Genomic DNA, 71780 nt, shown 5'->3' on the forward strand with positions numbered 1-71780 from the left:
AACAGATTTTTTTTTTGCTTTGCTTGGTGAGAGCTTCTGCTATTAGCTGCTCTGCCCATGTCCCTCTGGCCCCACCCCTCAGCCACCAGGAATAAAAAGGTGGCTCCTCTGAAATGTATTCTGTCTCCACATGCTAGCTTTCTTCAGGGTGTCCTTTTGGTATCCCTGGGAATGCTGCTGCCATTTTAAAGCTATTTAAAAATGCTGTAAGGGCCCAAACCTGACTGTGACCTCAGTGTGGCGGTTGAAGCACTCTCCTCCCGCATATTATCAAATGCTGAAACAGCTGCACCCCCATGGTTTTTTTCAGCACTTGAAAAGGCACTAGATGTATGTGGTGGTGGGGGGGGGACAGCAAGAGTGCTGCACTGTGGGCGTGATGAGGATCGAGTCCTTGTGGCATTTTTAAATGACTTTAAAATGGTGGTGGTGGCCTTTTGGCAGCCACAAAGATGCCTTTACATCTAATTTGGTCCTCAGGACCTGGTTTTCTGGTGAACAGACTTAGGGGATAGAAAGAGAGAACAGTCAGTTTAAGAGCCCTTTTCTGAAGTGACTCTAAAGATGGCTTTGAGACAGGAAAGCACCATTTGCCAGTGTTTCTAATCCTGGATAGAAGTCCTTTGCAAAATAAAACAAAATGCCAGTAGCACGTTAAAGACTAACAAAACGTATTTTGATATGAGTTTTCATGAGTCACCGCTCCCTTCTTCAGATATGTACGGAAATCAAACTGAACATCCATGGGGCGGGAGGGAGAGGGTTAATGTGAGAGAAAAAGGAAGTAGAGGTGTCAACAAACACTAATCCCACATAAGAAGGATGCTCGGTTTGATTTCTGTACATATCTGAAGGAGGGAGGGGTGACTCCCAAAAGCTCATATTGATATAAATGTTAGTTTTTAAGGTGCCACTGGACTTTTGTTTTATTTTGCTACAAAAGATTTTAGAAGTACTTGGCATAGGCATATTTCCTGCTGATTATGTCATGCAAGGAGTTTGGGAAAAACCAGATAGAAAGTGAAACAAGGAAATAATATCCCAATGGACCTCACTTGGGTACGCGGGCATACATTCACAGGGTAATGAAATTCAAAGAGAGACAAATGTCCTGAGCCCCGCAAATGACATGTGAATTCCAAAGGGAACAGTCTATCACAGTCAAAATAAAAAGCAGCAGCCAGTGGCACCTTAGAGTCTATCAGGAGTATTGTGCCATGTGGCAGGGTGTGGTCCAAAGGACCATGATATAGCTGCCTTGATCACATTGGGTCTGGTCAGTACCTGGGCAGGAGATCCACCTGGGGATTCTCTCTCTGCCCCCTGGAGTTCCCTGGGAAAAAGCTGAAATATAAACAGACATCTCATGGAAAGGGCAGCTGCACCACATGGGATCTCTTTGTGTGGTGCACGCCAGCAATGAAAGCCAGTGTGGTATAGTGGTTAAAGTATCTGATGACAGCTTGGGAAAAACCCAGGTTCAAACTCCTGCCCATCCATGAAGTGAAATCAGACCAGTCATACTCTCTCAGCCTAGCCTACCTCACAGGGCTATTGTGAGGCTAAAGGAATAGGAGGGAGACTACATGCATGCCACCCCAATCTCCTTGAAGGAAAGGCAGAATAAAAATCAAATCCTGCAGAACTGAGTCAGCTTTGTCAGGTGGGAGCGACACTAAAGTATGAAGGGAGGAAGGGGAGAGGCAGCTGTTTGGAGGAGGGGAAAGGTCAGGCTTGCAAGAGGCAATGAAAATGCCTTGGTAGGGTTAGCAGTGGGAAAGTTTTAGGTGGGTAGCCATGTTGGTCTGCAGTAGAACAGCAGGATTCGAGTGCAGTGGCACCTTAGAAGCCAACAAAATTTTTAAGGTATGATCTTTCCAGAGTCAGATACTCCCTTCTTCAGATACAGAGGAAAAGCATGTCTTATTTCTTCATCTGGCAGGGCTCCTGTGTTTTTAATTGCATCAGATGGGTCACAAAAGCCAACTGTGCCCAGAGAAGATGCTCCTACTTAGTTGCTACCAACAGGTGTTAAAGGCACTTTGGGAGTCCTGCTATGGAAAATGCACACAGAATGGCAACCTTAGAGGGGAAGGGATGGAGGCAGAAGGTGGTGGCCGAGACTTTTCAGAGTGGGGAAACTATGAGGTGGGAGGGGGGAAGGTGTGTGTACAATTCTGTTGTAGGCTTACCAATCTCCAGTTGGTGCCTGGAGTTCTCCTACAATTACAACTGATCTCCAGACTATAGAGATAATTTCCCCTTGAGCAAATGGCAGCTTTGGAGGGCAGATTCTATGGTATCACATCCCCACTTAGTTCCTGCCCTTTTCCAAATGCTACCCGCCCTAGGCACTGTCCCCAAATCTCCACTAACATCCCAAGTCAGAGTTATCAACCCTAGTCCCTCAGAGGCAGAGGTGAGAGAGGAAAAATTTCCAATAAATTCTTTTGCTGTTCCAGACAGCATCCTTTTTTTCCTGCTAGAAAAGTAAAAGAAGGAGGGAGTGGTTGGCTTCCAAGGAAAGGCAGTGGAAAGCAGTGGGGAAGGACAGCCATTGAAGTTGAGTCGAGCAATAATATAAGTTGAGCAATGGTATCAAGCTGGGAACATTCCAAGAAGTTCCTTTGTTGTCCCAGTGGGCATCCTTTTTATTTCCCTGCTAGAAAAGCAGGATGAAGCCCCAAGTCCAGTCCAGCCTCTTGTTTCCAACAGAGACTGGGCAACGGGCTGCATCCTTACCCTGCTGAGTCCTCCAGCAACTGTTTTTCAAGGACCGCTTTCTCTCAGCATGGAAGTTCCACTTATCTTACAAGGTCTATTCTCTCACGTTTAATTCTCCCCTTTAAAACTCCCCAAACCCGTGGCCATCACTATTACTTGTGGCAAGGCATTCCGTAAGTCAATATGTGAAGAAATAATATATTTCGTTTGTCCCAATCCACTGCCCATCAACTTTACCAGATCCCCCTGAGATACTTATTAATTTATTGCTATTGTTCCTGATTGGGGACCCAAAGCAGCTTTTTACATCATTCCTGCCTCCTCCACTTAATACAACCACCACCTTGTGAGTCTAAGTTAGGCTGAGATTGTGACCAACCCAAGGTCACCTGGCAGGCTTCCATGGCTGCATGAGGGATTCGACCACATCTGCCTGGGTCCTATCTGTCTCTCTAATCAGGACTCCATGCTAGTTCTCAATATATGCTTCTCTATATGGGAAGATCCTCCCAACCCTCTTCAGCGTGGCTGCCCCAAATGATGCTTGGATTTTGCAGCATGCTCCCATACCTCTTTGTGCGCACATGCCATCAAGTCGCAACTGACTTATGGTAACCTCAGCAAAGAACTTCCAAGGCAAGTGAGAAGCAGAGGTGGTTTGCCTCCCTCTGCAGTCTTCCTTGGTGGTCTCCCATCCAAGTACTGACCCTGCTTAGCTTCCATTATCTGATGAGATCTGGCTATACCATGCCACCTTCCCTCCACATTAACTCTACAGCATCCTTTATGAGATGGGCCTGAGGGTGACCAGAACACCCCCCACCCCACCCCACCCCCAGCAGCCAGCATGAGATGTGTATAAATACAGGCGGATGCTGGATGTTTGATTTCCAGCTCTGGAGCTGCCCTTTTACACTACTGCCGCACTCTGACTCGACCTGCTCGGTGGTATCAAATCATTGCTAACCTCCAGGAGGTGGCTGGAGCTCTCCTGGAATTACAACTTCTCTCTTCCTATAGAGACCAGTTCCCCTGAAGAAAATGGCTACTTCGGGGAGTGCACAGTTTGATATTATACCCAGATAAGGCCCCTCCCTAACCCCCCACCCCCACCCCAGCCCCCAAATCGCCAGGAATTTCCCAACTCAGAGCTGGCAACCCTACTTTGGAATAGTTTCAGGCGTGTAGCGGTGGTGGTCTGTAGTAGGACAGGAAGATCCAGGTCCAGGAGCACCTTAAAGACTAGATTTCCAGGATTTAAGACGTATAGGACAGGAGAGTAAGAAAGAAAAATTTCCAGGATATGAGCTTTCGAAAATCAAAGCTGCCTTTGCAACTGTGTTTTCTAAGCACCAGGGAAGATGGGGCAGGGGCGTGGCTAAAGGAGCAGCGGGCGGGGTTTTCGATTCACAGCCCCCAGCCACGGCTCCTGAGCTGCTTGCCCGCTTCCAAAGGGGAAGAGCTGGGAAGGGCGAGGCCAGCACGCCGCCCGCCTTTGCGCAGAGGCGCGCCTCCCAGCTTTGGCACACGCCAGTCTCCAAGCCGTCGGGCTGCGTCAGAGCTTCCCCGGCGGTATAAATAAGAGCGGCCGCCGGCAACCCGCCGCAGAGCAGCCTCTCCCTCCCGTTAGACGGCGGCTTCTTCTTCGCCTTCTTCCTCTTCTTCGCCCAGCAGCGCCCGAGCCGCCGCCACCACCATGAGCACCTTCGGCTACGAGACCTACTTCCCGTCGTACAGGCGGCGCTTCGTGGAGACCCCCCGGGTGCACCTGTCTAGCGCCCGCAGCAGCAGCGGCGCGGGCGGCGGCAGCTACACGATGGCCCGTTCCACCTACTCCAGCCTGTCGGCGCCGGTCTCCTCGGTGTCGGTGCGGCGCAGCTACACGGCCTCGTCGTCCTCGTCCTCGCTGCTGCCGTCGGTGGACAGCCTGGACCTGAGCCAGGTGGCGGCCATCAGCAACGACCTGAAGACCATCCGGAGCCAGGAGAAGGCGCAGCTGCAGGACCTCAACGACCGCTTCGCCTGCTTCATCGAGCGCGTGCACGAGCTGGAGCAGCAGAACAAGGTGCTGGAGGCCGAGCTGCTGGTGCTGCGCCAGAAGCACTCGGAGCCGTCGCGCTTCCGCGCCCTCTACGAGCAGGAGATCCGCGAGCTGCGCCTGGCCACCGAGGAGGCCACGCACGAGAAGCAGGCGCTGCAGGGCGAACGCGAGAGCCTGGAGGAGACGCTGCGGGCCTTGCAGGCGCGCTACGAGGAGGAGATCCTCAGCCGCGAAGACGCAGAGGCGCGCCTGCTGGAGGTGCGCAAGAGCGCCGACGAGGCGGCGCTGGCCCGCGCCGAGCTGGAGAAGCGCATCGACAGCCTCCTGGACGAGCTGGCCTTCCTCAAGAAGGTGCACGAGGAGGAGCTGGCCGAGCTGCAGGCCCAGATCCAGTACGCCCACCTCTCCGTCGAGATGGACGTCTCGGCCAAGCCCGACCTCTCCTCCGCCCTGCGCGACATCCGCGCCCAGTACGAGAAGCTGGCGGCGCGCAACATGCAGAACGCCGAGGAGTGGTTCCGCAGCCGCTTCACCGTCCTCACCGAGAGCGCCGCCAAGAACACCGACGCCGTCCGCGCCGCCAAGGACGAGGTCTCCGAGAGCCGCCGCCTCCTGAAGGCCAAGACGCTGGAGATCGAGGCCACCCGCGGCATGAACGAGGCCCTCGAGAGGCAGCTGCAGGAGCTGGAGGAAAAGCAGAACGCCGACATCGCCGCCCTCCAGGTGAGTCCGGCCCTTTCCCAGCAGACCCAAGCGGGTCTGCTCAAAGTCCTGCCCAGTTCTAGTCAGTGGGACTTACTGCCGTGAAAGTTTGGTTCGGATCGTGCTCCTTCTATCCGGACTGGTCCTTGCGCATCCCAGAGCAGCTCTGCGTTTCCGCAGTGAATTCATAATTGTGTGAATGGTATATGCGTGTCTTTGAAATATCCGTGCACTTGCATCGAGGCCATAATGCTTCCCGGCGCGTGTACCGAGTCGCTGCATGAACGTTTGTTGTGTTCGGATTGCCCACGTGTAAGGAATCCTTTCGGAGGTGACCACTACCCCAGCATGATCAGTGGGATTTATTTCCAGACCTAGAGCTTAAAACGAGGCAGGGGGTCAGCATGGTTCTCAGAACCTATTGACTGGCTGGTCCCAGACCTAGAAAATGTGGAGTCAGTGCATGTGTGAGCATATTAATCAACAGCAGAGTGCCAGTGTGGCGTAGTCATTAGGGTTGGACTGGGATCTGGGAGATCACATTGCTGTGAAGCTTGCTGGGTGACCTCAGATCAGTCCATTTCTCCCAGTCTAAACTACCTTTCAGGGTTATGGGGTTTGGGAAGAAGAGAGAACCATTGGCTGTTTGGAAGGAGGACATAATATGTACTAGATAGATAAACATGTCAAAGGCAGAAGGTTTGGCTTCCAATTAACTCTGAGTGCTCGGTATGTATGTATGGAGGTGGGGTGCTGCTGGGCTTATATATATATATATATATATATATATTGCACCGTTTCCTAGAATTGAGCAGAAAAATTGGGATCTCACCACATGCCGTTTTAAGATCACTCTTGTGATAATTTGCTTTGGGGTCCCAAGTCTCTTAGTGCCTTGTTTGGGTGTGAATTCTAAGTCTGTTTGTTGGCAGGAAATCCTCCTGAAATTAGTGGGAAGACCCATTTCAGAGTGATTATTTTGAAGTCTAAAAACATACTATGCAGGAGTGTCCCATTAATTTCATTGGACCTCTTGCTTCCGAGAAATATTGCTAGACCTCTTGATTAGCTCCTTGGATTCCTATTGATGTATATCTGTTTCAAGCCTAGTATATTTGTTTTATGTAAAATGTGTCTCCGCCTAGTGCTGACGTGACATCTGCTTGATTAGTGAGGCTGTTAGATTTGGGTTTTGGGGGTGGGGTGGGGGACCTTCATTCCCATTCTGTGAGATGAATGCCAATTAGGAGCAGTGATAATTCTCCCATCCTAGGAAAATCAGAGCAAAATCATGACAAGGTCATCACACGGGGAACCTAAAGAGTAAGAAATTTCTCTCTTGCCAGATTGCACTCAATATAGTAGTTTGAGATGGGGTGGGGGAATGGGACTTCCATGTCCTTTCTGTGTCATTTTTTGTCCCACCATGTTTATCCTACCAGGCAAGTTTTCTGGAAGTTGCAACTCAGAAGGCACCCACTGGGAACTGTCCCTGTAGCCAGTATCTCTTAAGAGCTTGCTTCAAAATGAATCCAGCAGGAGGTGAAGAAATTTGGGGGCATTGATTAGCTGAATTTCACTGAAATCAAAAAGGTTTCGGGGTCCAAAATCCACTCATGCAGTATTAAACCGGTGTGGCGATTGCAGACAGCACTGCTCTTGGGTGTTACACTCTGCAGCAGCAGCAGCTTCCAAGCAAGTTATGGTGCAATGCACCAAGCAGCATCCACTGGAGACCCCCCCTCCCATGCCTGCCCCACCCAGATTAACCTGGGAGCTGTCCAGCTCTCCCAGTGCTGAAATGGATGACTCTGTTGAATCCCAGACCGTTAGCCACTTTTTATTTTAGGAGCCAGGGGAGCAATTATGTGATCCCAGATGAAAAGCAAGTCCAGATAAACTTGAGAATTTAACTTGAGTTTTTTTTTCATTTGAGGAACCTTCACTAATTAAATTAGACTAAATGGTCTTCAATGAATGTTGTTATTCAAAGAACATTGAGCTCTTTGTGATAAGTTTGGGTCCAGAAGCATGATCTTAAATCTAAATTCCAAGTTATCTGGTTTTAGTTCACTTGTAAATTAGGCTGCTTGGGAGGTCTTGAGGCTGTTAGAGAATTTTTTCTATAATTTATTGTACTTTATAGCAACCTTAATTAAATGCCCTCATCCCTTCAGGATTGACTCATCCATTATTGAGCAGAGATTTCCTGCTAGAAGATGAAGGTTGAAAAGCACATGAATTTTAAATATCGTTCTATGCTACTTTAATTTTGGTTTCCTTGATTTAGCTCTTGCTGCTACTTTGTTTTATAATAATTGGTTATAAATTGATACAGATATACATGTTAAAAGTTCACTATAAAGTATATTCATTTTAAATTGAGTTGATCAAAATAAACATTTTGAAGTTCTTAAGAAGATGTGACATAAAATGGTCATAGGAGTGTCGCTGGCAGCTGCACTGTGTTTTTCCAGCTTTTTCTGTTCCTTCTGCACAGAAAGACCAAAACAGAATTTCTGTTTTTCTGTAGAGCAATTTCTATTTAACTAAAGATTCTTTAAAAAGCTCATATTAGCCATGGTCAATATTGTTGCAATTTAGTTCAGCTCCAGATCTCTGATTAAAATGAGATGCACAGTGTGGTCCTAAGCATGCTTAATTCAGAAGTAAATATCACTGAGTTAGAAGCCCAGTATGATGCATGTAGATCCCACTAAGTGGACCTTACTCCCAAGTAATTCTGCATTGTATTACTGCCTTTGTTCCATTAGAAACAATGGAATATGCCAATACCATAAAGTCAAGAATTCCAATGTAACTGGTATCTAGATCATAGCCAGCAATTTGAATCACTTGAATGGTATTTACTTACTTAACAATGCATGTTTAAAGTTGTATTCAATATCAGGTATGGCACTTTAATTCACAGCATTTGTTCTCTTGATGCTTCTCTGGCTGTATGACATGCTCATTGATTATTCACTGAAGAGCTGATCTCCATGAAAATGAGATTGCATTAATTACATTGGTTTATTCTTAATGGATTTCATGAGCAAGATCATGCTGAAAAAATCAAAAAATGCAAAGATGATAATTTATCAGAAGGAAAAATAATAAAAGGAAGGAAGCATGAGGATTAAACAGCCCTTCGAAAAGTGAAAAGTCTTTGTGAATTGCAAACAGATTCTGTTATCAGCAGACTTATCAGTGACTCAGGGAAAAGGAAGCAGTTGCAGGCAAGACCAGTTATTCCTGTGGACTGGAATGAGCCCATTTGAGAACACATGGGATACCATTTAGAAAAGGTAAAGCAATAAAGGGAAGAAAATCAATGTGATTTCAGGCTTCTCTGAACAATGCCAATTATATGTTTAAAAAGCTGTGATGGAATGGATAAAAGAAAAGCAAATCAGCTTAACTTGATGTCATGCTAAGTTTTCCAGCCCTTTTCCTAAATATGTGCACCTTAAACAACTTCAGTGGGGAAAATGGTGAGTTAAGTCTTAGGGCACCATAGAATAAGCTAGCTTTTAAACTAATCTTGCTTTTGAGTCTTCGTTGGTGGCAGCTCACTGAAGAAGAGGAAGATCTCGAACTTCCCACCCAGACCCATGTTAGCATCGCTTTTGAGCTTTGTAAGAATGAATGGTTTTATTTTAACCTGTCTTTTACACCCACAGGACACTGTTAATAAATTAGAAAATGAATTGAGAACCACGAAGAGTGAAATGGCTAGATATCTGAAGGAATATCAGGATCTTCTGAATGTGAAAATGGCCTTGGATATTGAAATAGCAGCATACAGGTATTGCAGGAAACTCATACATTTATTTTAGCTCTCTCCCCCCGCCCCCACAGGGGAGAGGGTTGAAGTCTGTGCTCCTTACCAGTTTGTTTCAAGTACCTTCTGCTGAAATCAGTGACCTTACTTTCATATATGATGTGTTCAGGATTTGGGGTGCAAGATCCTTCCACTCTTCCCAGTGCTGAAACAAGTTTTTTGAAATAAGCCCCGTGGATCTTGGGGTGGTGGTGGTGGAGAGTGCCATCAAATCTTAACTGACTTACAGCAACCTCTGCTGGGGTTTTCGAAGTAAGAGACTGGAGATAATTTTCCATTGCCTGCCTCTGCAACCCTGGTCCTTTTTAGAGGTCTCCCATCCCTTTACTAGCTATTGTCAACCCTGCTTAGCTTCAGAGATCTGACGATCTCAGGCTTGCCTGGCCTATCCAGGTCAAGACCCCGTGGATCTTACTGCAGTTTAATTTTAAGTGGTAATGTGGTGCAGTGGTTAGTGTCAGACAAGGCTCTGGAAGACCCCATTCTGCCATGGACATTTGCTGGGTGGCCTTGGGTGAGTTACATACTCACAGCCTAACCTGCCTTGCAGGGTTTCTGTGAAGGTAAAATGGAGGCGAGGAGAATGATGTAAGCTGTTTTGGGTCCCCATTGAGGAGGAGTGTGGAGTATAAATGAAGTAAATTAATATACTTGACATCCTTTTCAAAGTGAATTTAGGCAAGCTGTGAAACCTGTAGTTCTTTATGTGTTGTTTAAAGATCAAAGGCTGATGAAGTCTTTTACATCAGGTTAATCCCATCGTTATTTTATATTCTTTCAGTCCCCCATAAGGAACAACAAGCAGACAGTCTTCCTGTCTGTATGTTGATTGAGGACCAAAGGGCTGGCAGTAGGATAGAGGGTGCTTTGGGATGGGTAGCTCTCCAAGGCAGCAGCCCTCCTGGATTTTTCCTGGTAAAATAAATGGCCAGTCCACTACTGATGAACTGCCGTTGACTCAGTGAAGGCCCATTTTCTTCTGCAAGTAATCTGCACCAGGCTAGATAGATACGTGGTACATGCACATAAGCCTCAGTTCCTACAAAGAACTGGTGCATTGCATAGTTGTATACACATATATTTAATGAACTTTAGTGCTCCTCTCCAAGGGTGCTACACCTATGGTGCATGAGTCCATGTATTTTGTGTGTGTGTGTATCTGTTTTTCAGTGCTTTAAAACGAGTGACATGATACTGCTAAATTCCTGTTTTCATCCTATTGTTTTGAGTCTCTATGCTGTGTGACTCGGTATTTATTTAGCCCCCTTCTTTCTGCTTTCCAGAAAATTACTGGAAGGTGAAGAGACTCGGCTCAGTTTCACCAGTGTTGGAAGCATCAGCAGTGGCTACACACAAAGCGCTGGAACCTTTGGAAGATCAGCCTACAGCGGGTTACAGAGTAGTTCCTACCTGATGTCAGCCCGTAGCTTCCCTTCCTATTACTCCAGCCACGTTCAAGAAGAACAGATAGAAGTTGAGGAGACCATTGAAGCATCTAAGATTGAAGAGGCCAAAGAATCTCCCCCATCAGAAGGAGAAGGCGAAGAAGAGGAGAAGGAAGAGGGTGAAGAAGAGGAAGGAGGAGAAGAAGAGGGAGAGGGAGAAGGAGAGGAGGAAGGTAAATGGTTGATCTCACCCCAAAAAAGCAAACACCATATCTTGAGTTTCATTGGATTCCCAAAAATTTTAAAGGAGTCACCTGAATTCTAAGTTTGGTACCAGTTAAGTTTTGTGGCCAAAATGTGAATTCTGTCATTGTTTTCTGTAATCAAGTGCTATTTTTTTCTTTTTAGAATGGAAATGGAACTTTAAAAGAAGTGCTTTAAATACTAATTTCAGATTTTAGAGTTTAAACTGGAGGGTTTACATATTAGAGAGACATTATCAATTTACTTTGGTTCAATTTGTGCCATCAAGATGCACTCTCAGAATTTTAGATTCTTACTTTCAGAGTGTTTCTGATTCAAATACATGGTTCTTTTCATTTAAATTGGGGTGACTCATGGAGGCAAAGATTTAGCAGCTTAACAGTGGCATCCTAAGGATTTAGAAGGGGGTAATTCCATGTAGGATGGTCCTGTAAATTTCTTGTGCATCTTTGGGCAAATCCTGAAACTATAAACCAATATGAGGCATGAAATGTTTAGCAAGTCCATGAATCCAGCAGTCTCACTTTTTGGCTTGCTTAGAAAGAATTCTGAATTCTGGTTATAGAAGATTTAACTTCTCAAAGTGATACATTTTTAGCACATCCTAGGCATGTTAACTTTGACATAAGTTTCACTGAATCAATGGGGCTTACTCCCAAGTAAATATATGTAGGATTGCAGCTCTACTCATTAAAACTAGGGAGTGGCAAAGGTGATACACCACTGTAAAGGGATTCCACTAAAAAGATTTCAGATGGTTTCATGTGGTGGTGATGCCTGAAAGTGTAACAGGCTGAGGATTATTTTTTCATGTTGCTACCCTGCACTTATTGGTTTCCAGTGCACTCAATTCTCTTAGTTCATGTTGCTCAATATTAGTTCTGTGCTAGCAGCCAGGTGAGACCTGTAATGTTTTGCTCAGTCCTATAACATCCCCAAGGAACCACAGTTGAATATATCTGGCTGGCAGCTCCATCTCTTTGCAAGATTTTATGTTCAAACCAAAGATACCTGGTGGCCATACAGAGTCAGATCTTTTTTTAAAAACAAACTCCTCTTGAAAATTGGGACATAAATGCATGTATTTTTTTTTACAGGAGAGCCAGTATGTTGTAGCAGTTAGGCTGTCTTACTGGGATCTGGGAGACCCAGGTTTGAATCCCCGCTTTGGCATGGAAGCTCCTTGGGGGACCTTGGGCCAGTCATGCAGTCTCAGCCTAACTTACCATACAGGATTGTTGTGAGAATAAAATGGAGGAGAGGAAAGCTATATATACACAGTCCAGAGCAACCCTGTTTTAGATTAACCCAATGTAACAGTGGGTTTGAAGTTGCAAGTGGTGCAAAATGGCTGATTGGGATTTGTGGAGGCTTTGGATTTGAGATTCTTGAACAGCTCCCTAAACTGCACCTATTGTGAGCTTTCAGCAGCAGCTGGAAAAAAGATCTGGTCAAAGAAAAAAGGTCAAAAATCCCACTGGTCGAGGCAAAGCCCTTGGAGTAGCTCTCTTGATCTTAGCCTGGAATGGTAATTTTGAAACTTCCATTGCTGAATGGGGTAGTTGCGCTCATCTCTAATGGATTTAAGCTGGTGTATTTTTCTTAAACCCTGTTAAGGTAAATGGCCCAGACAGACTGATCCTAAATACATTAGGCAGAACTAAATTTCATTAACTCAGTGCTCTGTATTGCATCTGGAGTTCATCAGAGGTTGAGTCACTTAAATCTGAGCACTCTCTCCTGTTAGTTGGGGGAGGGAGTTGTAGCTGAAATTCTCTCGGCTACACCCTAAGAGTCCAGTCCAGTGCAGAGTTACTCCTGTTTGAATCCACTGAGTTCAGTGGACTTAGTGTGGAGTAATAATTTTGCCCACTTAACAGTATAATCTCATGCACTCAGAATACTTCTACTCAAGAGTAAATCCCCTTTTACCCGGTGCAGGAGAGTGGCCCTAGGATTTCAGCCTAAGCCTGCTTTCTCTTGCAGAAGCAGCACTTCTGCTCATACAAGAAGGGAGAAGAGGAAAATGCCGTCGCATGAACGTTGTGCTGAGGATTCAGCCCACAGACTTAAAAAATGCTGATGCACAGTTTGTGAGATCTGTGGATGGTTCCATAAGGCTCCTTTGGAGACCCTGGCAGTAGATTACCTCCCATTTTAATGGTTCCAAATGGGGTGTATTCTCAGTTTTCTCGAAGTCTGAATGGCCTAGCATCCCTTGCTGTTTCTCATGAAGTTGTTATGCTGTGGACAAATATCTTCTTGGTTTTCTTTCTTTCCCAGGGGCCACAGAGGAAGCTGAAGAGTCTAAAGAGGGTGAAGATGAAGAGGGAGAAGGGGAGGGTGAAGGAGAGGAAGAAGGTGGAGAAGAGGAAGCAGATGAGGGAGAGGAAAAGGAAGATGAAGAAGAAGCCAAGGGAGAAGAAACTAGTAAAGAAAAGAAGAAAGATTGATAAAGACTGTATGTAGGTTTTCCAGATAGTTGAACTGACTGAGCTAAAATTGCTGTTCCACGTATCTAACCCCCCAGTGTTCTTAGGTTTAAAGTTGTCTCTTGGGGTTTCTTCTTTTCCCCTCTTTTTTTGTGCAAAGTTACACGAACGCTTGCAGAGAGCCCCACTGGCTGCTACCCAATTACGCATGGTGTATTCTTAGGAATCCAAAGAGCAAATGTGCAATTCGGCCAATTCAAGCCTTGTAAAGGTTTTAAACAAAAACAGGGAGGGGGGAAGCCACTAGGGGTGGAGAAACTGTCTTAAGCTATATTCAGAATGGTTATGGAAACCTGGGATGTTGAAAGCAAATGAAGTCTGTGCAATCAAGCTAGTCAATAAAGTTGCTGAACTGCATACACAGCTTTTGTGTGTCGTGTTGTAAATATTTCCCAGCTCATTGTGTGTGTTTTAATTATGAAACTGAAAACATCATGTCAGCTTAAGGACTAAAAATAGCAGAGAAGTCTTCTTGTGGTATCATAAAAGACAAAAAGATTCATTGTGTCTTAAGTCTGTGTGGACTAGGCCCCCCACCTGATGATGTATGAAGTATATCTGAAGTTGGCAGGTATGTACATGAGTGTAGATGGCACAGAAGAGAGGACTTAATGGAGAATAGGTTCGCCATTGCTTTTAGCCATGATGGCCAAATGGAACTTCATAAAATCATAAGTTGGAAGGGACCTCTAGGGTCATCTAGTTCAACCCCCTGCACAATGCAGGAAATTAATTCACAACTACCCCCACCCCAACTACCCCAGTGACCCCCCCCCCACTCCATGCCCATGCTCTGAACTTCCATGTTCAGAGGTGTGATGGCAGGATGGTTCCTCAATTTGCTCCCCTTTTCTCACACCTGCAGTAGCGGTGACCAAGCGGTTGGAGTTTGGTGTGTTTGAGTGGCCAGGAAGGCTAAACATGAAAATAACCATGCTGGATAACATGCCACAGTTACAGAAGGGCATGTTGGGGGCTGTAACAAAAATATCAAAGATAGTTTCTGCTCCTCCCCCCCCTCTTTCCTAGAGTGATTCACACTACCTTCTTTGAACAGCACAAAAATAAATTGATTATCTTGAGAAGAGTTTATAGAAAGCGGTTGGGTGGGCAGTTAAAAAGGTGTACCGCTTTTTACAGCTCAGAGGAGCTGAAACTGCTTCTGAAGGGTTATAGTATCACACATTCAAGGTTACTGGAATGAAAAACTTCCTGTTTATAGGTAAGGTGGATTTTACTTGAAATGGCTCATTAAACCCCAGAATAGTGGTATCTTATGTCTCAGGATTTTCCCTCAATCCCCTCAGAAGTCATCAATAAACTATTACTCTGAGGTAATTTAACCTGCCTCTCCATAGTTGCTTGAATCCTAATAATCATCAAGCATTATGTCTGAACCCCATCTGAGGATTTTTTCCCCATTGTTGTCAGTTTTTTCACTTGCTTCCTCCTTTCCCCCTCTCTCTGACAAGGCTAAAATCTCTCATTGGTTGGAAACAGTAAGATTTGCAGAAATTAAGGATGAGCTTGAAGCATATAGGGCAGAACTAGAAGCCACCCATCACAAAAGGCAGTGAACCTCTGCCTCATGGTTACTAGGGCAGTCATGTATTCTTGTTACAGTTGCCAACCTCCAGTGCAGCCTGGAGATCTGGAATTACAACTGATCTCCAGACTACAGAGATTTGTCTCCATAGAGAAAATGGCTGCTTTCGAGGTGGACTCTAGGATGTGACACCCTGCTGAGGATCCACCCTTAAATCTTCAGAAATTTTCCAACCTGGAGGTGACAATCCTGCCTCCTGTGCTCTACTTGACGTCCTTCAGGTATTTGGTTGGCTGCTACAGAAAACTGGATTGTGAATGAGATGAAAGAATGGTGAATAAAATAGCCTGATTCACCAGGGTTCTTCTTGTGTTCCTGTATGGGAATAATGTTAATGGCCTTGACATGCAAGCCTGTGGGATTTTTAAACAAAACTCAAAAATATACAAGGTAAGCCCAGTGACCATTCATGGCAGCCATGGCTGATGATGATACAATTTCCATGAAACAGGTCTGAGAAATACTTGGCATTACCTAGGCGTAGTTCACTGTTTGAACAGCTTAAACATGCCCGATTCAGCAACCTTTAGGCTGCCTATTGCAGAAAATAGCTGTTGGAGCCCAGATGATGAAACACCTAAAGACTGTGTGAAAATGAGTCGTGAAATGGATATGTGATGATAGCATCAAAAGCGATCCCTCTCAAAGCTTTGCAGAGCATGGAGGTGAGAAATCACAGCTCTGATGCCCTCATTAGGAGCTGTGAGTAGCAAATCTAGTGCTCTTTTTTACCTCTAAGTGATCCCAGTCTGGTATGGTAGCAATGAGAAATAAAACACTCTTTAGCCCTCAGGGCACCATTCTTTAGGAAGCTGTAGGCTATCCCCAGTGAATTGAATAGGAGCTGGGTAAGAATACTTAAAAAAAAAAAAGTATGAGAATGAATTGCACGATAACATGCATCTTCTAGACTGGGCTGTGCTACATGCAACAGAACGGGCCAGTGGAATCTTGGGCTTGGATCCAGCCAGCTTTTTCTCCCAATCTCATCTATTTCCTGTAGTGCAGCCCTACATCCCTTTTGTACATGCAGGTTCCAGGATCCTCACTCTTTTTGAGTAGTCAAAGATGACATCTCCTTCCTTTTGCATGAACAGAAAAGTAGGTGGGATCCAAGCCCTGTAGTGGTAGGGTGGTCTGTGCTCCATTTCAGGCTGTTGGTGGGATGTGCAAAATTGGAATGTTCACCCAAGATAAAAATTCCCAGCAAGTAAACATCTACCAGAATTCCACAGTGCAGGCGTGGTCTTGCGCACCTTGCAGGGATAAGTGCTGAGTCGCTCCCAGCCTGCGGTGGCCTGATCTGGACCCAAGGGGACCAGAACATGCTGCTGCTGGGCATACAGCTGCCAGGGCACCTGCCTCCTCCCCCTCACACTCCCAGCCTTTCTAGCTGCCTGAACAGCTTAGGAGTGTCACCGGCGCCTGCCTCCTCCTTCTCCACATAGGCACAGGAGCGCCCCAGCACCTGCCTCCCCCCACCCCCTGCCTTCCCAGCCACCCAATGGGTGCAGGAGCACTCCGGTGCCTGCTTCCTCCCTCCCCCATTCTCTTTTCCACCGGACACCAGTTCTACATTCCCCTTCTTTAACTTGACCTGTAGACATGGCCTCTGGATTCACAGAGACCAGGTCTACCTGCCATGGATCTCCCAACTGGCTAGACCTGGACTCTGTACTCCTGGAGGCCAAGTCTACTGCCCTTCGCATTGCCAGGGTCCCATGGAGGCCATATCAGCTATTCCGTTGTTGGGCTAATAGACCTGGTCTTTGAGGCCAGGTCTACTTCCAATTCCTTTACAGGCTGGACCTGCAGAGGTCAGGTCTTCCCTCTACAGCTCTCCTCACCTCAGCTGGTGCCTAATTTGGCCCCAACTGGGGCCAAATTGGCTAGCTGTGGGGCTCAGAAGCATGCCAAGGGGCTTGTGCCCCCCCAGCACTCCCTGCTCTGCAGCCAACTGTGGGGCACAGAGCACGCCAGGGTCCTTGCTGCCCCCCCCAACAGTGCTCCCCACCTCTGCAGCCAGCTGCAGGGATGGATCAGGCTGCTGTGGGTCGTAGGAAGGCTCCAGTGCCCTTGCCACCCCCAGCAGTTGTTCCAGCCTATGGAGCTGCTTGGTGTGGGCCATGGAGGCAGCAGAAAGGCCCAGCATGGCAGCATTGCCATCCCAAGGCCCCACAGCAGGGCCATGCTAAATCAGTTTTCTAGAGCTCGTTGTATGTTTTTCCCACAACTGGGTCTGTTGCTAGTTTGTTATAAACAAGCAGGGGATGTGCAAGGACTTGCAGAGGGCATTTCATTTTCTCCTCCACCACTATTTCCCCTCCAGAGTCTCCCCTTTCCCTTCCTTCTCTCTTTCCCACCCATCAGCAAATCTGCCCCCCATCTTCATCTTTCCCTTCTTCCCTCCCCCTGACAGCCTCTCTCGCTGGGAAAACTCTGGGCAGGGCTGTCCACCCATCTGGTGTGTTCCCTTGCACTGCTTCCAGTTTGGGAGATGATGCAATGAGTGGCCTAATGCCCACTGTCAGCCCCACTAAGATGAGTGACCCAGCAGTGCTGGCTTGTAGCACAGCAGGGGCCACTCAGATTGACTTGCTCCAAGGCCATTTTCACTTCATAGTACATTCCTGATCTGCAGTGGTCCAGTCCAAAATTCTACTGCCTCAGTTTACCACCTGTGTAAAATGGGTAGATTGACACAGACTCACAAACTGTATAGCTGAATATGCTTCCAGTTATGCTGGCCTAAGCGGATTATGCATTGCAGGCTGTCTGAATTAGGTTTGCAAAAAATCTCTTCACCAGAGGGCTAATGTCAAGGTGAAATGCACAAATAAGGATCAGCAAAGAAGCAATCAGTTGAAGCTTCTTTCTGGCACTTGTCCAATGGAACACATCCTCTTCAAAGGCTCTCTTCCTTCCCAGAGAGACTGGAAGTTCTGTTATTATTGCAGGGAGAGAGGTTTTTTTAAAAGGCAAGCATACAGAAGCTCTGGAGTTTGCAACTTTGTGGTATTGCTCAGGAAAAAATACTCGTTTCAAATAAAAAAACAGGATGGCTCACTTTCTATTGGACAAGGAAGCATCCCATCCCATCTCCCTGAGGAATCCTTACTGTTTTTGCTAGAAACAGCCGCTTCCTCATGTTTGTAAACTCAGAGCTTCGTTTTGACGCATTGCAGTAAAGGAGAGCAGCCAGCCAAGCAAATTGGAGATGCGGGGGAGAGGGAAAAGTAAGTGAACTTTTGCTAGCACTTTTTATTCCAGTCAGTGGTGGGATTTAAGCCCCTCTTCTCCCTCCTTGCTTGGAATGGTGTGCCCGGGAACCCCTGCCTAGCAGCTTTGGTCCAGGGTAGCAATCTGACTTTAGGAGCAGAGTTAGAGAATAATAATAAAAGCTCAGTCTGCAGTCTCGTCATCGGGTGGTATGTGCTGAGCCATGCTCTGAACATCCTTCTCAGCAATGAAAACTTCAGGGAGGAAATGCAGCATCTCATTTTTGTCAGTTGTGAATCTTTCCAAACATTCAGTCTCATTGGGTGTGAAGCCTTGATCCTCAGTTTCTCAGTGATAGCATTGGTATATTTGGATGCTGCAGCTGCTTCTTCAAGAAGGCAGGAACTAATAATATGTTTGTGCCTGGTTTCTAAATTTCAAAACAATCAGATACTAGAAAAACTACAACATTTCCAGTAACTGGGGAACAGTATAAGAAAATATGGAGAACCTTGTTATAGATAAAATATAATTTTAGTTGTATACCAGATTACTATTTTAAAAGATCCCCTCCCTTTTTTGGCAAAGGACAGAGGGATTGAGTTCAGTGTTTATTGTTCTATTATAATTGACATATAGCACCATCGATGTGCACAGTGCATGGTACTTTGTGCAGGTTGGATACCTCAGCTAGGAGGCCATTTTATATTTTATCTTGTTGAGATCTTTCCAGATAATATAGATGATGGTGCCGGAACCACATTTTTGACTAACCCTAATTGGGAAGAGGGGAAAACATGACTTGACAGTTCCTATGAAGGAAGCAGAGGAAGAGAAGCAAGAAACAAGTAGAGGAAAAAGCTGCAGGAGTTCCATAATTTGTTCCTATGATTTCTTCCTATGAAGTGGGCCAAACACTGACACATTTAAAACTAGAGGCTAGCTAAGAGCCATGCATGGACTCCAATGGTGGTGTTCTGCCAAGGGGCAGTGGTTCTTTTGGGATTTGAGGACAATTCAAACCAATTGATGGGGAAAGCAAAATACTTTATTACACAAAGCAAATACAATCATTACATAAAGACACAAGACAAGGGGGATAAACATACAGCATAGCATAACATAAAGTAAAGGAAAAATGCCACCTGATGCAAGCAATACCCTTTCAGTCACCGGGGGACCCTCTCTGACGGCGACGGGCAGACTCCTACAGCTAAATACAACTGTACAGCACGCTACAGGCTTTTGTCTGTACCGAATCCCCACTCAGAGGGTCTGTGACGGATCCCCCAGCCTTATCTGGCTGACACCCTTCGATGCCACCCCTTGTGAATGATTCTGCTAGCTTAAGGCGGTTCTGATTTGGGATCTCACAGCTCCTGTCACCACTTGTGAAGTATTCACTGGTCGAGGGACCCTTCTGACAGGGAATAGAAATAGGGACCACTTACACTCCGGCTCAGTTGGTGCGTTGTAGACCTCATGAGGCTAGAACTCTGGCTGGAAGTGGGTCCACTCTCTGGACAGAATGGAATCCTCCTCAGCTCTCACAGACACAAACTGGAACTAGAATATCACTTCGTTGCACCAGCACCTCCTCAAACTCTGCCACTTAGTCTGACAGGCTGAGAGCTGGTTCTCCTCAAGGAGTATAAGATAGGCAGGAATTATCAAACCGGACTCAGATGGTTAACAGAACAAATTAACTTTACTGAAGCACACTTTATCTTCCTCCTGCACAGCCTTAAACGGTTAAACGTTCCAGATACACCTCATTAACTAGTCCTCCTCAGAGAACTCTCTAAACACATCTGCCTTCTCTGGTTGCTAGCCCTCGACTTCCTTTTCCAGAGTCGCCCTTAACTGCCAAAACTCCCAACTAACTATTCTAAACAGTCTTAACTGCTCTTCACTGCCACTCTCAACATTCTATTCAGGACCTGTCACTCAAACAGGGCCTGTCCGTCACAGGGTCCTTGCTCAGACTTATATACCTTAAAGCTGGCTTATGTCCACCTGCAACATCAGCCTCCCCAGAAGGGTCTTAATGAGAGGGAAGGTGACTAATCAGAGGGCCAAGGCTAAGGAATGCTGTCAGTGTCAAGCTGGCCTTGATGATCTAAGCCTAGCTGATAAGGCTAAGCGACTGGCACTTACCCAAGGCCTGATTGCCTGGTCCTCCCTTCAGCAAGGTGTGATGTTATCCACACTCTTGCTCCAGGTGTCCAGTGGATACCTGTCTCCCTGCACTATGCCTAGCAACAGGGAGAGTCCCATCTCGAGGTCAGAACTTGCATCAGCAACAAATGAAACGGAGCGCCAAGACATAATGTAGTACAAGGCACATATTCAAAGGCATATATGAGCCAAATATGGCTCCTTATGCAAGATGGATGGACCTATGGCACCACTAACTCCTCAAAATACAATTCTCTTCCGCAATTCCAGTACAGGTGGGGCCCCTTCATTATTTTGAACAGGGATTTCCCACAAGTATCCCAGATTGATGCAAAAGACAACCCTACAGATTGCAGCATAACTGGATCAGATCCCCCGTTCTCCCCCACTTCCTTCTTTTTCTGTTCTTCTGGCCTGCAGACACCCTAATGGGCCAGGCTGTCCAGGGGAAACTCTCATTTACTGAGAATATATATAACTGTGCAGTGGGACTGCACTGGGAGTTGTATGGACCCGATCCAGTGGACACATTGAATGGAAGGTGGCCTTCCCTTACGGTTGCCCCTTCAGTAACTGGCTCCATGACAGAGGCCATCGACTGAGGCTTTTCAAGAAGCCTGGCAAGATGGCCCACATGAGCTAGAACCCAAGTTCTCCTTGCCTCCTGTCCCCAAGACAAGAAACTCTCAACTGCTGCAAGAGGTAGCTCCAGAGCGACTAGATCGGGACACGCGCTTTCCCCTCAGTCGCCCCTGGGGCAGGTGTCAAATAAAGGAACCGTGCAGCATGGCGCCTAGAGTATTTTACTGTAAGTTTTAAGTGTGTTTTAAAAGTTGATTATTAACTTATTGTATTTTATTAATCATGTGAGCCGCCCTGAGCCCATTCGTGGGGCGGACAGGATAGAAGTCATATAAATAAATAAATGTGTCTTCCCCAGATTCAGTAGGTTTTACGCTGGACTGTCCCTTCATGTTTTCATTTTATGCTCATTTTATTATCATTTTGTTTTTTATTCTCCTGTAGGTTACTTGGGCAGCAGCTACAAAACGGAGAAACCACAGCAGAGCAAGGAAAACAGACCCGGCTTTGTGACAAAAGCCATGAGACGCCAACAACCCATTCTGCACTGAAACAGGATCTCTTCTCCACACTCTCCCTTGACAGGGCCTGTCCAAATGTTCTTTTTGTGAAAGTTCTTTTTATGTTATTTTTGTCCCCAGGAAAACAGGCTGCAGGAGCCCTCAGAGTGTATTATATGGAGAGCTTTATTGGTAAACACCTCAATTGGGTTATGTTCCAGCTTTCAAATATCACCTCAGGAGTGCCGGTTTGCAAGGTAGTTGCCCCCTCACCAACTGGAAAGGAAGGAATCAGTACTAAGGGGAAGCTAAGGGTTTAAACTGCTGGAGAAGATGGCAAGTGGTGCCTTATGTCTCCTCCATTATTTTCTCCCACTCTGGAAAGTTCTTTCGGCTACAGAATGGAGCTGTCTCAATCAATTAGACTACTAAAAATTTCCTCTAAATTGTAACTTTGAAGAGTCCCTAAAACAATTCCTCACAGAAGAGTACTGTGGGGCTGCTGTAGCTCAGCTATGCCATAGAGAACATTCACAATGGAGCTGAACACAATGAGTGCATGGGCCACTTACAAAAGATGATGGAGTTTCTTTCTGGAATGGACCTTCAAATCATGAGGGCAGCCACTGTGATGGTGGCCGCCATTGCTGCCCATATGCTACTCGCTTTCCAAGACATTCCAGAGGCTCTTGAGACATTAGAAATACCCCCCTTTCCCTGACCTATGGCAATAGTAAACCTTAGCCATCTGTTCAGCAACAGATGGCTAAGGTTTACTATTGTCTGAGTGCTTTCCCAAGTTTGATTGTGATTGCGAGGTGTGGGAACTCTGCTACTATTGCTGATGTAAGAGCAACCAGGGTCCTATCACCCTCCTGTGACTTTATTATCTAGATCTAATATGAAGCCTGTTAGTGCTCACACCTCTCCTATCCTCTTGGGAGAGTCAACAAGAGGGGGCATGTGAGACATGGAATGCTAGTTGTTAATAGATTATGCTTCATTAAATGCTTATTGGCCTGCTAACTCGCAATTGCAGCTGTCTCTGAAGCATTCTGTGTACTCAGCACTGATAATTTCCCTCAAACTATATTTAGAAATGGAGAATGCTTGAATGTACTTGTGGGAAGTGTGCATGTATGCATGTGCATGTGCGTGTGTGTGCAGCAAAAGTATTATCTAGGCTAAAGATTAGGGATCCCTTCCACTGGCCCTGAAACAGATTATTGCATTCTGACATGGAACATATGAAATTCTGGAACCTCTCTGTGTAAACCAAGCATCCCCTAACTTGCTTTCTCCTGGAACAAGGGGAAATAACTAGGATTGCCAAGTCTGAGTTGAGAGGTTTCTGAAGATTTGGAGGCAGAACTTGGGGAGGGCACAGTTTGAGCAGGGGGAGAGGCCTCAGTGGGGTATAAAACCATAGAGTCCAGCTTCCAAAGTAGCCACGTTCTTCAGGAGAACTGATGTCTATAGTATGGAGATCAGTTGTAATTCCAGAAGATCTCCAGGCCGCACTTAAATTTGTACATTTTATATCACAGCAGCAAATCATGCATGCAAATTGTTGGCTACAAATGCAAAAAACAACAAGGTATTCAAGAAATCATACAACGGTGGAGTGCAAGTATACTGTGTATGCCAAAGATGCTCCTTGTCTAGGGCACCATTTGGTCTCATACTGGCCTTGTCTCCCACACTGAATGTTCCAGGATTGACACCTGGCTCACACTGAAGGCTAAATCATCCATTATGAAGTCCCCATGGCTGCCATGCAGAATTGTGGTCAGATGGGTTCTATGAATTCCTTCACTGGTACTTAATTTCCAGGCACACAGAGGTCTGATTCAGAGCAGGAATGTGGGGACAGCAGGGCTTAAGCCTTCCCACACGTCATTGTCTGGACATGAACCAGCCCCAGATAATTGCTGTTTGATCCAGGGTAAATTTATTGCTTGCTTCATTTACGTTTCCCCAGATAGGGCAAATAGCTCCTGATGGCCATTTCAGGTTGAGAAAATAGTGCAAGGGAGGACATTTTAAGGCCACTCTCCTCTTGTGCCACGATCCCAGTCTGAATTAGGCCACGTGCACCTGCACATTAATTTCCATGCATGGAACTCACTCCCAATGGAACTTCATGCTTGCAAATACTGCATAGAACTCCATGTTTGCAAACACCAATGGAAAAAAAACTAAGCAATTTGACATGAACATATTAATCAACAGGGAAACTCCCAGTAGGAGCATATCTACACCAATAGACAGTACCAGTAGAATTATCTACAGTCCCTGCCCCTTTTCCAGAGCATCACTGTGAGCCAATTCTTACAACATAGGCCTACTACCTGAGTAAAAACACCTGCTGAATAATTTGAGATAGATAGGATAAGGGATGACATGTATGTTTTTTATTTCTAATTTCACTAACACATTATTAAACGCAGAAAAAAATTCTCTCACAGCATGACTGTTTGGGGAGGAAAATCCTTTTATGCTGATTCTGTGTGAATAAGTGCTCTCTGAAGCAACAGTTTTTGCTCTTGAATGTCAGGCCTGACTTTCTGGTAATCCTCTCCTCTCTTCAAATCTTGCATTTTAGAAGTATTTACACACGCCTTTTCCCACTCATAACTGCAGACCTCCCCCCACTAAATGGTATCTACTCAGGGGGCTTTGTAAAGTATTCATGATGTCCTGGAGTGCTCAGAATTAATGACTCCCTCCAGAATGTACACACTGGGATTTTTAAAAAAAAAATATCAGTCCAGGTTGGGCATATGAAATGTTTATATGGTTTTGTATTCAGAGAGTTCTTCCATTTCGAGTTGCATATGATGTAGATAACAGCAGATGAAACCTCATGGCACAATTAAATATTCATTTTGAATAAACTCCCCCAATTATAAATATTTGCAAGTGTGTGTTGTGTTCTGTTTCTTCTGCCAGTGGGCTTCTGTTGGGGAACAGCCTGAAATCTGCTTGTTCTATAATTCACAGTTTTGCAGAGAGAAGATGCAAATCACAAAGAGAGAGAAGGTGGGGGAAATAACAAAGGAGCAACTGTTACCACTGAGCCAGTAAAGGGAAACGGAAGATTTAATGGGAATCACAGACCGCTTGTGTTGTCCTTTTGTGATAGGGCCTCATTATGGGAGGGCCTTTCCCCTGGTTATTGACCCCGCTCCGTTGAGAAGTCAGATAGGTGCTGATACCTCAATACCTTTGGAAATAAACTGGACACAATTTTATTCTGGAAGAAAAAAAACCCTCAAGATTTTCTTTCTTTTTGTTCTCTTTGTTTCCTTTTTGCAGTCTTGCTTTTCTCTGACTCTACTGGTTTCATTTTTACAAGGCAGCCAGCGATTTCCTAATAAGGACATATGCTGTGTTTTTTAAGGGGTGGGGGAGAGGATGTAGACTTTCTTGACTGACAGCAAGCTGCTGTTCTCCGAACCTTATTCCTCATTAAAGCAAATCTACCTCAAGCTCCTCCTGCCTCTGCCTGCTTGCCCCAGTTGTGCGTGCCACCAAATTTTATTTATTTATTAAACATTTTTACCCTGATTTTCCTTGTAGTTCAAGGTGGCTTAAAATAGTAGATTAAAAGCATAATCCAAATAAAATAACTCCCAAGTCCCAAGTCCTTTCTACCCTCCCTCTCTTAAAAGATACCTGCCACTGGAACTCCCTCAACAGCCCTGGCCTTGCAAAACCCCCTGAAGATCTTCAAGGTGCGGGCTCCTCTCACCTCTTCAGGTAGCCCGTTCCACAGAGCAGGGGCCAGAACAGGAAAGACGTACGCTCCGGATGTTGACAGACAGGCCACTCTAAGAGGTAAGATCACCAAAAGATGGCTGCCTGAAGATGATAGGCGGTGCACAGGGATATCTGGAAAGAGATGGTCCTTCTAATACTCTTGCCATGTCAGTCTACCTCTTACTCGTGCTACTGTCCTTCAAACTAGGGCCAGAATCCTTCATTGAACACTGCTGTCTGTGGCACTGTGTGTCTAGAATCACTCCTGTCAATTCTCCCATAGACTTTAATGTTAACAAACATGGGTGTCTTTGATTGCCTAAGAGAGGGCGTGTGTGTGTGTGCGCACACGCGTGCGTTATTCTATCCATCTGAAATCCGCAGGTTTAATAAAAAAATCTTGAATGTGCCTTTAAGTGTCAGGTTATGTTTTTATGGATTTGGCATATTGCATTGAGATAAGCTTTTTCATGGATATCAGTACTCTCCGACAGGTGTGCAGAAAGCATCGTGTAGCAGTCAGAGTGTCAGACCAGGATCTTGGGGTCTCAAGCTCAACCCCCCGCTATGACCTTGGGCCAATCGCTTTCTCCTCATGGGACTGTAGTGAGGATAAAAGGGGGGAGGGGAGAATGATGTTGCAAGATGCTTTGGGTTCTCATTGGGGAGAAAATCGTAACATAAATAATCTAAATAAATAAAGGTTAGGTAGTATAAGCTAGCCTTGCATCTACTTTAGAGAAAAGACTGGGGCAAGCTAGCTTCGAGTCTTAGTTTCACGTGATTCAGAAAGCAGACTTGGTCCTGGGAGGAGCAGCAGGTGGGTGGAGCCCAAATCCCACAAAAGGAAGAACTTTTGCCATTGCCAAGAGAAGAGCCGGTGGGGCCCCTAGGGCATCTCTCTGTGTTGAGCTTTATGGGATATCTTTTTGTGTTGCTGTCTAACTATATCTCAGGATCTAGGCTGCCTGTCTATTAAGGAACATAATAAATCAATCTTTTCTATGGAAGTATAATGACAGCCTCATTGTGAATCCAGCAAAATTGCAGGCCACTGCTGACAAAATCAATCCCAGGCTAAATGCAAGACAGCAAGTTCCGACGGGTATACCCGAGGGACACCAGGGTGACAAACTGAGAGCTTTAGTTAATGACAAAGCAGCAAAGTTAAAAAGCAATAGGAAAAATGCAGCTGAGAGATTGAGGCCCTTTCGCGTCGATCGCAGGGGCTTCATCATTGCACTCCCACGTTCCAATCCACACTATCTGAGGCAGTTTCGATTTGGCGTCTTGTTTTTCGTTTTAGACTGAGTCAAGAAGAAGGATGTTGGAACTGAAAGACGATTTTAGTCATGACTTCTGGTTTGCCTATGGGTGGTCAGGTAGGACAACTTAAAGTTTAAAAAACTGATGGCTGGAGAGAGACCACTGCAGTGAGCTGGGCAAAGACAGAACTGAAGAGTGCTGTGAAGGAAACAGTGGGAACACGCCTCCGCATGACTGCTCAGAAGCCCTGTTCAAATCAGTTCCACTGAGTACAAGCATTTTTGTGCAGGGCTCACAGTAGAGCCTTGTCAAGATGTGTAGCTGTGCAAGTCTCTCTGCAGCAGAAGAAAAGAGCAAGTGTCCAGTAGCACCTATAAGACTAACAAAATTTGTGGAAGGGTATGAGCTTTCATGAGCCAAAGCTCACTTCTTCAAATACCTGTAGAGCCTTGATCAGCAAAGACATTTTTTCCCCAGGAGCTGTATTTTGAACTGAGCAAGACTGCAGGGTCTGCACTATTGGCTTAATCTCCCAACTTCCTCTTCAATGATCTCCCACGAAAGCAAAGCCCCCTTCCCATTTAAACAGCAATGGAGGCTTCTGCAGAGGTCTCTCATGTGACTGTCATACTCATCTGCAGTGCCTTGGCATGAACAGCTGAAATGTTTAAGAAAGGGTCTGTCAAAGCATCTGGAGAGTTAAAGAGTTGTGTGTCCATGTGTCCCGTTGTCTGGGAGGCACAATCAGAGTTGCATAATAAGGGAGACTTTCCCTGAAATCAGGAGCTATTCTGGGGGCCAGAAAAGTCATTGCCGCCTGACAATTCTATGCCCGAACAGTAGAGTGTATCCAATGTACCACAAAGTTTTCCTAGGTGTGAGCAATTGTTTCTGTTCATTCCAATGGACAGACTCTGGTGGCTGGTTTTAACCTTCTGAGACAGCCAGTGGCCTATGCTAAGGATGCAATATACACAATGAGGACAATCAGAGCCAAGTTACAAGTGATGCCTGACACAGGTTGGACACTTGTCAGCTTCCCTCAAGTTTTGATGGGAAATGTAGGAATCCTGGTCTTGCAGCTTGGCTCTCCGATTGCTGTCCAATAGACTTTTCAACTGTCACTTGTCCAACATTCTGCTGAGCTGCCTACATTTCCCATCAAAACTTGAGGGAAGCTGACAAGTGTCCAACCAGTGTCAGGCGTCACTTGTAGCTTGGCTCTAAGCTGCCACGTCCTCCTGCACATGGTCATGATTATACTGAGGGCAATATTGTAAGTGGTCTCAAAGAGATCCACCAGTAAAGGGATAGGGAACCTATCAGTAAAAAGATAAGGAGGGACCACAGACTTTACTATTATTGCTGTAAATATTGATCACGGACTCCACTACTGTTGCTATAAGTATTGTCCTACTGGGTAGATTCTATGTTGTTGAATATGTCCATCGTAGAATCGCTTATGTTCTGTTTCAGCATTTCCTCAGCTCTGTATTGGAGTTCTGCTGGTTTTTAATCTTCGCAAATGTGCATGTATATACTCATTACCTATTTATTGAAATGTCTTTGATGACTGTAGTGACCCATAATGTGTCCCAGTGAGAAAGGCAGACTACGAATAACGTACACAAACGAACGTCTTTTGTGGATTATGTCTGATGCTTGCTGATATGGCACCACTGTAGCCAGGCATTCTTTGATGTTAGGTAATTAAACAATTCTAATTTGTTGGTTGTTGTGGGTTTTCTGGGCTGTATTGCCGTGGTCTTGGCATTGTCAAGACCACGGCAATGCCAAGACCATGGCAATACAGCCCGGAAAACCCACAACAACCATCGTTCTCCGGCCGTGAAAGCCTTCGACAATACATCAGTTCTAATTTGTAGCTGGCATTTGCTGTTTTCCTACAGTTCTGAGCTTCACTGCAGTGTTTAGGGCAGGTAAAGTTGGATATCAGAAAATGATAAATAATTCTAATAATGATGTTCACAATATTTTCTGCAGAACTCTGCTGTTCTTCAGAAACTTATCAGGGAATCCTCCAAAAGAACCATTTGGGGAGTTGGGTGTTTATGATGACATTTCATGTGTTTATGACTCTCTTTGCATTCACCTCATAAATTTGTGAGTACAGACAAGAAAAGAACAATCACAAAGCTAAACCAGAAAGGGAGCCTGCAGAACCATGAGTACACTTGTGACACAAGCAACTATTACACCAATCTCCACCCTTCGCTCTGACCTATTTGCATGCTTATTAACTCATAATATGGAAAAGGACAAAGACTGGGATTGGATTCAAAGGGTCAAAAGTGAAATTGAGTCTATAGAGGTAAGCAGCAAGTAGCAGAGCAGCCCCACACATCTTGCCATTACCCTTTTTTATCCTACTTCAAAAGCAGAATAATTCATAATACCTTGGAGCTACAAGAGAAATGCCAACAAAGCAAGGCAAACATTTCCAATATGACCTTTATTGAGCACAAACTGCTGTGACTGCTTTACATCGAACAACAAAAGGTTGCGTACTGTGCATGTCAAGGTAGGTTCTCCCATGAATGTAAAGTCCATCATAATTGCACCAGTGAGGTAAACATAATTATTAAGTAGCTTAAGGCTAGGAGAATTCTGGGTATTTTTTTCATTCATTCTCTTATTATTGTTTGTTTGTATTTGGCTCAGTTGGCTCTTTGCATAATACATCTTAAGACGTTCCTCAGAAGCGTCCCATCAGCAGCTTAGAAAATTCAGCAACTTCCCCTGTAAAGATAACAGCTCATGCATTTTTTTTTAAATTCCCCAAGTTCTGCAGAGGGAGTGCATCTTGGGCTTGCATGCATTCCTCCCCCCCAAACCCTGGGTATTGCACGAAAATAAATCAAAAATAAAATAGAGTGTTTCTGGACACTTCACGAGAGAACCCGTTCTGCTTTGAAGCTGTCACTTTCATGCATTTTGCAGCTGTCATATGGCTTAACCTTTTGCACCGACCCAAGCTCTTCTGAAGGAAAAAAAATTGATTATCCTAGTCACTCTCTTTAACTTCTTTCACTACGGCATGTGAAGTGACCTTCTCTACCTTCTTGGTGGATACCAATTTCTCAGCAAGCATTTCCTCGTGCTCTTCCACCTTCTGGGTGACTGTCACTGACTTCGTGATGTATGTGGTTGTCCCGTCATCCCCTTCACTGGTAATTTTCTCAACTTTTTTGGTTACCACAACTTTCTCCTCACTCTTCCCCTTCTTCTCTTCTTCAGATGGGCTGATGTCCAAGCCATTGGTGACAACACCTTTGTCTTCCTCCTCCACATGCTTGGCCTTGGAGCCTTCCTCCTCCTCTTTCTCATCCACCTCTCCATTTACAGCTATGTCTTCTTTTGTGGACTCCTTTGATGCCTTCTCACTTTTTTCTTTCATCTCGTCTTTAGATTCTTTCTCTGTACCAACTTTTGCTGCCTTAGAAATTGGGATGGTTTCTTCTACTTCTTCTTTCACTGGGGTCCCTGCTTTTTCTGGGGATGCTGCTTTATCTGGTGTACTTGCCTTTTCCGGAGTGCCAGCTTTCTCTGGAGTGCCAGCTTTCTCTGGAGTCCCTGCCTTCTCTGGAGAAGCTTTATCTGGAGTCCCTGCCTTCTCTGGAGTCCCTGCCTTTTCTGGAGAAGCTTTATCTGGAGTCCCTGCCTTCTCTGGAGTGCCAGCTTTGTCTGGGGTTCCAGCTTTGTCTGGAGAACCTTTTTCTGGGGTTCCAGCTTTGTCTGGGGTTCCAGGTTTTTCTGGAGAACCTTTTTCTGGGGTTCCAGCTTTCTCTGGAGAACCTTTCTCTGGGGATCCAGCTTTCTCAGGAGAACCTTCCTTTGCTGGAGACCCTGATTTGTCCTCTTCTTCAGCTTCCTGCTCTCCACCTTCCTGCTCCTCTTCCTTCTGATCTTCAGCTTCTTCCTTCTCCTCTGCCACTTCTGCTGCAGGAGATTTTGGTGGAGATTTTGGTGGAGATGTTTTCACCTTTTCTACTTTCTGGGGTGCGATGGCTTCCTCCACCTCTTCTTCAGCTTCAGTCTTCTCTTCAGATTCCTGTTCTTCCTTGGTCTCTGCTTCAGCTTCCTCTGCTTCTCCTTCACCTGCCTCCTCTTCTCCTTCTTCCTCACCCTCTTCCTTTTCACTCTTTTCCTCTTCTTTTTCAGATCCTCCTTCTTCTGCCTCATCAGATTTTGCATCCTCTTCTTCCTCACCCCCCTCCTCTTCTTCTTCCTCTGCTTCTGGGGCAGCTGCTTCAACTTCAGCTTTGGCCTCAGCTATTATTTCTTCTTCCACAGCTTCTCCCTCTTCCTCCTTCTGTTCTTCTGATGTTGCTCCAGCAGCCAGTTCTTCAGCCATCGCTGCCAAGGCCTCATCCAGTTCAGATTTCTCATCCTCTACTTTTGTCTCTTCTATTATTTCTTCTACAAACTTGTGCTGGACCTTTAGTTTTGGAGCTTCAACTTTTGATTTCTGTATTTTGGTACTTGATATTGTTACGGAGGGTTGCCTGTGTGTAAACATTGGCCCAGTGATGCTTCCAGAGAAGGCACTGAATCTTGTCTCTTCACCCTCAAGAAGTTTCCTAAAGAATAAGAGAGGAAAAATTAACATGAATGGCTGTTATCTTGAGCTGAAGGTGAGAATGACTAGGTGCCTCAGCAAATAACATTATGCACCATTTTTTTAAATTAGGCATTTTTAGCAACTAGAAGGTAGAATATTGGAATAACCTTCCACACTTTGCAGTTCACTTCATCCTCCTGAATTATTTTGCTGATATGGATGAAAGAGGTAGTTTTGGATAGCAGTGATGGTTGGGAAGCTAATAGACTGTGTTTTAGGTGTCTGTAACCATTCACCTAGGAGAAAGCCCCTTAAAAAGAATCCATCTGTGGCTTTTAGATATCATTACATCAATCCCCACTCTCATCTCAGACCAATTTGCATGCCTAACAACCAACATCTGCTGTACTTAATTGGTGTGGTGGCAAAGGACCAAAATGAACATGAGGGACAACTTATATCAATGTTTTTCAGCTCATTTATTTCAGACTATTGTCCATATTCTCTTAAAGTTAATGACGACCCTTCTGAGGACCTCTATAGAATGAGCATCTTGGTATTGCTTTATTTATTTTTAAGTGGCTTATAACACTTTATCCCTGTATAAACAGTAAACCTGTAATGTGAGTTAGGCTCAAGATCACCCAACAAACTTCCACAGGGATTTGAACCTGGGTCCCTCACATCCTAGTCTGACACTGTAACCACTATACAACACTGGTTCTCTTTAAAGGCTATTTATTACTTACATACATATATATGACACATGATTCATCCAGAATTAAAGATGTTGAAGTCTGATTGCTTTCAGTAGGTGAAATTTCCTTGAAAATGGATGTAGATGTGCTTAACTTTGGATGAATTGAGCCCTTTGCATATTTTTTCCCAGCATTAACCACAGGAAGCTGCCAATTGTCCTATGAATCACTGGTGGTGGAGAGTGCCATCAAGTCATAGCTGACGGGTTTTTCATGGCAAGGGACTAACAGAGGTGCTTTGCCATTGCCTGCCTCTGCAACCCTGGTCACTGCTGGAGGTTTACTATCCAACTACTAACCAAGGCCACCCTTTCTTAGCTTCTGAGATTTGACGAGATCAGGCTCACCTGGGCTGTCCAGGTCAGGACCCTATGAATGACTAATACTAATACAAAAAAAAAAATAAGCCTGGAGCCTTTACAGGAAAAAAAAGATGTTGATGCTTAAAATTTTTTAAAATATTATTTCAAATTCACGCATAAGGTTCAAATCCCGACCTAGCTCTTTGAGTGAAATTGGGCCTGTCTCTCTCTCAGCCTAACTTACCTCACAGGGTTATTGCGAGGATCAAAGAATCATGTACACTATCCTTTGCTCCTTGAAATAAAAACATAATTAAAAAAAATAATAGAAGGTACCAGCTAAGATCTCGTCCCGGAATGCTTAAACTCGAAATAGGATCATGTCTCAAATCACCATAGAGTTTAAACAATGTGATTGCAGCTGTCAGTTTCAAAACTGCAGGTTCTACTTGACTGGATTCTGGGGAGGTGACAATGTCTGCTAGCAGGTCCTGCTGGTCAGCTTCCTTATAGCCTCTGACTATTCAACTGTTGGAAATAGTCTGCCAGACCAGATAGATTATTAATATGATGCAGCAAGACTCTGTTATGGCCTCCTGCTTGCTTACTTGGTTGTAAGTAGTCTCTTCATGGCCACCTTTTTTAGTTAGCCAGTATATTATCGTAGACTTGGAATTTATTGATTTTTTTATTTATAGCATTTTAACCCACTATTCTCAGGGCACAAGAACGTACACAATATTAGATAATCAAGATAGGTAGCTGTGTTAGTCTGTCTGTAGCAGTAGAAAAGAGCAAGAGCCCAGTAGCACCTATAAAACTAACAAAATTTGTGGTAGGGCATGAGCTTTCATGAGCCACAGTTCACTTCTTCAGATCTGTGACTCACAAAAGCTTGTACCCTACCAAAATTTTTGTTGGTCTTATAGGTGCTACTGGAGACTCTTGCTCTGTTGTAATGTTAGTTGGATTATATATCAAATTAAAATGAAGAAACTTGTTAAAAACTAATTCAGACCAAAAAATAGTAACTTGTTAAAAACTAATTCAGAGGTCCTTTGCAGCCATCAAAACTACTAATTTGGGAAGGGTCACCTAAATCACAGGTTGTTACAATGGTGCTGGGATGCCAATGATGTGTACTGTCAAATTAGAACTGGAGAGTCCTGGGTTCAAACTACCTGCTTAGCTTTGATGCTCCCAGGGGGGCCTCGGGGCAGTTTTTCTCTCACAGCCTAACCTCATTCACAAAGTATTATGAAGATAAAATTAGAGGAAGGACAGCAGGGACATAAGGTTGCCAGCAGTCTGGAAAAGAAATGCTCCACCCCTTCAATAGATGTTATTTGAAAATGATAATTCTTTAACTCCATGCCTTGGAAAACTTTACATGCCTGTTCCCACTCATTAAGCCTGTTAAAAGGACAGGACATGTTTTTTTCCTCCAGATTTCTGGCCACTCTGTATGGATGCTGTCTGGACCTCCTTGCAGGAAGAACAAGAAATGAAATTTAATTGCCATTTTGATAAGTTCCATCTTCCTTTCCTCCCACCGTTCCCCTTTTCTCTCTTCTTCCATTTGAGTGTTCTGTTCACTCTTTTGTCTGCGGAGAACTGTGTGGTTGTATGTGCACATGAGGTATGTCATGACTCTGTTTACACTGTACTAAAAAAACCAGTGTAATAAGCTTCGTTTTAAAATGAGACAAATATAAAAAAATAAATTAGGCAAAGTGAGGCAGCAGCCCCAGGTAACAGCAATAGGCAGCAAACTTCAGCCATCTGTAGTTATACTTCGATTGTGGGCTACGGTGAGTGCGTGCGTGTGGGGGGGCGGAATGTATTTTAGTCACCTGCCACCAAAAGGTACGGAGCCAGACCCGTACGGATGTTATTTGTAGTTCTTTCTTGTCCATTTTTATCCAGATAATAAAAAATGATTGTGTTTTGCCATCTATAAGGCAGAAGTTGCAGCCATATGCCTGCTCTGAAATTAAAAATTAAATTAAAATAGAACTTAAAATCATTTGGCATTTTCTGTTGAATCTCATTGCTCTGTTTTGATAATTGATGCAGACATGATTTAATATATACATATACATAAGAATGTTTTGTTTCCTGTATATACTTTCTTGGTGAACATATCTAGACCCTGGTTTAATTATGAATTTTTAAAATGCTAAAAATGAACATTGTATCAAAAGTAAGTGATTAATAGGATAGTTCTATAAAGGGGTATTCCTATCTAAGCCCACTGCATTCAACCAGCTTAGATTAGTGTAAACTACATAGGATTGCACTGTAAGAATGAATTTGATTCAAAATTTACTTATGGCATTCATTGCAACAAGATCCTGACATGGCAACAAATGCATGTCTTTCCCAGAGGACTGGCTGACAGAGAAGAAGTTTATTAATGGTTATTAGCCATGTTGGCTAAATGGAACCTCCATGTTCAGAGGTAGAGCAACAGAAGCAATGAACTGATTACCACTTGTTGGGATGGTCAGTGGGTAACCGCAAGAATAAGCTATTGCCTTCACACCCTGCTTATGGATTTCTCAGAGGTGCTTGGTTGGCCAGTGTGGAAAACAGGATGCTGGATTCAATGAACTTTTGATTTGTAGGGTCCTTCTTATCTTCCTAAACACATTGTATCTCACTGGTTTCAGAGGGACATTCCCAAATAAGAAGACAACCTAAGTCTTCCAATGATTTAGGCTAGAGTAATGTGAGATTGTGCAATAGCATCGTATTTGCTTTACAGAACTCTGCTACATCCATCTGAGGCAGACACCTTCTAAAATCAGTGGGAATTCTGGCCACCATTGACCTGAAGGGAGTGGGGCTTTAACTTCTGGTTTCGGAAGATGGCTCTGCTGCAGGCTTCAAATATACTTCAGAAGTCATCTTGATGATTTCAAGAAGGCCACCTGAAGAAAGCAGCCTGAAAATTGTGAGTTCACTTCATTTAGAGCTCAAGTAGATTTAGATTTCCAACATCCCCCCATACAGAATCCCCAAGTGAAATAAAAAAAAAATAGGGAGAAATTAACACAATGGATGCCTAGGAGTAAAGATCGCAGTATGAACAATGCCCTCCTCTCCATGTTAAGATTGGGCTGTAAGGAAGAGAACCTATTCAAAATCCTAACCAAGACATGCCTTCAATACTAGAGAAGAGCAAGATCTTTGCAGGATGTATTTCTCTTAGGCCATAGAATGAACTCCTGTAGCATCTTCCCCTTTTTAAAGTCTTCTGAAAACTACATAAACTCCACTTTTCAGAAAAGTTTAGAAGCTAGTACTGGCTAGTTGTGGGTTTCTTCTGGAGTTACTCTGTTGCCACTGGATGTACTTCTCCTCTGGAGATTAATTGCAGTTTGTTTAAATTGGATCTTACTCTTAGTATTTTAACAATAATACTACACATTTGAATCGCCCTTTCAAACGTACAGTGCATATCACATACACTGCTTTGCTCTAATACTCACAACAGCCCTGTGAGGAAGGCTCAAAATGGCATATATGGTGGCATTCCCCAAACAACTCCATACAGTAAGTGAGGCTATGCAAGAATGAGGATTTGAACTCAGATCTTTCAGGGTGTAATCCAAACTCTAACCACTGTACAACACTGGCTCTCTTCTCCATATTGCAGATGGGATAACTAAGGCAGAAAGAGAGGCATGTCTAAATCTACATGCTGAGATCACAGCAGAGGTCGGAATAAGAACCTTTCTGAGCTATAGCCTTGCCTCTTAGTCACTGCCATCTCTCACCTATCGTTAGTCTTCAAGAGTAAACATCCTTGTACTTGTTCCTGAATTTCAAATTTTGCTAATAATCCAGCAAAAGATTTCTTCAAAATCTTATTTAACAATGAAACTTCACCACTTACTTAGGGCAAAATGCTTAGATGCCAACTTGTGATGGTAATAGCTGAAATCGGTGTTTAGCCAAACAGTGAATCGAGTGGCTTCAACTTAAGAACGGGGCATTTCATGTGCAAACAGTCAACACCAGGTTGTTGTTGTTTTTTTAAAAAAGGTTCCTGTACTCATGATATTCACCACCTTGCTGGGATGAGCCTGCTGGCCAAAAGAGGTGCTGGTACTGTGGAAAGAGGTGCCTACAGTGTACCTGTGTGTACCATGAGAAAAAAAGCCTTAAAGAATTCCAAGAGTTACTGTTTAGTCCTCCCATCTCCCCTGTACTCAAAAGCACCAGCGCTGCAATTCCCAGTTCAGCCACAACTGCAGAGTGTCTACTGTACCTGTATGCGGCAATCTCAATATCAAGGGCCATCTTGACATTGAGGAGGTCTTGATATTCCCTCAAATGACGCGCCATTTCCCATTTTGTACCTCTCAGTTCATTTTCCAGCTGCTGAATCGTGTCCTACAAGCAAGACACAAACAATTCTTTAAGAGTTACAAGTGACATTTAATTAAGAGTGCTATGAATCATTGAGGAAGAAGCGGGATATGGACTGGAAGGCGGTAGCATGCTGGTACAGGGATCAACCCTTCAACCACTGGAGGGCTCTTCAGCCTCTGAACCCATTGCTTGTGGATGAATTCATCTCTCTGCTTTGTCCAACTGGTGTGGGACGAACTCTGTCTGGGTTTGGTTCCTGATGATGTAAAGAACATTTTCCCTTGCTTCCCTGCCAATCCCAATCCCAGACATCTGGCAAGAAACCTGCCACTGTTGGTGTAGAACACTGAGAGATATTTTAAGAGATTATTGAAAAATTGATGGGGACTCATAAACTCTCAGCAGGTTGCCCATAACCCATCAGCTGCCACTCCTATGAAAGGAGACATAATCAAACACATCCTTTCTCTGTTTTGGGTCTAACAGTACAATCCTAAGAAGAGTTACTCCAGTCTAAGCCCTTTGAGTTCTATGGGCTTAGATTGGAGCAACTCTTCTTAGGATTGCACTGCAATTCTCCAACCTGGAAATCAATAGCCCAGTTCTGCTCCTGTTATCTTGAGCTTAGGTCTGAAAGCTAGAAGCACATTCTGATTCAGGATGGGCACCTGTGGCCAGATATAAAATTGTCTCTTGAAAACTTACTTAAAATAATAATAATAACAACATTTGATTTATATACCGCCCTTCAGAACAATACTCATTCAGAGCGGGTTACAAAGTATGCTAGTATTATTCCCAAAACAATCTCCCTGTGAGGTGGGTAAGGCTAAGAATGCTCCGGAGAGCTGTGACTGACTCAAGGTCACCCAGCTGGCTCCAAGCAGAGGACTGGGGAATCAAACCTGGTTCTCCAGATCAGAGTCCCATTGCTCTTAACCACTACACCAAATTGGCTAAACAGAACAACTCAGTTAAGTATTTAGCTAGCTTCGGCAATATCTTAACCAAGTTATGGATCAAGAGGACTGAATTTTAAAAAAGGTCTTCATTTTTCTTGTTTTGAAGAAATCATTTCAGGAAAAAAGGGCAATATTCACACTTCAAAATATTTCTTTTGGATTCTTGAAGTTTATTCCAAATTAGTATAATTTGATTCTCTCTTTCTTCCAAAGTGCTCAATGAAGCATATGTCCTCCTTCACAACAGCCTTGTAAGACAGGTTAAGGACTGATCCAGTATTACCTAATAAGCTTTGTGCCTGGGCTAGGATTTGATCTCAAGTCTCCTTGGTAACCTAAGTCCAACGTTTTAAAAAATATTCAATATTGTCTAAACAGTATCTGAAACCAACGAATTCTTCAATGGATTTGATTTGATGAATATCATACATTTACTTGAACGCTATGGAATGATGGTTTCCAAATGAAGGCATTTTTGAAGTTGGTTGCTTCCTATAGTCAATAGCATCCAAGAGTATTTTGATCCAAACCTTTGCTTAAAACAACAATATTTTAAAGTCTGAAACTGACAAGATTGCACATTCATGTCCCTAAGTAAAATACAAAGCTTTATATACATTCCAATAGACAAATGATTAGAATTCAACACTGATGTTTTAAATCGAATATTTCTCAGGACTTTCAATAAAGTTCTATATTTTATTGCTGTACTTTCCCCTCTAAAGATGCAGTCAATACTCCACTGAAATCAACAGCAAAATGTCCATATCTATCAATGGGGCTTACTTTTGTACTCGAATTTAAAAGCAATAAATGGAGGAAAGGCGATAGAGAAGGCTTTCACTATTTATCTGTTCAAAATAAATCTAGATTAACATCTAATCCTATAGACTTGGATCCAAAGTGGAGCACATTTCCCACATGCACTGGGGGGGGAAAAAGAAAACCTCCTGAACCCTGGGAGAATTTCTAGATTCCAGACCAGATGAACCACTGGTCTGATCCAAGAGAACTTTTCTTATGCTCAAGGCAAGTTGCAACCACATTTTTAGGCTAAGTGTGTCTATCTGTAAATTCAAAGACGTATTGTTGCCGTACTTTTCATCTGAGGAAGCATTTGGGGGAGGAAATGACTAAGAATGGTTTTGGGGAAAGGATCAAACCAATCGTGCTAAGCTTTGTCACCTTGTTGTATTTTGATGGTGCCAGTGCCTCAGCAGCTTATTCCTGAAAAAATGCCACTGAATTCAATCTTTGGTTTCAAACTTGCATCACAAAAAATTCTTGAGATTTTCTTTACATGACTGGATTTTGTAATTTGGAACCAAAGCTTTGCTCCATATGAAGTATTAGCTCCTAGGCTGGACAGGGAAAACCAAAAGTAGCTAGATTTTATTTCTACTTTGCCTACGTTGCATGTTTTGACAACGGTTTGCTGACTTATGCACCAGCGTTTGCATTGTGTGAACATTTATGATATTGTTAGCAACATTTCATAGCATTCGTCATTTGATTCTGCTATTGATTTACTTTTGCAGTACTTAGTTTTATATGAGGAGGGCACATTTTTTCCTAAGCAACTTCATTCTCCATGGTGCAGCTGAAATATCTGAAGAGCTGCCTTCTGCACTGGCAGGACAGTTTTATGACTTCTCTGGTGCCAGCGATTTCTGCATTGCAGAAATTCAGGACGCACTGGGTGGGAGCAGAAAATTTTGCTGCTTGGCTCATTTTATTTGTATTCTTATTTCCTTCTCCAAACATCAGTTCACTGGGGCACAGGCAAATCCCTTCTGCATTGGCAGAGATCATCTACAAGCCTGCAGTATACCCTGGTGGGGTGACGGAACTGCATTCCAGTATTGCCAATAAAAGAAGAGCAGGGAATCATACTGCTTCTTATCCCAAAGGAGTTGCTTTAGGAGGCTGTTTTTTGTGTTGAATGGCTTCGTTTGACTAGCTGCTCAGCACAAATCACTGCTGCATTGCAGAACTTCATTGGGCAGGACCACAGGGGCATTTTCCAGCAGCTGTCTCTCATTGGCACCAAAAGCCTAACATAGGTGGCTGGATAAACTTTCTCTGCGTTCTGATTCATCCTGTAAAAGGCTGTTCTGCTTAGCTCAGCTTCACTGTCAGCACTTTGCATGATGACAATAAATAACAGTAATAATAATAATAATAATTTTATCCCACTAGTGTTAGTTTTGTCCTTCGGAACCTCTCTAGGCATAATTTTATGTTGTATAATGCTCTTTTAATATTCCAAGTTATTCTTTTTCGTGTATTTCTCATATATTTTATTGCAAGTTGCTATGATTAGGGTTATGTCTATGGAAACATATATAGAAAATGTAAAACTACACATAAAAGAACATTTGAGATTTAAAATTTTCACACAAAGTATCTATTATCCTGTTATGAGTATTCTCTAATGAGGTAGATCTCCATTTTTATCACAGCAATGCCACTGGATTGAATAGGGCTACTTTAACGGTTGGGGCTTGTAACCCCCTTAACTTAGGTGCAGAGGAGATGTGTGGGGACAGTTTTTGCAAAGAACTTGCAGAGAATTCCAGCAAAGATCTTTTGGAAACTTGTTCTTCTGCACGCGGCCAGTTCTGCAGTGCCTTCCATTCAGTTCCTGCACTGCTAGAGGGCCTTGTTTAAAAGTTGTGTTCTGCATTAGGAGGCAAATTCCACTGTGGTAGCTGTATCAGCCCACTGCAGTTAAAACAAAAGTCCTGTGCTACCTTAAAGACTACTGCATTTATTGTTGCAACAGCTTTTGCCAGCAGACTTAAGCCTATGAAAGCTGAAGCAGCAATAAATGTTTCAGTTTTTAAGGAATTTGCTTTTATATCCAAGGAAGTTTATCATGGCTGGAGAGAGCCTTAGTCAGCATACATATCCAGAGGAGCACTTCCCAGGTAACCCTTTTGCCAGCTCTTTCCCCTTACCAGGTAAGTACTTGAAAGAAATCCTGGGGGTTTATATGCAGCTGAACCCATTTATTCAAATATAAGTTCCAGACTCCCACCAAACCCCTTCTGCAGAGGAAATGGGTGTCTGTCATGCATGGGGGCAGGTGAATTGGCTCGGATCTCTCTTCTCCCTCCCGCTTCCATGTGGGCAAGCAGGTAGCATGTCTCCCCTCCCCACTGCCCCGCCCCTCAAGAGATCCCACTTCTCATCACTCCTCCCTCCATTCAAAGTGGGAGGGGACCATGATTTAGCATCCCAGGATGAAGCATCCCAGGTACAGCTCCAAAAAATCACCTTGGGAGATTTCTGGCTGTCTCTCCTCCCCCCAGGCTCCTGCTCAGGTTTTTTCTATAGCCCAAGACACATTTATATCTTGGCAGGCATTCTGCAGGATCCCTCCCCCCTTCACCCACCCACCTTGCAACAGTAAGCAGGGTCCCCTTTTGGAATGGAAATGCATTACCCACTTCTCCTGAACTTCAGCAAGATGGTTTTGATATTGGCAGGGTGCAGACAGCTAGCTCCTCCCCTTCTCATTTCTCCCCCCACAAAAGTTTCAATTTTTGCATGACAGTAAGTAGGTAGACCCCAGCTCTGACCTGGCTACCCCAGGCAAGCCCGATCTCATCAGATCTCGGAAGCTAATCCGGGCTGGCCTTGGATGGGAGACCTCCAAGAAAGACCAGGGTCGCTATGCTGAGGCAGGCAACGACAACCCCCCTCTGCCAGGCGCTTGCCTTGAAAGCCCCCGCAGGAGTCGCCAGAAGTCAGCTAGGACTCGACGGCGCTCTCCGCCAGGTGGACCCCCCGCTGGGGCGCTCCCTCCCCCCTCCCGGCGCGCACCTGGTAGGTGGAGAGGTCGTGGTTGTGGCGCTCCTCGATGTCGTTCAGCTGGCGGTCGAGGGACTCCTTGGTGCCGCGGACGGACTCGAGCTCGATGCTCTTGGCCTGCAGCTGGCGCCTGTACTCGGAGATCTCCTCCTTGGCCGAGCGGATGGCCTCCTTGTTCTGCTCCGCGGCCTCGGTGAGCTTGGCGTAGCGGCACTTGAACCACTCCTCGGCCTGGACCATGTTCTGGTCGGAGTGGCACTCGAGCTGGGAGCGGATCTCCTTGAGGGCGGCCGTCAGGTCGGTCTTCAGGTAGTCCTTGCGCTCGACGGTGACATGCGAGGCCTGGATCTGGGCCAGCAGCTCGGCCACCTCCTCGTCATGGTTGCCGCGCAGGAAGGCCACCTCGTCCTGCAGCGACTGCACCTTCTTGTCCAGCTCGACCTTGACCAGCGAGGCCTCCTCGACGTCTTTGCGCAGGGCGCGGATGATGGCCTCGGTGTCCTCGCGCAGGCGCGCCTCGTCCTCGAAGCGCTCCTTGAGGCGCTGGATGTCCTCCTCGAGGTGCTCGGAGTCGAGCTGCAGCGCCGCCTTCTCGTGGCTGACCTGCTCGAGGGCGCCGCGCAGCTCCCGCAGCTCCTGCTCGAAGGCGTCGCCCAGCAGCGAGCGGCCCGCCTGCTTCTGCCGCAGCGCCGCGATCTCGCTCTCCAGCTCCTTGTTCTGCTGCTCCAGCGAGTGCACCTTCTCGATGTAGCCGGCGAAGCGGTCGTTCAGGCCCTGCAGCTGCTCCTTCTCGTTGGAGCGGCTCAACTTCAGATCCGCGCCGCCGCCGCCGCCGCCGTTGAAGAGGGACGACTGGCTCAGCTCCAGGCTCTCCGAGGAGCTCAGCACCGTCGAGCCGTACGAGGCCCGCGGCGCGCCCAGGTTGCGCTTGTAGGACGAGGAGACCGTGCTGGGCGAGCCCCGCGACCAGGACTGCGAGCGGAAGCCGCTCGACGGCGACACGCTGGCCCGGCTGAAGGCGGTCCGGCTCTCGGCCACCCGCCGGTACGACGGGTTGCTCAGGGGCTCCAGCGTGTAGCTCATGGTGGAAGACTTAAGGAGGGCGCCTTGCGCGGATTTCCCGGCAGCGGGGACTCTGCGGAGGGCAGCGCTTTATATATCGGAGCCGCACGCTGCCTTCCAAGGGACGGGCGGGCCGGTGAAACGTGGCCGGGAGGGGAGGAGCGGAGGGCCTTAGGTCACGCCCCTCCAGACCTAGCCCCGCCTCTTCCCTCAGTTTCCTCCTCGGGGAGACTCGCCTGAATCCCAGGCCTGCCCGCCCCGCCCTGTTCTCCATCCACCCATCCATCCGGCCATCCATCCTTGGTCACAAGTTTTTTCTTCATTCCTTCTCATCTGAATGTCTATTATTCATTTTCCCTCTTTTCTTTCCCTCAATATTAACCTGCTCCCCTTGTCTCTCTGCTCCGGATTCTTCCCCCCCCCCACCCCGTCTGTCTCCCTACCCCCTTGTTGCTCTTTTCACCCTTTCCTCCCCTCCTTTCCCCATCAGACACTCCTGTGATCGGAGCTCCGAGGAAGGGGAGAGCCGATTTCCCTCCCTCCTTCCAGCAAAGAGGCTACATGGTCCGAAGACGACGGGATAGCAAGGGTGGTGGCTTAGGTGGCTGCTGTTTCTCTCCTCAGGTGACCTGAGCAGGCAGTCAGCGATGGGGTTTGGGGGTGATCTGGCGCAGAAGGGCTTGGGCAAGCAGGTAAGGCGTGTGTGTCTTGTCTGGGGAAGTCATGGCGGCTTCAGCACCACGGCCAGCGCCGCAAGGAAAAGCCTTTGCGGCCAGGGAAGGGAGGAAGACCAACGCAATAAAAGGCTGCCAGTTAATGTGTGTCTGGTGGTGCCTGATTGTGCTTCTTAAGGGACGTTGCAACGCCTGTTTGCAAGGACTCGAAAAGTCGAGTTTGTTCCCCCTCTGCAATGCAGAGCGGCGGACAGACCCGAAAGGATGAGCTTCCCTTCCCCGTCTGCCTCCTCCATTCCCAAACATTCTTAGCACGAGAGAAATACCCATTGTAAAAAGGAATGGCGGGGAGTAAATGGCCATAGTTAAGACATCTTTCTAGAACCTGACATTGTGAAAGGTCAGACTGGCTGGGGGGCGGGGAGATCCAAAGGGAGGGGCTGACTTAGGAGAACACAAGGACTCCAGTGGGTTAGGACGGAGCCGGCAGGAAAGGAGACAGGGAAAACCCAGCAGGCTGCCACTGTGTGGATATTGCTTTCTCAAAATCAATCTTTTTTAAATGGCAGCATGGAGTCATCTCAAGAGTTTTTAAAAAATTGTCTCTCATCCCTTCCCCCCTCCCTCAGTATCTCCAAAGCTGTTATGCATCCCATCCAACACTTTAAAAAAATACATGCACAATTCCCTCTTTGCATTTTGGGTTCTTCATTGGCAAGCAGAATAAGAATAGCATTTTTGTAGTAGGAATTCCAGTTGACAAACCACTTATTTTATAGCCCCTCCCCCACTGACTCCAGTAGAACAACTGCAGAGATAAGTTGCTTATCAGTATAATGTACCATCAGTATAATGTTAGCATCAACTGATAGGACTCAACTGATAGGTGGGGGTGTTATAAATCATTGTATAAAGTGGGAAATAATTACTGAAGGGGAGGGCAACCCAATTACCCTCAATGTTAAAACTAGCTAGTCCTGAGACCATCTTTGCAGTAAGTCTCACTGCATCCCTTTACTTTCAAGCAGGTATGCATAGGTATGTAGTCCTACTCAGACTTATTTTACAGCTTTTCTTTGGGGGGGTCTCAAAGCATGCTTGTGGAATTGTAATAACAAACCTCGTTTGCAATTCTATTGTTTTATTCTTATATCAAATGCTGCTGCTTTGTTTTAGAGTGCTTTTTTTCAAAGTTGGAAAGGCAGGGATAACTTTGCAAGCCAGCAGGAAGCCAATGCTGCCATTGGATCATTGATATGATGTTGTCATAGAACTGCAGTACTGCAGTCAGTGGAGAAAGGAAAGAAGTCTGGCTGGCTTCTCTGGGACATCTGCTTAGTTGCATTTAGAGCCACCATTTAACTACCTTGCATCTGTATATATGACCACAGATTCATTTTTAAGGGTCACAGCAGCATTCAATTTGTTTAATTTTTTTTTAAAGCATTCAGCTCTCAAAATTTTTTCCAGTTAATTTTGCCAAGAATGTCTTTGTAAGAACAAAACTTATAATTGTAGGCTCAACAATAAACAATTTGTTTAAAATGTAAATATACTATATTGTAAAGCCAGGTAGTAAGATTGCTGAGGCTGCAGTCCTCTACACAAGGGAGTAAGTCCCATCAAACGCATTAGGACTCACATCTGAGTAAATATGCATGGGTTTGGACTCTACAGCTGCAATCACATTGGTGGTGCTTATATAAATAAATGAATAACAATAATCCTAGGCACACTTAGTTGAGAGTAATCCCCACTGAAACAAGGGGGACTTGCTTTTACATAAACATGCCTAAGGTCGGGCTCAACATTCTCTGTTAAACTGAATTCATCTAATCCCATTCAAGTTGATGTAGATTTCAATGCCACTTCAAATTTACTGAAAAATAAGACTCATGAATTTCATTGTAACTTTTGATTAAGTGCATTTATGATGTCAGGCTAAACTGGCACGAGTCCATCCAGATTAACTGGTTTGAGAATGAAACTTATAGTTTCTTTTTTTTTAAAAAAATGTATGGGAAACCAGTCTACTTTACTGTTTGAATACAGAATACCAACATATTGAACATTGGAATGGTTGTTATCAAAAGAGTGATTGATATTTTTTGGGGGGGGGGAGAAGCTTTGCAAGGGAGGGTGGATCTTAAATGCAGAGAAGTAAGCTGATGCTGCAGAAAAGTAGCAGAGCCATAGCTTGATTTTGCAACCATATTTCTTTCATTGCATTAAGAGCTCTGATGTATAGATTACTTGTAAGTCAAATATAACCAAATACTTATGCAACTTGGCTTATTTATTGTGTGTTTTGAAATCTGGAAAAGCCTGTTCATCCAATTATTTCAATGCAGTTATGTTCATAGCCCAACCCTTTTCCACTTTAAAAAAGAGGATGAAACTGTATTATTTTAATGACTGCTATTTCTAACCCACATTCTTCCGAGAAATGTCATTACAGGCAACAGCATTGCTTAAGGACAAATGGATTGCAGCCTGTTACTGCAAGGAGCATACATTGATATAAAAATGTCTATAGGAAGTTGAAACAAAACGGGCAGGATTTATGTCTCCTTAGACATGATTTCTGTTCCATCAAAACTGACTGCACAGGAATGACTCCTATGGTTCTGTGAAGGTGATCTGAAGGTTAAAGTGAATTTGCGGGATGTTGCAGGTATCTTTAAAGAAACTGGTTCTTTTTCAGTGGCTGTGATCCTCCATGCACTCTGGCTGAATGAATTCTGTTGACTTCAATTGAATTTAAGATGCTTAACTTCGTGCAGGATCATAATCATTATCTATTGCATTTCTAGTGTTTGAACAAGTTTTATTTCCATATAAAACCCATTTCCTTGGTGGGAAATCTCAGTGATTAAAACTGAACCTATCTTCCAAGCCTATGATTTTCATATCTTAAGATAAGCAAAATTTATTTTTAGAGGGGAAAATCCCCTATTCAAATAAAACAATGCCTTTGGCTTTCCACTTTCAAAATGCCTCTTCTGCATAGACGAAGGAACTTTTGTTTTTAAGTTTACGTCAAAAACATCATGTTTCAATGGAAGGCCAATAGAAAATCAATGCAGATGTTTGCAGCTCTGTTGTTGAATATGAACTATGACTGAGAACTAGAACATCCTGTCATCAAGATGCTTAATTTTGCTCACCAGTAGGCGTGCTGAGAGTTTTTTTGTTGCTAATTTTTCAACTGTTTTTCTCATACTTTAGGATGATCCTCCAGTGATTGTTCAGAAGTTTCCATTTCATTCTTCTTTTCCAAAGTCCTGTAATGCTCTTCTGTTTGATAGGACTCCCTTCCAGCCAGGGCTGAACTTTCTTTTTTTAAAATAGAGGACTGTGTATTGTAGGCTTAGCTTATAATGTTTCATGGCTGGTGGTTTGTTGTGCATATGGGATTTTGTTGTGTTTCCAGGGATACATAGAAGGAGGAAAAACATACTCCCCCCCCCTGGATTATTTTCAATAAAGAACTGCAGCCACTATAGGGGGAAAATGGAGGTTTTGCCCTGATTATGACAATGTTCCTGAGAGCTGTGCTTTCATTTAATCATAGTGACAAAAAACAGCCTCTCATTTCTATGGGGGAAGTAAAAGGGTGATTCCCTCTCCCCAAGATTGTCATGGAGGAGATTAAGCCTGCCTCCTATTACTATTCTATCTGCAGAGCCCCACCCCTAACCGGCATAGCCACAGTCTGTATTCTGCTTCTTGGTCATCTTAGAATGTTGGGAACTGTATTTGTACAAAAAGGTATATAAATATCCTTTGTCCTGACAGGTTCTGGAATCAATGGCCACTGCTCTGAAGTCTATCTCATTTCTATACTGCCCTTTCTCTGAGTTGCTCAGGGTGGCATATATGCCCCAATATAACCCCCACAACTGCCCTGTGAGGTAGGTCAGGCTGAGATATAGTAGGATGGATCCAACCAGCTTTATCGCTTGTGAAAAAGAAGGGAATGTGTCCACTCTGACCATCAGAAAGTTATGTGGTGGATCATGGGACCTTTGTGAACAAAACCTCAGTGTGTGATGGTGGTTCTAATAAGGGGGGAGCTGAGTGAGATTGAGCAAAAAAGTTGGTGGGACCTGACCCAGTGACTGGCCCAAGGTTGCCCAATGATCTTCATGAATGAATAGGGATTTGGAGGGGTGTGTCTCCCAAGCTCTAGTCCAACCCAACCCAACACGCTACATGGTCTCAAGCAAGGAAAGGAGCCAGTTTTGTTCCAGTAGTCCCAGAACTGAACTGGCACTTGCAGTGTAAGCTGGCCTTTCTGTATTGCCATCTCAGGAAGCCAGTGTATGAATTGTTTCCTATCTTTGTCTGATTTTAGGTAGTGCTGCTTGTTTAGGTCTACTCTCTACTGGAGTTAAGGACATATTGCATTGAAGGTCAGAGTGACCAAGAGACAATATTGAAAATCAATTTATTTTAATTTTAGACCAAGAAGAACATAAGAAGAACCCTGCTGAGCCAGACCTGGCAAGTGGTCCGTCCATTCCAGTATCCTGTTTCACACAGTGGCTAACCAATTGCCCTAGAGGTCCAACAAACAGGGCAGAGAGGCAACAGTCTTCAGCTGATATTGCCTCCTAGCACTGGCATTGAGAGGTTTAGTGCCTCTGAATGCGGAGGTTTCCTTTCATCATCATGGCTAGTAGCCACTGATGGACCTCTTGTCTATGAAACTGTCTAATCCCCCATAAAAGTCATCAATGTTGGTGGCCATCACTATGTCTGCTGGCAGGAAATTCCTCAATGTAAGTACTCATTGAATACTTCCTTTTGATCATCCTGCATCTGCTGCCTCTCATCTTAATTGGCTGCCCCTGAGTTCTAGCATTATGGGAAAGGGCGGATGTTCTCTCTCTCAACATTCTCATTCCAAATCAAAGTCACCGTCATGCTGCCGACAATGCCACTGGGTGTATGACTGGTTCTAGAGGCCACCCCTCCACCAGACCCCAGTGCAAGCCCTCCTTGCCACACAACACCTCTTTCCAAACTTAATGAAAGTGCCAACAAGAAGGTTTGCCTGGTGCCTTTCTATTAGCAGGTCTTCACTGGAAATACTTCTGAAGCCCCCCCCCCCCCAGTTTGGAGTGACTTTTATATTAGCATGGAAGACTGCTTCTTTAAATGGGGATCATAGATGCTCCAAGACAGCACTTGCTGTTGTTCCTAGAATACAAAATGTTGCTGGATTTTGCTGCTGCTAGGTATATGCAAGAGAAAACAAGCAGATTCCATATCCTCCAGACACTGACATCCATGTGGGTAATGAAGGAAACCTGCAAACATGAATATGGCATGATTTGAACAAGGCAATTCCCGTCTCACACTTAGTGATCTCCATCCTATTGACACTCTTAATGTGGGAACAGGCAGAAAGGCAGTACACAATGCAAGACTGTTAGGGCAGCAGCCATCCATCCTCAGAGCTAAGTGGAGCCACCCCATTTTCAGCTGGGGCTTTAGAAGAATGAAAAGGAAATCGAGGGCTCCCGCAGAACAAACAGACGCTTCTGCAGCCTGGTTGTCAAGCACATGCCGATGTAGATTTTAATGGCTATGAACTGCTAGCTAAATAAGGACAAGGTTTTGTATGCTCCAGAACGTTTGCCTACTTTGTAATGCCCACCTTCCTTAAATAAACAAGAACTTCCTTAAGTGATCTCAGACCTCTTGCCATGTTCACAGATGATCAAAGGAGAGGTGTTTTTAGGATAAGTTAAAAGCATGGGGGAATATTGACTGGGCAGAGACAAGGTGGGTGGAATTTAGATAGCTTTCTTTGGGGGGAGGGTGTCCATTACTAGTTTTTAAACCATTTTTTCCTATTCTACAAACTATCTCATTTGTCAAATGCAAGTTTCAACATTACAAATCTGAATGCCCCTACCCATAGGTAAGACAGATCAGTGGTCCTGGTGGAGTGCATCTGCTGGGTGCACCCTAGCTATCGTCCTGCAGTATATTTTCCCATGCTGGTTCTTCACAGTGGAAGCTCGTGTAGCATACTGGCTACATGAAAGCTAAGAGGCAGGAAGGCCTGAGTTCAAGTCTTGACTTAACCAGGAACTCGTAGGTAGCCTTAGCCCTCAATTTCCATGACCTGGAGAATATAAAGAAGCACAGCAGAGATGGCATAATATTCAGAGGAGTTAGCCGTGTTAGTTGCATAATATTCAGCAAATGATTGAGTTAGATCCAGAGTAGAGTTTGGGTCTACTGGATTGGGAAATGAGTCTCGGGGGATGTTAGTCTGTTGTAGCCAAGACAAACAAGGGTCTTGTGTCAAAACTAAAGTGTTTATTATAGTATCGGCTTCTGTGGGCTATGGCTGACAAGAAAGATCTGTTTATCTATCTAGCTATACACATTGCTGTCATCCTGAAATTGAGCTCTTTCTACATTCCAGAGGATTGAACAAGCAGGTCTCTGGAGAGATGGCATATGAACTTAATAAATAAACAAATAAATAAATAACAACAAGCTTTATGCATTTTTTTCTAGATGACTCGAAAGACATAACATGCATGAGCCAATAGCACCCTGCCATATTCTTTATTATGTAACCATGAACTTGTTACATTTACATCTCCTCTCCCTCCCATAGAACTTGATACAGTGTACATAGGACTTCCAGGAGATTTCCCATTCTCCAGTCACTGCATTGCATGATATAAAACAGAAAACTCCCTGTGGTAAGTATATCATTTAGAGCAGACATGATGACTGCTTGGATTAGGCCATGAAACTTACAAGCAGCAAAAGATCTATGATTAAGATCTTCCATTGGTTTGAAAAGCTAATTAGCAGCCCTTGGTGACTGCTTTGAAGATGGAGAGGGGGACTCCAGGAAAGTTTTAACATTTTCCTTGACTCTTCCATGATTTAAATAGCCCCTCCAAACCTCTAATTAGCTCTGCATGGGTTCAAGCATCTGTATATGTATGTCCCCCCATGCAGAGCTAATTGCTTCATTACAGAGGTTGTGAAAAAGACATGGAAATAAAAGGTAAAAAATGCTGTCATCCAGAGACTTCTTTCCTGTGTTCGAAGCACCCACCTGGGGCTGCTCACTACCTTTTTGGGAAAAAAGTGTAATATCTTGATTACAAATATGGCCCTTGGAACATTTTTTTAATTTAACCATTTATTTCTCATCTCTTCAAAACATGAAGTGATTTACAGTGTCAGTAAATAAAATACAAAGAAAGGAGAATAGAAACTTTCTGCAGTAGTTTTCTATTTGCAGGGAACTATTTAAGCAGTGGAACTATTCAAAGACAGAATCCCCTGCCAGTATTATGAAGTATGCATTGTCCTTCCTACCACATCAGGGCTCTACCATCTCATTTCCCTCCTGCATGTGTGAATCAGGCCTTAATCCAGGTGAGATTATGCATCACCATCAAAGCATGACACGCAGCTCCTCTGAGAGCTGCTGGAGCATAATGGTTAAGTGGTTGGGCTGCAAATCAACACTCTGCTGGTTTGAATCCTGCTACTGCCATGAACTCAGCAGGTGACCTTGGGTAAGCTGCTCTTCTGAGCCCCAGCTCTCCAGCTATAGTGTGGGGAAAATAATAACACTGACTTTGTTCACCACTTTGAGTGGGGCGCTAATCTGTGTAGAAGACTAGTGTATAAGCACAGTTGTTGTTATTAGTGTGCAAGTGATTCTGGAGTGAGCTCCTAACCCACCTTTTGCTTGTTTGTTTTGCCACCAGAGTATGTTATCTAGCTGATGAGAAGGAATTGATTGGGGGCCTGCCTGGCGATGCATCTAAGATAGCCCCAAGAAAACCAGCTCTGTTGAGCCTCATTAGTTTCCAGGGGGATGTAGCTTCTTACAGGATGCACTGGGCCACTGTCAGACGGGGAAAAAAACCTGCTTTCGAATGAATCCATAACTCTTTGTTTCAGCAGCATTAGAAGCTGATTCCAGGAATTCTTGGCTGAGGAAGCAGCTAACCCTTGCTTCTGCAGTAGTTTCTTTGGGATCTCGTGAGGATTCAAGATGGATCACTGGTTGCTGCTTCACAACTCATTTTCAGCACTGGACAGTTGGAGGAGCTGCTGAAGCAAGGAAGGGATGAGTAATGCCCTCTTTCAAGGCTGTGTATTTGAAATCGTGGAAAAATTGGAACATTTGTGGTCATCTGGGCTGGGATGCTTTAAAAAGCCTCTTTCCCTATCTTGAGAACTGGAAAATTTAGACATATAAATTCTTCTCCAGTTAAATTCAGGCTATACACCCCTCCCCCAATTATCAGGTTAAAATTCAGCTCAAGTGTTAAGGACAATGTCACATTTATTGAGCTGTACTCTTTCCCTCAATATCTCCCCAACTCCCAGCCTTGTCTGTTTTCCTTGCTTCTCATACTGCAGAAGGAGGGCTGAGATGGCAGGTAGTATTTATTTAGGGCCATTGAGAATAATGTTTTCATCTCATTCAAGTACACTCATCAGAGAGGCAGAACGGGCCACAACTCTTTGTCAAGTGAATAACCCAGGTTTTCCTGCCATGTGATGTGTGCAAGGTCTTCAACATCTGCCTTCCTTCCTTCCTTCCTTCCATTTTATTTATGTCATTTATACCCTGCCTTTCTCTGCAACAGGGAGCCAAAGCAACTTACATTTTTATCCTCTCCTCCATTGTTATCCTCACAAGAACCCTGTGAGATAGGCTAGGTCTAGTGTATTTGACTGGCCCAAAATCACCCAGTGAGCTTCCATTACAGAGTGGAGATTCCAACTGTGTATCACACATCCTGTCTTTAAACCATAACCACTACACCACACTGGCTTTTGTGGAATGGTTGCTGTTGAACAGTAGCAAGCAGCCAGCCCTAACAGAAAATCTATTCACTACATCACCCTGGCTATTAACATGTAGTCACTGAAGTCCCCTTAGTAGCATTATTTTCTCTCAGTATCTCCTGAATTCTGGATCATTTAGGAGAATCTCATAATCACTTAATTCCTGTGGCAGCATCACCCCCTCTTGGGTGCTGGGCCAATGCTGGTGTAAGAAAGAGCTGCTTTGTGGGCATCTCTCACATATCTGGAGCTTCCGATATTATGGAAATGGTATGTAGAAGGCATTCAGTTCCTGTGACAATGAAAATAAATTCTTAGGAGTACACTTGAGACCTAACCACATTTGAGTCACTGTCATGGTGGGCAGAAAGACATATTAGCTCTATTGGAAGTATAATTTTGTGAGCAGCACATCTTGGCAGAAGAACTCTGCAAGCACAGTGGAGGGTGTATCCCTCTCTACTGCATTTATAGTTTTCTGAATCAGTACTCAGAAAATGCAGAGCATACAGACCAAAAATTCTCTTGTGCGTGCTCCCTGGGGTGCCCTGGGAAATGCGAGAATGGCAGCAGTATTAGAGCAATAAGGCCTTTGCAGTTTTAGAGACACAGAGATGCCTTCTCTGTCCCAGGTCAAGGGCATTATTTGGAAGGAAACGGAAACTAATGGGAGGGGGTCTGTTCCAAAGCATTCACACGGGTGCAAGATATTCAGGCAACCAAATCCTAAAGACACCAGATTGTATCCTGCTGCCAATTCTGGACCAGGAACCCAGCCTCGTTTGACACAAGCACAGAAAAACAGTTTTGGAATGCACCACTTCTGAATGCTCAGGTTCATAAAGGCCAACCTGGTGTTATCTGATTCATTCTTTGCCTTTTCCCCACCCCCTACCCCATCCCCAAGTGTGCTGTGAAAAGACTCAGCTCGCTTGTCCTTTGGCGCCAGGTCATCTTACCCTGGCAAATTCAGACAGCAACATCTTTGTCTTTTATAAAGTGACAAGATCGAACCATCTTGTGAACAAAACCAGACTGATGGCCAATAAACGAGAACAGTATCAAATAGAATGATCAATTTTAGCACCTGGACATGGCTCTGGCACAGGTTGTTTCTTGCAATTGGTTTCCAGAATAGAAGAATGAATCAATTTTCCAAATTAATAAAATATGAAAACTGAGTATTACTCCCCAAAGTCACATGTAAAAACAGACTAAAGATAATTTTTATTTTTTAAAAAAACAAAGTGCCCTTATCCCAAAAATAAAGGACCTGGACAAATACCAGCTTATTTGTCACAGAAGTGATAACCTTGGATCTGGGTTCACTCTGCACGCATCAATCCACTGCTTCCATGTGAAAATAAATGCCTGCATATAGAAACCTAGCCTGTACAGGAGAAAGACTGTGTCCTAGCATGCTATATTTCTACCTGTGAGGATTTTCAAATCGAGGATTGTTCTACTCTGTTAATCCAACCTGCTGTCCCAGGTAGTATAGCTCCCCAGAAGAGTTCACTACCTCAACAAGACCACAGTGTAAAGACAAATCTAATTATTAGGTCCAAAGGAGAATATCCTAGCATGCAAAAAATTCACTGAAAAGTAGTGCAGAGTAAGCAGTGCCTATGCAAAACATGAGGCGAAGTGCCCTCTGGTGGTAAAAGCTGGAAAGTAGCAATGAGAATTTTTATAGCTGTCAAATCATGCAGATGTTATTTTTAAAAGATAGCTGGTTCACATGCAGTTGGGAAAAAGAACATAAGAAGAACACTGCTCTATCAAACCAAGGTCCAGTACCCTGTTTCCAACAATGTCTGGCCAGATGCCAGGCTGGTGTGGTAGTGGGAATATTGTTGCTGTGTGTACTGACGAGGAGCTGTGGTTCTCAGAAGCTTATGCTACAATAAAGTTGATTAGTCTTAAAAGTGCTACTGGACTCTTTATTATTTTTCTAAAACAGACTAACACGTCTAACTCCTCTGGATCTAACACTCATAGTGTTAGTCTAGTAGAGTTTCCTCTACAGCCACAGGGGAAAAGAAACAGCTTTTCTCCTTCAGATAGAAGAGCAACTTGGAAGGGCAGGTTGTTGAGTCAACAAACAGCAGGGAGGGGAAAGCAATCCAACTGCCTGTTGCTACTCTGCTCCGAGTGTCAGCCTCTTAGGGCTGCTTTTCATTCAGAAAGCGCTCGAATGAAAAACAGTATCACTGTTTTCCAGACCCAGGGCCCAACTCTGGCTAGAGAAAGGAGCTCCCTAGAAGCTCCCTAGATAGGCCAACTGTAGCCTTTGTTACTTCAACAGCTCTCTGGCTACAGTCCCTGGACAATTCTCTATAGTAAGCCTACCTAGCTCCTCCATGGAAGCTTTTCTCTCACCTGGCCCTATCTCCGAGACCTTGCACCATTTTCTCTGGTTGTCCCAGTCAGGTATGGGACAGCAAGAACCAAACTTATTATTTAACAAGCAGGACTTGCAGGGGGCATCTCATTTTCTGTTCCCTCACTATTTTCTCTTTCTCCTTCCTGAAAACCCTCATGGCCTCTCCCCCTGTGACTCCTGGGTGCAAGCTTCATGATATTGCTGCCAGGCCAAGCCCCAATGAGTCTTCTTTCATAGGGCAAAACAGCTCTAGAAAGGGCCCTTCCCTCTCCCTCCTCCCCCTGCCTTTTACTGAGAAACCAAAGCTTAAAGGCTGGCAATACTATTATTGTTGCCTAGCAATAGCCACTAAGGGCATTTGTTTCTTAAAGGTACAGTTGCTGCTGCTATTTGCATTTTTTTCAAATTTCAGATATTCAGGGCTTTTTTTCAGTGGGAACGCTGTGGAACAGAGTTCCAGCACCTCTTGAAAATACTTGGCAATAGCATGTGAAAATAATATTATTTCAAAGAATCCCATGTGTTTCTCCCTCATTTTCCTCTTGAGAGTTCCACCACCTCTTTTCCCAGAAAAAAACCCCTGGTTAAAACTATTATCATACTCTGTAGATAATAAATCCTGAAAGATAAAACTATCTGGCCAATACAAAAGCAAGAGAAAGCTGCAAACTGCTACATATTGTGTTGTCTTAGCACATTTCATGAATTTCAAAGGGGGGGGGAATCTATTTCTCAGAATTTTTTTCAGTGCTCCCTGAAATTTCCCACTGGAATTTTTTTAAAAAACTAGGAAAAACTCCCCCTGCCCATGGCCTTCACATCTCTGTCTATGACAGAGACCAAGGAACTGCTGCCAAGCTAAGCTAAATGGATTGATATCTAACTCGGTATAATGCAGCTTCTTACTGGGAGTTCCCACAACTCAGTGAAAGAGTTCGTGCTTTGTAGGTTCATTCCTGGGCAACTGCAGTTGAAGGGTGTCAGATAACAGATGTTTGGGAATGACCTTTTTCTGTCTGAAAGCTGCTGATAATCAAAGCCAGCTCTACTAAACTAAGGTATGTTGGAGAGATGCTCAAATTTTGGTACACATGTGCATAGAGAGATGTTTCTTAGCTTTCATGACTTACCCTCCAAATGAAGGAAGGAGCGTCAGTCAGCTTGTGTCAGGGGCCCTGCTCTCTCACAAGTCTTCTGCAAATGACAGCATTCTGTAGTCTGCCTGCCTGTTCTTTCCCTAACCCGAAACAAGGATTCTGCAGCGTCATTACAGACAGTTAACTCTCTCTCCCCACAAATCAATTACACACATCCCCGGAAAGAGCAATTAACCCAGATACAAACGAGACTTGCACGAGGAAATGTTTCCTTGCATGGGTCTTTCTTGAAGAAATGCTATCTTTTACATGGAAGTGCACTCCGTTTTTATCCCCCTCTGGCCAAGGCAAGTCGATAAATGAAAAAGTCAAATGTGGCAAGGGAAAAGGCCAATGGGCGGTGTCTAGTTACTTGCTGAATAATGAATATGCCTGAGCACAGCAGAGCACACAACACTGGGTGTCAAGCCTTCCATCAAACACTAGAATAGAAAACACTGCTACATCCACTCTCGCCTCAAATGGGGCGAATGGGGCAGGATGCATGCAGCTACCAAAGGAGCTAAAATTAGACCAGAGGGAAAGTTGGCCAGACAGGGGAGTTTCCAAGGAAGCTATCTTGGTTCAAATGTCCTTATAAAATAATTTCCCCCAATATTTCCATATATGTTCACTAGTTAGGTTTTAGAGGTGGAAGAGAAAACTGCACAAATCACTCTATTTGCCCCTTTGAGAAGGGTTGTGGCTCAGTAGCAGAACATGTGTTGGCCTGGCTACTGCATTCCTTCAAGGATCTCAGGGGGACTTACAGGGTTCTCTCCATTTTATCTTCACAACAACCCTGTAAGGTTTCTTAGACTGACAAAGTGACCAGCCCAAGGCCACCTTATGTATGTTACATGCAGACAGATTCAGTTTCAATCTCTGGTTAAAGACTAGCAGGTATTAGGGGAAGTTCCACGCCCACCCACTCACCCTGCCCAGAGACTCTGAGGAAATGCTGCTGCCAGTCAGAGTAGACAATGCTGAGCTCAATGAACCAGTAGCCTGATTCAGTATAAGGCAGCTTTATATATTGGGGGTTGAGCCTTTTTGAAGTCCATTGTGGCTCAGTAGTGGTAGACACTGGGTTCAGTAGGGTAGACACTAGGTTCAGCTCCCAGTGTCTCTACTTTAAGGTATCAGATTATAGCACGTACCGGGAAAGCCCTAGCCTGAGAGCTGCTGCCAATCAGAGCAGGCCATGCTGACTTTGACAGACCATTGATTCTGAACACACAAAGCAGCTTCACATGATTTTAAGTTTGTAAAGAGTATTCCTCTTTCAAAAAGCAAAATATGAAAGCATGCAAAAAACACATCCAGCCATTTGACTCCTGTGGTAAAGAGTTACACAGGATAATACAGTTAAGACTAGGCTTGCCAAGTCACTTGCCATAGCAGGGGATCCCCTGCTTTCATGCTCTACCAGCCTCACCCCCCCCCCCCACCGCCATCACTCCCCTGGCCGGTGGCAAGAAAGGCACCAGGAAACAGGAGAGACAGCCCTAGCGCACGCGTGTAAAGTATGTACACACCCACCTGCAGAACCAGAAAATGACATCGTTTCCCGTGCAACACAAAAGTGATAGGTCTCACTCAGGAGCAATTCTTGAAAAAATAGCCCCATACTTCTGCCCACTGTTTCCTGTGGGGAGGGCGGGCTGCCAGTGTTTTTTTTTTTTTTAAATTCCTGGCTGAATCCAGGTTTCTTTACATAACCTTACTATGACTGACAAAAAAAAATCATCTCCCTTTCCGCTGAAATCTCTTCATTTGCCATCCTTCCTTGTTTTGGTCTGTCATTTTTCAGAAGACCACCCTGCCCTGTCACTGTGATCTTTGAAAAATGTTTAAAATTTCAAAAAAATTGAGCATGTATCTGTGTGTGATTACATGTGATAAATCGTCCAATTGCTATAGGACACGTCTTTACACTGGGTGCCCACTGCAGGGTGCCTTAATTACCAGTACCAGGGCTCATTTTGAGGGAGAACATGCAGTAACGCAGTTCCGGAAGTTCCCCCAAAAGGTCACATGTTAGGTGGCCCCGCCCACCTGACTCTACCATTTTGGGCCTGTTTCAGCCTGGATTGGGGCCAAAATGGCCCGGATTGGGCCTCTGACGGGTGGTGAATCACTCTCCCGTTCAGCAGCAGCCCATTCCTGACCATTTTGGGCCCCTTTTCAGTCATTTTCAGCCCCTTTTTGCCATTTTGGTACCAATTTCGGCACTGAATGGTCAGGATTGGGTCCAAAACAGCCAGGATAGGTGAGGTCAGGGGGTGTGGCATATGCAAATCAGTCATGCTAATGACACTTATGGTGCCATAAGGGGCATGACATATGATAATGAGTTATGCTAATAAGCTATGCTAATGAGTTCCTCAAGCTCTTTTTCTACGAAATGACCCCTGACCAGTACTATTTAAGGAATTCTTGGCAGGTGGGGCCTCTCATGCCTCTGAAAATGGCATCAATCTCAGCAGTGGCAGCTGCAGGGAAGAAGCAGTAGCAGCAGCTGATGCTTATATGCCAGCAAACACCTGGACATGAAAAAAATATGGATTTCGGAGGGAGGGTTCATAACACCTAAGAATCCTGGATTTATGTTTACTAGTCTGGAAATTATAGTAATAACTCAAACCAAAGATTTTCAAGTATATTTTTGGTTTGGGAATTTCAGAAAGCACATTAGGACAGCCAAGCCTTCTGCTATGATGAAATGCCTCCCACCAGTCGCATCATTTTAAAAAAACACTGTGACTTTGACTACATTATGATGTCACTTCTGAGTAAGCCAGAAGAGAAACAGGGTAGCTCTAGGAAACACTGGCAACTCTATTGTTTCACCATAGAGTTGTCTATGTAGCCTATGTTGCTTACACCTTCAATTCCACACCCCCAACCCTAATGCACAGCCCCATTCTAAAGTCAGTCTTCAAGCTTTCTCTTTGTTCCCGCTGGCTAGACTGAGGGGAGAGGGTGCAGTTGATAAACAGGAGCAACTTTATTAACAGCTCAGGCTCTATGATCTTTTGCTCCCTAAGTGCAGACTAATTGGAGCCAGTTCCCCAACTTCAGGCTTCTTTTAATAAAAATAAAATTATATCTTAAAGGGGAAACAATATGGATTACACGCGTGTGTTCTTGATTTACCCTGCAGTTCCCTCCATAGCTAACAGTGCTGATGGTGCCGGGAGTGGGAAATTGTCCAGTTATGATCTAATTTACAGAATTCTTCCTAATTAAATTCTGGATGATTAAAAAGCAAAAAGAATGCAGTTGTGAACCCCCTTCTGGCTAACCCAGGGAAAGAGCTTATTGTAATTCTATGATGTTCAGTAATGAAGAATATCTTATTATGAAGAGGTCTGTGTGGTTCATATCATTTTCAGTTTTGCTTTTTGAAACTTGTGGATTGCAGAAGCACCACAGCCAGCAGTTCCTCTTGTAGACTGATGACCTTCTAGTGACAGGAATGGAAAATGATGATTTTGCAATCCTGTGTGCATTTGTAGACTGTAAGCAACTTTGACGAGACCTCCCATGCCGGCTGCTGAGATGGACAAGGCACTGAAACTTTAGGAAGTACTCTTGTTTCTATTTAGAGTGAGATCCTGAGCTGTAAGAAGGGTCAAGGCCCACTGATCAAGAAAAGAGAGGAGTGTTCTGAAGGTTCCTTGTCTGGAAGATCTCAGGCCTTCTTCTGGTTATACCTAATAGCTAAGGGATAAGCCCCCCCCCCCCACACACCTAATGTGAATTAAATAATCTGCACCATGGAGTCAAACTCAGCTACAATTTAGGGTTCTATACACTTGGGGGAAGCCCACAGGTTTGCAGAAAAAATCATTTTACTAAAAAAAAAAATCTGGAGAAATACACATGCAGAAGTCAGGAAACCAGAATGTGGGCAGCCTTTGATACCAACGGGGCCTTTTTCTGCGAAAAGAGGTGGTGGAACTCAGTAGGTTGCCCTCGGAGAAAATGGTCACATGGCTGGTGGCCCCACCCCCTGATCTCCAGACAGAGGGGGTGAGAGCAATCTAAACTCCCCTCTGTCTGGAGATCAGGGGGCGGGGCCACCAGCCATGTGACCATTTTCAAGAGGTTCTGGAACTCCGTTCCACCGCGTTCCTGCTGAAAAAAAGCCCTGGTTTTAATTAAATCTGTTCTCCCTTTCTTTTTATGTAGATAGGAACTGTGGTTTGTTTATGTGATTTTTTTTTTGCTGGTCATTTGACTCTAATAATAATAAATTTGAATTTGAATTTGAATTTGCCATATTTATTTATTCATTTATTTATGCCATTTATAGTCCACCTTTCTTACTGAGACTCAAGGTGGATTACATAGTATGAGATTACTACAATCAGTATCAAGTACATTTCAATACAGTATCAAGGACATTTCCAAAAATAATGCCATAGGGTAAATACATACAAGTTTAAAAGACATAGTATTAGCAAGAATCCAATACGGAGTAGAAAAAAATACTGAAGCAGAACATAATCAATTCTAGGACTGACATTAGACAACATGGAGCACTGGTGGTACATAGGAGTACATATTGAAAGCAGCAGATAATATGTAAGGAAATATAGTGATGAAATCTATGGTCCCTATGATCTGCTGAAACTCCATCCCTGCAATACAATGCATCTCGTATGAAAAGCCAGGAGAGTGGGGGCTCTTCTGACTTCCTTGGGCAGGTCATTCCACAGGATAGGGGCCACCACAGAGAAAGCCCATGTACGGGCGGCTGCTGACTTCACCTATGCGCAGCCTGGCACCTGCAGGAGACCCTGTTCAGATGAGTGAAGCTGCCATGGAGGAACATAGGGAGGGAGGCAGTCCCATAGGTATGCCAGATCAAATTTGCTTGTCAAGAACTTGATACATGACACATTTTATGTTGTTAAAAGAGCAAAATAGGTTTAGGTTTGATAGGAAAATATATATTGTACAGATTTCAATTTTACCCCAAATTTCTGGGAGTTTCACCCTGAAAAAATGGGAGGGAAACTTTTTTTCTCCAGGAAATTTTACATTTCAGGTTACCGTTACTGTAGGCACATTAGATGGAAATGCCAGAGATTAAACCTGGGACCATCTGTATATATTCTGCATATATTCTGCATATGTATGCTTCCATGTGGGGTAACAGTTTCTTCAAACTAAGCAGCAGATGGAAAAAGAGAAAACACAACGGGTCAAACTAGCAATTCATCAGCAGAAAGCGCAGGTGTTCATGGATCTTCCCTGCATCCCCCTTGCCCAGTAGTTCTTTGAAAACCTGGGAAAGTTCACAGGATCTGCAATAACAAATAGCTATGTAGGATGGGAGGCTGCAATGGGAAGGGGGAAGAAATAACTCTTTCTGACTCTTTCATTAATCAGTGCAGTAATTTCTCCTCATTCTCCCTCCCCACTGCAGCCTTCCAACCTGTATGGCTATTAGTTCAAGTCAGTCCCTTGAGCCTGGGCATAAACTTTCCTGAGAGGTCATAAAGGACTGCCAGGGGTACGAAAAAAACAGGAAAAATCTGCACATCACTGGATCCGGCCCAGTACACCTCCAAAAAGTATGCCTTTAAAAATATTTGCCTAAAGACGCCCGGCATTTTGGATTTTGTAAGTGCTTTTTTTTTCCTTTTGAAACCGGGATATTTGAATTAAATTAAATTAAAGGGACACTTAGCCAAGCGCCACAGAGTTAAGGAAATGAGCAGATTCATGGGAGCGAGGCAAGTCAAGCCCCACGATGTCGAAAAAAGAGTGGCAGACGGCTATGGAAAATTTAGACAAAAGATTTTTGGAAATGTTAAAGGTCCAGCAGGAGCTGGTGAAAGAGATCAAAGAAGTTAAAGAGACAGTTAAAAGTGAATTGGCAGAAATGAAAAAGGGAATGGAAGCAACACAGCAAAAAGTTAACGTGGTGGAGAAGGCGATGGAGAATCTCTCAGACACGCAACAGACAGATATGAGGACGATGAGGGGCAGAATGGCTATTGCGGAGAGCAAGTATATGGAAAAGCAGCTAAGGTTTCGCGGTTTGCCGGAGATGGAGGGAAAGACAGCTCAAGAGCAAGTTGCTGACGTGTTAGCTGGATACCTGGGGAAGGAAGAAGAAGAAATCGTGGCTATCCTAGATGTGGTGTATCGTATAAACTCAAGACTTGCGACCCAGAAGAAGTTACCAAGAGACGTGATTGTGCAATTTACAACCAGAAATATGAAAGAAATGATTGTGAGCAATCAATTCCAAGACCCATTGGAGGTTGATGGCAAGACGGTGATTATTATGAAGGAGTTACCTAGATCGGTGTTGCTTGATCGGAAAAAATATAAAGCCTTAGTCCAAATTTTGAAGGACATGAAAATAAGGTATAGATGGGAATTACCGGAAGGACTGGCATTTGAGTTTGGAGGAGTGAAAAAGCGCATCAGATCTGAATCTGAAATGGAAAAGTTTATGAGGGACAATGAAAAGGACTTACCAGCAACAAGGCTATGAATATGGAATGTAAGGTTATATCTTGGAATGTAAATGGACTTAATTCACCCAATAAGAGAAAAAGTACTTTTCACTGGCTATTAAAACAGAAATGTGATATTGTTTGTTTACAAGAGACTCATATTAGAAAACAGGATGTAAAATATCTAAAACTGAGCAAATTGGGCACTCATTTTGCAGCGGCCACAAAAAAGAAAAAAAGGGGAGTGGTCTTGTATATTAGAGAGGAGCTGCAGCCAAAGTTAGTGTTTAAGGACCCAGAAGCCAGATTTTTAGCGGTGGAATGTACATGGAATTTAAAGAAAGTGCTGGTGATTGGAATCTATGCACCTAATGGAGCAAAAGAAAGCTTCTTTGAGGATTTGAGGAAGCAATTAGATGAACTTTCTTACGACCAGATAATTCTTGCAGGAGACTTCAATGGAGTTACAAATTTGGAGCAGGACAAGAAATCAGCAACTGCACAAAAGAAAAGAGGACTACTACCAAAAACTTTTTTTGCATTAATGCAGCAGGAAACTTTGGAAGATGTATGGAGAATACAGAATCCCAAGGGCAGACAATTCACATTTTTCTCCGCAAGACACTCTACTTTATCACGAATCGACATGATCTGGGCCTCAAAGGACTTAGTGTTATGGACTAAAGAGGTGGAAATAATGCCTATGGTAGGCTCAGATCACAATCCAATTATGTGGAAGTTTGGGAAAAGAACTAAGAGGAAAGGATGGAGAATAAATGAGGACTTGTTGCAAGAGGGAGAAAACTTGGAGATGTTGAGAAGGGAAACTAAGTTCTTCATACAATACAACATGAATCGAGAAGTACCAACCAACAAGGTATGGGATACCTATAAGGCAGTGATTAGAGGCATACTAATGGACTTAAACGGAAGAGCCAGGAAAAAACAAGAGGAGAAGAGACAGGAGATTACAGAGAAAATAAAAGCCAAAGAAATACTACTAAAGAAAAGACCAGGGAAGAAGAAAGTTTACCAAGACATTAAAATTTTACAAGAACAGTTGACAGCAATGAATAATAAAGAACTGGAATGGAATCTGAAGAGAATGAATCAAAAGTCGTTTGAAGGAGCAAATAAACCTGGGAAATATTTGGCATGGCAATTGAAGAAGAGAAAGGAGAAGAAGACAATAAATAAAATATGTGAGGATAGTAAAGTATATCTGGAACAGACTGCCATTAGTAGAGCCTTCTACAAATTTTACGCTAAATTGTATAATAAAAAAGAGGTGAATAAAGATTCAATAGCGACATATCTGGGGAAAATGAGGCTCCCAGTGATCTCGGAAGATTGGAGAAATAAATTGAATAGTGAAGTGACAGAGGAAGAGATAAGCAAGGCAATACAGTCAACAAATCTGGGTAAGGCGCCAGGGCCTGATGGACTCACAGCTAAATTTTATAAGGTAATGGTCAATGAACTGGTGTCATTCCTAAAAGAAGTGATCAATGGTGTTATGAGAGACCAAAGAATTCCAGATACTTGGAGTGAAGCTAATATATCAATGATCCCTAAAGAAGGACAGGACTTGACTAACGTCAAAAATTACAGACCTATTTCCTTACTTAACAATGACTATAAGATCTTTGCAAAGATCTTAGCGGAAAGAGTAAAGGGATGGCTATCCGAAGTTATTGGGGAAGAACAAGCTGGTTTTTTACCGAATAGACAAATCAGAGACAATTTAAGGACAGTTATAAATGCTATTGAATATTATGATAGGCGTTGTGATAAGGAGGTTGGGTTCTTCTTTGTGGACGCTGAAAAAGCATTTGACAATTTGAACTGGGATTTTATGTTCGCCACTATGGAACAGCTACAGTTGGGAGAAAGATTTATCAGAGCAGTAAAAGAAATCTACAGAGACCAGAGTGCAGCAATTGTGGTGAATGACGAGGTGACTAAGAAATTGACTATAGGCAAAGGTACAAGACAAGGTTGCCCGTTGTCTCCACTGTTGTTTATAATGGTTTTGGAAATTTTGATGATACAGATCCGAGAAGATAATGCAATCCGTGGAATAAAGATAAAAGACTTTTCCTATAAGGTCAGAGCATTTGCAGACGATATAATGTTAATTGTGGAAGATCCAGTTGAAAACATGCCAAGGGTAATAAAAAAAATCGCAGAATTTGGAGATTTGGCAGGTTTTTTTGTAAACAAAAAGAAGTCAAAGATACTGTGTAAAAATATGACTAAACAAAAACAACAGCAACTTATGGAAATAACAGACTGTGAAGTAACAAATAAGGTGAAATATTTGGGAATTGAACTGACTGCAAAGAATATAGATCTATTCAAGAACAATTATGAGAAATTGTGAACTCAAATTGAGCGAGACTTGATTAAATGGAATAGATTGAATTTGTCATGGTTGGGAAGAATTGCAGCAGTCAAGATGAATGTGCTGCCAAGAGTGATGTTTTTGTTACAGACAATACCAGTTATTCGGGATTCCAAGCAGTTTGAGAAATGGCAGAGAAAGATATCGGACTTTGTTTGGGCAGGCAAAAAGCCTCGAGTGAAAATGAAAGTGTTACAGGACGCGAAAGAGAGAGGCGGAATGCAACTGCCCAACCTAAGACTTTACTATGAGGCAATCTGCTTGGTTTGGCTGAAGGACTGGATGATGCTTAAAAATCGCAAATTGCTGGCCTTAGAGGGATACAAAAAAATATTTGGATGGCATGCATACTTATGGTATGATAAAGTAAAAGCGGACTCTATGTTTTTACACCATTACATTCGGAGAAGCCTCTTCACAATATGGAAAAAGTACAGAGATTACCTACAAGAAGAAATTCCCTCCTGGGTGGTTCCTTATGAAGCGATAGATCCGAGAACTGTTGATAATGAACAACAGTGTTTAACGTATAAGGAGATAACACGAATAGAATTTTCTAAATTAAGAATAAAGACGCAAGAAGAGTTGTCTCCAAACTATGACTGGTTTCAATATAGACAGCTCAGAGACCTTTATAAATCGGATTGTGCCAAGGGAGGGATAAGAATGGAGAACTCGGACTTGGAGGAAGTAATTTTACAAGAAGACAAGAAGGAAATTTCAAAGGTCTATAAAGTGTTGTTAAAATGGTATACTGAAGAAGAGGTAGTTAAGGTGCAAATGGTGAAGTGGGCTATAAATTTTAATAAAGAAATAACAATGGAGGCGTGGGAATATTTGTGGAAAAATACTTTGAAGATTACGACATGCACTAACATTAAAGAGAATGTCTATAAAACGATCTATCGTTGGTACCTGACACCAAAGAAAATTGCGCTAGGGAATGTGAACACGTCTAATAAATGCTGGAAATGTAAAAAGCATGAAGGATCTTTGCACCATATGTGGTGGACTTGTGAGGTAGTTAGGCAGTACTGGGGGGAAATAATAAGAGTAATAAGTGAGATTTTACAGTTTCAAGTTAATAAGAACCCAGAACTCCTGCTACTGAACTTGGGAATGGAAGATATTCCAGCACAACATAGGACATTGCTTTTTTACATGACAGCAGCGGCTAGACTTTTGTATGCGCAAAAGTGGAAAGTACAAGAAGTGCCAACTATCGAGGACTGGATTCACAAATTGCTGTACATGGCGGAGATGGATAAACTGACAAGAAAACTAAGAGACCTTGATCCAGGACAGTTTAACACAGATTGGGAGAAGCTGAAACAATATTTGGTGAAAAAATGGGAGGTGGGAGGAGAACTGTGGCAGTTTGAAAATTATTGAAGAAAAACAAAAGAAGAGAGAAGTGACTATACCGGGGGGAGGAGAGTTAAAGAAGAATTACTAAGCAATTATTCTATTTGATTATTCTATACAGTATTAAGTAATAGTTATTATGTGAAATATAAGAATAGAAATTAATTAATTAATTATGTTGCTGGCAGATAGGGGTGTAATTGAGAATTAACAGAATTAAAATTCATGAATACAAGAAGGGGGGAATGAGAAGTAGCATATAGAATATAGGTTAAATTGATTGACTTATGCTGAAGGTATTTTTGGTTATAGCGATATTTAGAAATGTGCAGAACATGGGTCAAATTGATTGACTTATGTCGAACGTATATTGTGTTTATAGGTATATTTAGAAATGTGTAGAATATGAGTCAAATTGATTGACTTTGTTATAAAGATAAGAGCTATAAGAGATATAAGAGGAAGTAAAGAGTAACATATAGAGTATAAGTTAAATTGGTTGACTTATAAATGTATTCATCACTTATGAGTACTCAAGTTATGTATAGGGAGGGATAAATTGTTTGTCCCATATTGATGACATTAGAATGAATAAGTTAGAGTACAGGATATTGAGAATATTACCAGTATTATTACTATTGAATAACATGCCAGGAATGTATTAGTTAGTTGATAAGTGAAGGGAAATTGACTTAGTACTGTGTTATAATAGACTAGCTTAGAAGAGTGTGAAAATATATGTTTAATTGACAAAATAAGTTGAAATGAGTAGGGGAAGAATAGACAAAGGGTTGGAAAACTGTTGGAAGTCAACAAACGGGGGGGGGGGGAAAGGGAGGGGGTTAGAACTGGAATATTAAAGTAATTTGATTGTTATAAATGACAAAATAGTTCTAATTCCAATAAAAATTTAATAAAAAAAAAAGGAAGGGGGAAGAAATAACTCTTTCTGACTCTTTCATTAATCAGTGCAGTAATTTCTCCTCATTCTCCCTCCCCACTGCAGCCTTCCAACCTGTACGGCTATTAGTTCAAGTCAGTCCCTTGAGCCTGGGCATAAACTTTCCTGAGAGGTCAGAAAGGACTGCCAGGGGTACGAAAAAAACAGGAAAAATCTGCACATCACTGGATCCGGCCCAGTACACCTCCAAAAAGTATGCCTTTAAAAATATTTGCCTAAATGCAGAACTTCCTTCAGCAATCTTCTTCTGATCCTATAAGCGGAGATCCACAGATGTGAAGATTTTGTCAGTCTAATACCTTCTCTCTGTAAATTCCCTTTTCACACTATCTGACATGTTACCACTCCCACACACACACATTCTGTCGATGAGAGGGAATTTTAAAAGCTGCCTGGTTTCATCCAGATATTTATTTAAGGCTTTTGTATCTTGTAGAATTGCCAGGTCCCTATACCCTCCTAGTGGTGGTGGTGGTGGGGACCCGGTACTTACCAGGAGGATCACAGTTACAATGATGTCACTTACGGAAGTGACATCATCACACCAGCATTGGATGTGCTCCCGCACTTTGGGTGGGGCCAGTTCAGCCTGTTTGGGGTCAAAATTGGTCCCTGTGAAGCATGGGAGCATGCCCATGGGTGGCATGATGATGTCAATTCTGGAAGTGATGTTGTCATGCCCTGCTGAGAACACACCAACTCTGCACTTGCCCTGGACATTTTTTGTCTCCCAGGCCCATTTCCTGTGCCTTTCCCCCCTACCAGCCAGGTGACAGGTGGAGAGGGGCAGAGGCTAGGAGCGGGGGATCCCCTCCTCCCACCGGGGTAATGGGATCCCTAGTATCTTGCTTCATTAACAAAGTGATTGAGGCAGTTAACAATCATAGTTTTGGAAAAGTGGTATATAAAGGCATGAAATAAGGAAATGGAAACCTGAACATGATATAGTCAATGAGATACGAGTCACAAGACCTACTAAAATCCTGCAAATTAGAAAACAAATTCCTAAAACAGCAGCAGCACAACAAGTTTAACTCAATAGAAAGCAACTGAAAGATAACACAGATTCAAAGCAAAAGGCAGAGAAAACAAGAATTATATCTATTTAGTAAAAAAACAAATGAAAGAAGTCTTGGCCTGATGATGGAAGAGGACTAGAGAGGGCACCAGATGCAGAGTGCCAGGGAAGGTATTCTGGAGCTGGGCATCAGCTGCTGAAAAGCCTGAGTCCTTGTGGCCACTCACCTGGCTTCAGAAGGCCACCAAGTCTTGCAGAAGTGAGAGTTCATCCCTGTGTTGTTCCCTTAAGGGTACACTTTATTGGGGATATTAGTTAATGCAGCAAAGTTGCACTATCAGGGAAGTATGGAATCATGTGTGGTGAAACTCTTCAACCCAGTACATTGCAACAGATAAAACTTACTTTTATTGAAGCTGATTCACATTCACTTGCATTCTTGTAGTAACAGGAGAAAAAGAGAAATCTAATCTAAATAAAACTATTCTCTATGACAAGTGGCCAGCTAATCTGTCTGCATGTGAGTGGCAGTATGGGTGTGCCTCTTGCAATCTTGCACAGGAGAGCATTGGAGAACCATCTTGCTTCTTGCAAGACCAATAGGAGAGAGACAACAAAGGGCACAGAAAAGATAAAAAAACCCAACAACAGCATACAGCATAAACCAGCAAGAGGAAGTAAGATCAAATTGAAAGACAAAATAATAAAAAAATACATCGGCAACAGAATTTGACATAGGTAGAGGGGAGGGGGAGAAAGGGGGGGAATATGCATCCAATACAGTTACATGCTTCTAGGCTTAGTTTCTATAGATGAGGATTTAGGAGTCTTAACCTAGAGTGGGAGAAAGAGTAACATGGTCATGAGAATACCTGGCTATTTTCCTCGAGGGGACAGTATCAAGAAAGGCCCAGATGGTGGGAATGTTATGGTGAAAATGATCAGTCACGGGAAATTCTAGGGAAAGGATATCAGCTTCTTGCTAGATCATGCCCAATTATCTTTCCAGAAATGGGTGACCAACTGCACTTTAGTGTCCACAAAACTAACATAAGTAAGCAATGTCTCAAAACATTGCTACTAACCTAAAAACCACCCTCCATTCTTCAAATAAAAAGACTTCTCTGGAAGACTGCAGCAGGAGGCTGCTGAATGAGAATTTATCAAGCAACTTGACTGTTTTTTCCAAAGACTTGAATAAAAATCAGGCATGTCTCACTGACTACAGGTATCCATCAGTTTACCAAAGCTGAGGGAGAACAGATTACTCCAATTACTGTTTATCTGAACCTCCGCTGTGCTTATCCTGAATACATTTGAATTTTACATAAAAAGCCACACCCTATATTTCTTGCATTTCATGACTCATGAAAGCTCATACCCTACCACAAATTTTGTTAGTTTTATAGGTGCTACTGGACTCTTGCTCTTTTCTGTGACCCCGCTGTGGGACTATAACCCATTTCATCAGATGTATGAAGTAGATTTGCAATATGTATGTCTTCAAACTGAGGAACTACTTCATGCATCTGATGAAGTGGGCTCTAGTCCATGAAAGCTGATGCCACAATAAATCTATTAGACATTTTCTTACTGTAACATTTTATCTGCAAAATATATCTTTCCGTTCCTGTACAATCAAATACTGCTCGGGATTGGGGACCAACCCATTGGTTGCAGAATATTATGCCAGCACTACTGTCCTCCATTCACATTCTTTCTAGGTCATGAAACTTGAGGGAATCGTTCCAAAATCTCGTGGACACAAATGTGTTGATGCCAGTATCCATTTTCAACCAGGCTGATCAGAGATGATGTCATTGTCTGCATATATGTTGGGTTGGTGGATGAGGAATCTGCAGTCCTTTGTTTGCATTCAGGAGCAAAAAATGGAAGTGACATGCATTCTTTTTTGATAAATTGAGCAGTTTCAATACAGACTCTTTTATTCAATAACAGGACTGAACAAAACTTTCTGGTCTAGCTCTCTTATCTTTGGGAGACAAAAACAATACTTTATTTGTCTATCTCATTAATTCTTACAATCTAGAGCTAAACCACGAAAAGCGGTTTACAAAGTGTGTTATTATTATCCCCACAACGATCACCCTGTGAGGTAGGTGGGGCTGACAGAACTCTGAGAAGCTGTGACTGAGCCAAGGTCACCCAGCTGGCTTCAAGTGGAAGAGTGGGGAATCAAACCTGATTCTCCAGATTAGAGTCCTGCTGCTCTTAACAGCTATACTGGTTCTAGCTCTCAGAAGACCCAGCGGTCCAAGGAGTGACTCTGCTTCTATTGGAAAGACATTCTGTAAACTCTTGTTTTATAAACATCTGGTTTTAGATCCAGGAGTTTTTTGCAGTCCTGGGTTCAAAAACCCTTAGATTCTGCTCATAGTAAGGAGGACTTGGTAAGTAGTTCCTCATTATGAACATCGTAAGATGCTCATTAAAGGAGCAGACAGAGACATGATTTAGCTTTAGGTGAATAGCTTGACAAAGATTTTCTTACAATACACCATCTCTTTGCTTTGGTTAATGAGTTATCACCGCAGTAATGCATTCCTTGGCAAGTTTTCAACTGTTTTATTAATATCAGTTCAGTTACAGTTGACGTTGTAATTCTTCATCCATTTCAAACAGCTGATGAGGAAGGAGGAAAATGAGTTTGCAGAGATATTGATTTTGGGGATGGGGTGGGAAGGTCCACGCTGGCATTAATTTTTAAAAAAGCTCTTCAACTAGGAAAATGAAAGCAATTCGACTCAAAAAGTGTGAATACAGAGACATCTGCTGAATAGTGAGGCAACCTTAAAAGTATCCAGATTGGGTTTGCTGGGCTTTCCAGGGTCAAGCTCTGAAAATGCATCGGATGCATCGGATGACTCTTGTTCCTTATAGAAATTTTTCTGTATGTCAGAGATGCTTTAGGCTGATCCTGCACTGGGCAAGGGGTTGGACTAGATGGTCTGTATGGCCCCTTCCAACTCTATGATTCGATGATTCTAAGAGAACTGTGGTTCTTAAAAGCTTATGCTACAGTAAAGTTGGTTAGTCTTAAAGGTGCTACTGGACTCTTTTCTATGGAGGGTACCAACTGGCTGGTGTGTATACTGTTACCAAGACTCACGGTGCTATTACAGACTCACAAGTGCTCTCCTGCAAGTCTGCTTAAAATGTTTTCTTTTTTAACAAGATGAAATGTAAAGATATAAATCAATTGTTTATTTGGAGTATTTATATGTTCTTTTCTCAAAGACTTGTCTAAGGCAGCTCAGAAGGTAACAATACATGATAATAAAATAATAAAAATAGACATTACTGCCATCAATATTATAACAAGTCATAAAATGACCCATAGTACATTTGCCAGTCCCCCAGTGGGGACAAGGCATCCCCCACCCCCAGCTTCTGCCTTCTCCACCTCTCACCTACCCAGCAGGGGGAAGAAAGGTGTGGGAACGCAGTGGTGGGGTTGACATGTGCTCCCACATGCTCTGGAGCACCCCAGTGCACACCCACATTGTGCCAGGAATGACATAATTCCTGGCATGATGTGGAGGTAATTGGTCGCACCGGGGTCTGACTGAGTAAAAATCAGCTTCCAGTTTAGTGTTTGGGGCCAATTTTTACACAATTGGCTTCCCACATGACTCATTAATTCCAAGCTCTGGAGCTTTGTGCTCATGCAAGGTAAGTCCTCCCACACCTGACTCCCCCATGTATCCCCCATACCCCAGTTCGGCCCCTGATGGACCTGGGACTCTAACCCTTAACCTAGCAGGAGTCCATAAAAACAGCTAAAAAGACATACCACTTCAGTGAAGAACCTGGATAAAAGAAATATTTTGGTTTGACACTTAAAAGACAATAAAATATGTGCCAGGCAAGCTTCAATGGGGAGGGTATTCTAAACATGCCACATCTGGGAAATCCTGATCTCTGGTCAGCACTCTGCAAGTAGGCACCGAGAGAGCAGGACTCCGGAAGAGGTTTTAAATTGGCAGGCAGGACGCTATGGGAGGAGGTGGTCCTTCAAGTATACCAGCCTTCAAGGTAAGAACCAGCACTTTG

The 71780-nt window shown here is 43.8% G+C and overlaps 2 protein-coding genes across 2 annotated transcripts; one reads left to right on the forward strand and one right to left on the reverse strand.

Annotated features, from left to right (window-relative positions):
• The first annotated feature begins 4401 nt into the window (after positions 1-4401).
• On the forward strand, positions 4402-13809 carry NEFL (neurofilament light chain). Its single transcript, XM_054997794.1, has 4 exons — positions 4402-5488; positions 9151-9275; positions 10595-10929; positions 13244-13809. Exons 1-4 carry the CDS (start codon positions 4421-4423, stop codon positions 13411-13413), a joined length of 1698 nt encoding a protein of 565 aa, XP_054853769.1. The 5' UTR covers positions 4402-4420; the 3' UTR covers positions 13414-13809.
• A 15781-nt stretch (positions 13810-29590) lies between these two features.
• Positions 29591-42448, reverse strand: NEFM (neurofilament medium chain). The gene is made up of 3 exons (XM_054997836.1): positions 41378-42448; positions 36484-36608; positions 29591-31166 (listed from the first exon to the last, which is right to left on the reverse strand). The coding sequence occupies exons 1-3, from the start codon at positions 42446-42448 to the stop codon at positions 29591-29593; spliced, it is 2772 nt and encodes a 923-aa protein (XP_054853811.1).
• Between the last annotated feature and the right edge of the window lie 29332 nt (positions 42449-71780).

The sequence above is a fragment of the Eublepharis macularius genome, chromosome 14 (genome assembly GCF_028583425.1).
Source record: "Eublepharis macularius isolate TG4126 chromosome 14, MPM_Emac_v1.0, whole genome shotgun sequence".
Lineage (NCBI taxonomy): Eukaryota > Metazoa > Chordata > Lepidosauria > Squamata > Eublepharidae > Eublepharis > Eublepharis macularius.

Coding starts and splice junctions, on each gene's coding strand:
- NEFM (XM_054997836.1), bottom strand. CDS start 42,448: ATGAGCTACACGCTGGAGCCCCTGAGCAACCCGTCGTACCGGCGGGTG. Junction 36,609..41,377: donor ACGACCTCTCCACCTACCAG/GTGCGCGCCGGG, acceptor TCTTGCTTGTAG/GACACGATTCAGCAGCTGGA. Junction 31,167..36,483: donor ATTGAGATTGCCGCATACAG/GTACAGTAGACA, acceptor CTTATTCTTTAG/GAAACTTCTTGAGGGTGAAG.
- NEFL (XM_054997794.1), top strand. CDS start 4,421: ATGAGCACCTTCGGCTACGAGACCTACTTCCCGTCGTACAGGCGGCGC. Junction 5,489..9,150: donor CCGACATCGCCGCCCTCCAG/GTGAGTCCGGCC, acceptor TTACACCCACAG/GACACTGTTAATAAATTAGA. Junction 10,930..13,243: donor GGGAGAAGGAGAGGAGGAAG/GTAAATGGTTGA, acceptor TTTCTTTCCCAG/GGGCCACAGAGGAAGCTGAA.